General features: G+C 48.5%; 1 protein-coding gene and 1 non-coding gene across 2 annotated transcripts; both read left to right on the top strand.

Moving 5' to 3' along the window:
• Nucleotides 1-9,549: 9,549 nt before the first annotated feature.
• LOC100285469 (30S ribosomal protein S21, chloroplastic-like) lies at nucleotides 9,550-11,526 on the top strand. Its single transcript, NM_001158362.2, has 2 exons — nucleotides 9,550-9,983; nucleotides 11,087-11,526. The coding sequence occupies exons 1-2, from the start codon at nucleotides 9,667-9,669 to the stop codon at nucleotides 11,187-11,189; spliced, it is 420 nt and encodes a 139-aa protein (NP_001151834.1). The 5' UTR covers nucleotides 9,550-9,666; the 3' UTR covers nucleotides 11,190-11,526.
• A 13,887-nt stretch (nucleotides 11,527-25,413) lies between these two features.
• MIR171a (microRNA MIR171a) lies at nucleotides 25,414-25,512 on the top strand. The gene has a single exon (NR_121047.1). It is a non-coding gene; the product is annotated as a microRNA MIR171a (primary transcript).
• Nucleotides 25,513-60,551: the final 35,039 nt, after the last annotated feature.

Below are 60,551 nucleotides of genomic sequence, written 5' to 3' on the forward strand. Positions count from 1 at the left end.
TGCTTCTAAAACGCCGACCTCGAATTCTGTCGCTCGGCGTTACTTCTAAAATGCCGACGCCGACCTCCAATCACTCGGCGTGGCCTCTAACACACCGACCACGTGTTCAATCGCTCGGCGTCACTTCTAAAATACCGACGCCGACCTTCGATCACTCGGTGTTACTTCTAAAATGCCGACGCCGACCTCCAATCACTCGGCGTGGCCTCTAACACACCGACCACGTGTTCAATCGCTCGGCGTTACTTCTAAAATGCCGATGTCGACCTTTAAACACTCGGCGTTGCCTCTAAAACGCCAAACTCGTATTCTGTCGCTCGGCATTACTTCTAAAATGCCGACGCCGACCTTCTATCATTCGGCGTTGCCTCTAAAACGCTGGTCTTGTGTTCGATTGTTTGGTGTTACTTCTAAAAACGCTGATGTCAACCTTCACATCGCTCGGCGTTGTTTCTACTATATCAAAAGAAACAGTTCAACATTCAGAAAAAGCAACACCGAGTCATCGAAAAGGGGGGTCAACGACAGTTCTTCATTAAGGGGAAGTTAATGAAATTACAAACCAACTCTTCGTGAGTTGGTGCTTCCCTACTTCTACTCTACATTACTACTACTACTAAACTACACTATACTACTCTACATTACTGCTACTTTATTCTAACTACACTATACTAATATCTAAAGACCAGTGGCGTTTAGCCACTGGCCTTGCTGCTGCTGCCCTTGCCGCCGCCGCCTCTGGTGCTGCCCGTGCTGCTGCCGCCTCTGGTGCCGCCCTTGCCGTCGCTGCCCCCGCCGCCGTTGCTGCCGTCACCGTCGCCGTCGCCACCATCGTCGTCGTCGCCGTCGTCGTCATCGTCATCTTCGTCCTCGCCGCCGTCCGAGTCCTCCTCGTCCGAGGAGAACTCAGACTCATCCGAGCCCTCGAGCCCGGATCGCTCGACAGCCCGGATGTACGTCCAGACCTCCGCGGCAATCCCCTGGGAGTCGTCTGAATCATCAGACGACGCCGGGGGAGAGACGGGAGCCGGAGACCCCTCGGACTCGGAGGAGAACTCCTCCTCCGAGTATTCCGAGTCACCGAAATCCTCTGATAGAGGAGTCGGTTCGCGCTTGCGCTTGTTGCTCTTGCCCATGGCGGAAGCAGCTGGGAGAGAAGAGAAGGAAGCAATAAAAGAACAGCGAGGAGATGTGAAAAAACCAGAGGGACAACGACGTTATTTATAAAGGGAGAAGGCAACCGCTCACCTCCAACCGCGGTCACTGAACAGTCGCAAAGCATTCAATAAGCACTTCCACCCGTCTGAAGACACATCAGGCGGCTGACGCCGTTTCATGCAACTCTACACCCATTGGGACTCCAGTCAACAGTGCAAAGGATATGATTACACTCGCCGTCACATCACATTACTACTCAGAAGTAGCCGGCTAAAACACTCAGCGTACCAAGCCGTCCCTTGCCCACACCCATTGGGGGGGGACGCCCAGGAATTATCAGTATATTTTTCAAAACGGTCACATCCGTGCAGGGCATGCAGTAAATACCTCAAGACAAAAATGAGATATCAGTAAGGATCAGAGGAAGGCCAAATATAGCCAGCAAAGTACAAGATATGACCGACAGAAGCGATGTGAGGACTAGACACAGAACGTCCATCAAACGTCCAATCAAGTTGCAGAAGCAAATAAATTGCATTACCTAGCAAGATATGGACGGATTGCAAACTCGGCTGCTAAAGACAAAATATATGCTGACCTCTGCAGCAAAATTTTGATGACACAATGCTGACCTCCAAAGCATAATGCGAATAACTTCATGCAAATTCTTTCAAAAGGAAGACCTTCGAATGGATTATCCTTAAAAAATCCATTTGAAGGTCGGGGGCTACACCCATTGGGTGCACCTCCGGTGCACCCCATGGATTATCATTCTAAACCGATATAGCGCCGACTTCTAAGGCGTGGGACAAGATTGAAAAGACCAATTCTCAACCGAGATGCAGGAGCGCGAATGGAGATAATCTTTGGGGAAGACCTTCGAGTAGATTATCTTCTAAAATCTACTCAAAGGTCGGGGGCTACACCCATTGGGTGCACCTCCGGTGCACCCAATGAAGTCCAGAATCCTACAATGCCGACCTCTAAGGCACAAGCACAAAACTAAACTTTGGTCGAACGAGTGATCGGAGCAAGAGAAGACAGCAGGAAGTCATTTTTCGGACCTTAGATCTTTGAGTTGATTACCTCTAAATCAACCCAAAGATCGGGGGCTTGTGGGGGATAGATATCCCCTGGGTCCACTAAAGAGATAAAAGACCTCACGACAGGCCCAAAGGCCCAATAAATCGTAAGGTCATTCTTTCGTGGGCCTAGGGAAAGACAATCAACGAAGCGGAGAAGACGTAAGACTGGATTGGAGCAAACCCGGACGGCCCACAACGTCGAACGAATAAATCGCAACAGAGACCCGACTTTCCCGCGCTGAAGCCCCCATGCAGCGGAGCCATGCGAGGATAAGTCGGCGAGGGTTACGTAGGGATAAACTCAGGAAGTTCACTATCTTTTAGCTACTTGTTGTTATCATATCCACATGTACTGCCCCACGGTCGAGTATATAAGGCCTAGGGGGCACCCCTTCAGAACGATCGACCCTATTTTACTTAGCCACCCACGTAAACTCTCTGCGCCCTCAATCCAGAAAGTCCTCTTGTAACCACGCTCATATACTCACCAGGACGTAGGGTGTTACGCACTTCTAAGCGGCCCGAACCTGCAAATCTTGTCCATTGTCCCTCGTGCGATCGGCACGAACCATTTTGCTACAGTTGTCGACACCGTCCTACTCCTAAAAACATCTTGAGGGGCAACCCCGGGTGTGCGGTCGGACCCAAAACACCGACAGGGGGCCTGCCCAAAAAGGAACTGCCTCATGTGCCAACATAACTTCGATGGCCCCCCCCGCTATCCTCCAAGGTGCTGCGGAATCTGGGCTCCAGGTTTTGTAACCTGTCTGAGGATGACCTTTCTGAGCAGAGACTAAAGCAAAAGAAATCAGCTGTGGGACCTGTTGGTCAGCGGAGGGTTGACAGGAAGGATCTGGAGGATGGCAGGACTGATGATTCATCCGATGAAGATAAGCAAGACAAACAATAAGCGGACGGCGGGAGATCTAGGCTCTGGAGTGGGCCCCATAAACTTTTGGGTGGGATTGGTTTTACTTTTGACTCATGCAGGTCTTCTGGATACTTGGTTAGCACTTGTGCGTGCTTGTTTTAATGTTCTGTTAATATTTTGCTTGTGGACTGAATCTGGCTTTACCCACTGGTCTGGGTATTGCTCTGCCTCAAAAACTTCTTATTTACTCAATGAGTAATCCCAATTCTGTTAACTTCCGGGAGTGGTCTGTGTTGAGCCACAACGTTAGAGGGATTAACTCCACCGTGAAGTGGAATGCTATTCGCTGTGCTATTCGGGATGCTGATTGCGAGGTTATTTGTTTGCAAGAAACAAAAAGGAGTTTTTTTTTGACTCGGCTTACCTTAAAAACTTTTGCCCTGCTCACTTTGACTCTTTTGCTTTTGTACCCGCGACCGGGAATTCGGGAGGATCTGTTATCATTTGGAAGAGCTCAAGGCTTTCCGGGAATGTTATCTTTCAAAACAATTATGCCCAGCCGGTGGAATTCACCTCAAATTTGTCGGCTTGTTCTTGGATCATTACAAATCTTTATGCTCCTTGTACCCACCATGGCAAAATTGATTTCCTAAATTGGCTGCATAATTTTACAATGCCTTCTGACAAACTCTGGCTTCTTGTTGGTGATTTCAACTTAATCCGTCGGCCACAGGACAAGAATAGGATTGGGGGTGATACTAACCTTATGTTGAAGTTCAATGAAACAATTAGCAACTTAGACTTGATTGAAATTCCCCTGCACGGGCTAACATTCACATGGTCGAACAGATAGCGGGAACCTCTTCTTCAGAGGCTGGATTGGTTTTTCATCTCCCAAGAATGGTCGATCATATACCCGGACTCCCATGCTAAGACTATGCCCGCGAGACATTTCCGATCATGTTCCTTGTTTGGTTTCATTTAAGTCTTGAATTCCTAAACCTAAGTTATTCCGGTTTGAAAACTTCTGGCTTGAATTGGATGGTTTCATGAATCTTTTCCAAGCTACATGGAATGGACTTCCTAGCATCCCCGACAAAGCTAAGAACCTGACTGCCAAGTTCAAGTTTGTAAGGAAAGTTCTGAAAGATTGGTAGAGTTCGTTGCCAAAAATTGATAAAACGGTGAAGAACATCAAGCTGCTTATTGAGCTTATTGACATCATGGAAGAGCATCGAGATCTATCTATTGAGGAATGGAATTTCAGAGATATTCTGCAACAAAAGGTGGCCGAATTGCTTAACATTCAGAAAATCTACTAGAAGCAGTGTGCGGCTATTAGGTGGGTTTCTTGATGAATACATGGATGTCAACTATATAGTCAAGGCCCAATCAATCATAGAGTCCCAAGCTTAAGGGGAGTTGAAGTCCAGTTTATTCGCGAATCCGGTTAGGACTGCAGGAGTGGTCCTCACGAAAACGGACGCCCAGACCACATACGGACTCCGTTTTCGACGTTCTAGATATCGTTGGAAAGCTAAGAAGATAAGCTTTCCAACCCATCTGGTTTCACGTCAAAATATACACGGAGCTGATGGGAATCGTCATAACAAGATGACGTCCAGAATCTGCCAGAAATTAACGACGCCTGTTTTTGGGCCTAAAGGACTTGTACATCCTAAGGAGATAAGCTCGGCAGCTCGGCCACCCCCTTGGCCACCGCCTGAGTCGAGAACGACTCCAATTCAAGTGGGGGAGGATGATGAGGACATCTCTCCCATACAAATAATGCATGGACCGACAATACGAGCACGTGCATGACAGCTAAATCTCCAGGTTCGTTCTAACCTAATCAATTGTGTTTTAGAGCTTACGCTTGGTGCCATGGATGTTTTGATGATTAGGAACCTTGGAGAGGACCAACAAGGACTTGGGAGAGGCCAACATATCAAGGAGGAGAAGCTAGGACGTTCACAACAAGAGAAAGCCAAGTCCGACTCAACTACGTCTCCACCTCGAAGTCCAGGACCAGTCTGCACTAAAATGAACGCCCAGGATGCATCCGAACTCCGATTAGGTTGGGCTTTATATGGATGGAAAGCTAAGGCGATAAGCTTTCCAACCCAACTGGAACCACCTTAAAATTCATCCGGAGTCAACGGAAATCGTCGAAACAAGTCAGAGTTCAGATTCTGTTTTGGTGCTGCGACACCGTTTGTTGGGCTGTTGGGCCGTGTATCGTGTTGGAGCCCATTAGGGGTGCGACCAGGGGTTGTGCACGCCCCTAACCTCTATTTTACCAGCAGCCACCACCACATTAGGGTTTGAGTTTTGCTTAGATCATATCTGTCATCGAACAGTATCGCCGTTCATCGGTTTGTGAGACCCCACCTCGTGATCAATGCAGTTTTGATTGCGTTCTTCCTGTTCTTGCTTGTGTTCTTGATTGCGCTTGCAGGGATAAGCCTTCGTGGCGAGGTCACTCGTGTGTCACGGGTGATAACCAACGGAGCAGTGGTGTAGTGATTGCGAGGAGCCGTTCGTTCGGAGCCTTGGATCATCAACGTCGAGATCTCCACCCAATCAAGTTATCGTACCTCACGGAAGACCGGGCCTCGTCCTCTATCATTTCTGATGGAGACATCTGTTCTCGCTTCTTCCATGCCCATGCCACCATTAGACACAGGAATAATTCAATTGCTACATTGACTGACGACAATGGGATCACTTTACTTGAGCATGAACTTAAATCTGGTCTTCTTTGGGATGCTTTCAAGTGCAGACTGGGATCGTCTGACTTTTCAGGCATTGGTTTTGACCTGTCAGAACTTTTAACCAGTGATGTGCAACTTCACGAGTTAGAATCACCATTTACTAAATTGGAGATTGATAGCATTATAAAACTTTTACCTTCGGATAAATCTCCGGGTCTCGATGGCTTCAATACAAATTTTATCAAGAAGTCCTGGCATATCATTGCCCCGGATTTCTATGACCTTTGTGATAAATTCCATCATGGTGAGGTCTGCCTTAGAAGTATCAATGGGTCTTTCATTGTCTTGATTCCGAAGATGGTGAATCCTCAGAAGGTGGGGGATTACAGGCCAATTTCACTTCTAAATAATAGTATGAAAATCTTAACGAAGCTGTTGGCAAACCGTCTACAACCGTTCATGCCTCGGCTAATTCACAAGAACCAGTATGGCTTCATCAAAGGGAGGTCTATTCAAGACTGCTTGGCATGGGCCTTTGAATACATTCACTTATGCCACTCCTAAAAAAAGAGATCATTGTGCTCAAGCTGGACTTTGAAAAAGCGTTTGACACTGTGGAGCATGAACTGATTATCCAGGTTCTGATCCACAAAGGTTTCGGTCCTAGGTGGACCAACTGGATTCGGAGCATTCTTCTCTCCGGCACGTCTTCGGTGTTACTCAATGGTGTTCCTGGTAAGCCCTTTCATTGCAAGAGAGGTGTTAGACAGGGTGATCCCCTCTCGCCTCTGCTGTTTGTCCTGGCAGCTGACCTTCTTCAGAGCATCATAAATAAAGCTAGGCTGCGAAATCTTCTTAAGCTCCCTTTACCGGATATTGGTGATCAGGATTTCCCGATTGTTCAGTATGCAGACGACACTCTTTTGATTTTGGAGGCATGCCCTAAACAGCTTTTCTTCCTCAAGGCAATCCTCAACTCTTTTGCTTCTTCTACTGGCCTGAAGGTTAACTATAATAAATCAAATATGTACCCTATTAACGTGCCCCCTGGAAAAATGGCGATCTTGTCCCGTACCTTCAATTGTCAGATTGGAGAGATGCCTTTCACCTATCTTGGCTTGCCTCTGGGTCTTGCGAGGCCCAGAAAGGAACACTATTTGCCTCTTATTCAAAGGATTCAGAAAAGGTTGTCCTGCTCCTCAAACTTCCTGTCTCAGGCCGGGCGCCTGGAATTGGTAAATTCAGTCTTCTCAGCCTTACCGACGTTCTTCATGTGCACGCTCAAGATTCCTAAAACCATCATTAAGGAAATTGACAGGTATAGAAAACACTGTCTGTGGAGAGGGAATGACATCAATTCTAAAAAGCCACCACTGATTGCTTGGAATGCGGTTACGCAGAGGAAAGTGAATGGTGGGTTGGGGGTTCTTCGCTTGGAAACTCAGAACGAGGCTCTTCTAATCAAATTCCTTCATAAATTCTTCAATCACAGTGACTTACCTTGGGTGCATCTCATATGGAATAAATATTATTTATCCCGGGGTCTCCCTGGTCATAGAAACGTTGGCTCCTTCTGGTGGAAGAGCATGATCAAACTTCTTCCCAACTTCAAGGGGCTGGCTATCCCTATTATTGGCAATGGAGGCTCAATTTCGTTCTGGGATGATCAGTGGAGTCAGAGCATCCCGAGGCAGAATTTTCCTGAGCTTTTCTCCTTTGCCAAAAACACAAAACTGACTGTGAAAGAGGCCAAGGAGCAGGAGCAGTTTGATGGTTTCTTTCATTTGCCTATCTCTGAACAAGCGTATGATCAATTTCTGGTGCTGAAGGGGCCTTGGGAGCAAATTGTCCTCAGTGACGCCCATGATCGCTGGAGATACATATGGGGATCTGACAAATTCTCTTCTAAAAAAGCTTACAGATTTTTTATGGGACAGACGCAGATTCACCCTATCTACAGACTTTTATGGAAAAGCAAATGTCAGCCTAAACATAGAGTCTTCTATTGGCTGTGGCTCAAGAATAGGCTAAACACCAGAGATATGCTGAGAAGAAGAAACATGGAACTGGATTCCTACTCTTGTGAAAACTGTCTCTGGCAAAGAGAGGAGACTCTCTATCACCTGTTTCTTAGATGCAATTTCGCGAAAGCCTGCTGGAGCTCAATTGGCATAACTCCGCCCAGAATCTCTAACCCTGAGGTGGCAGCTGCGAACCTTAACCACCAGCTTAACGTCCCCTTCTCTATGGAGATTATTATTCTCATGACTTGGAGCATCTGGAAAAGCCGAAACGAGTGGTTGTTTTCAAGCAAGGATCCTTCGGTGCACCGCTGTACGCAGGAATTCAGCAAAGAACTACGATTGATCATGCACAGAGCACGGGGGAAATTTGACACCTCTATCCCGAATTGGCTGAGCCTGTGGCAGACATAGGAGTAGTGTTCCCTTTTCATTACTTATTAACGTTTGTAAAAAGATCCTGTCTTAACGTTTTCGTTTCGCTTACTTAATAAATTTCTCAGCAGGGGCATCCCCTACTGATTCTTCAAAAAAAAGTCTTCGGCTGAACGGCTCAAACATCGCCTTCCTCTTCGAAGCTTCTCTTGAAAACGCCGAAGCTTCTCTTTTCCTCTGCTTTGGTTCTGTTCGTGCTTTGGTATCATCAGCGGTCCGAAGCCCCCTTCTGGCTCGATGACTTTCGGCTTTGTTTGACGCTCTTATCATAAGAACATGTCGTCTTTGTTTGATGCTCTGATCATAAGGACATGTCTAACCATAGACCTTCGTCCAGAGACCCCCCCAACAACCAGATAGAAAAATTTAAAATACTGAAATAATGGCCAGACATATAGAAAAGTAAGATGCTAGAAGAGACAGAATGAAAAAAAAGAAGACACGAAAATAAAAAAAGAAACATAGCTAAGTTGTTAACGGTAGTTACACATGTTCAAATATCGGATCGGGTTAAGTTCGAGTCATGGATTATTTGACATGGCAGTTAAGGTCGAGTCATGTATTGTTTGACATGGCTCAGCTCGTTCGCATTGCTAGCTCGGAAGTCAGGTTTGGCTTAGGCTCATTTATGCTCGCGAGTCACCTAACTAAATCCAATTTAGAGCATAAATTATATATTTTAATTATATATAAAATAAAAAAATATGTAAACATATTCAACAACATATTTTAAACTATATATCATTAGTGTCCAAAAAATTAAGAAAATAAATAACATAACATAGTAATATAATAGTGTCACAACATAGCACTACATCATCAGGTCGGCTCTTGAGTCGGCTCGGACTCGAAGTTTGAGTGAGCCATAAAGTAGGCTCGGCTCGGGCAAGCTCGTAAGTCTCTCCGAGCCAAGCCTAAGCGAGCCTACTCTGAGTTTTTTTTTCTAGCCCTACTTGGCACGACCTGTGCTATTGTCAGATCAGGTCAAGGTCATATCGTCGATCGTTTTGCACTGCCTGTATTGTCGTATCGTCTGACCTGTGACTAGTGTCGGATCAGGTTGTGTTGGCTCATGCTTCTCTATTAGATGTGTTGGGTGGAGTTTTTTTTTTTTGGTTGGGTCGGTTTTTTTTTCAGATTAGATAAAAAATCATGACTCGTGCTTTGCGAATAAAAAACTGTGACCGTATCCGTTACATTAATTGAGTCGGGTGTCGGGTGGCTATGCTCAAGTCTAACTGTGGTTCCCTCCAAAATCCACGAATAAAGAGGATAAGCCGCAGCCTTCACTGTCCATCGTCTCCCTCTGTACTCCTTCCTCAGCCTCATCCTATCCAAGAACGCAGAACCGAGACCCACGAACTCGCAGCAGGCCAGCAGCCATGGCCGCCCCCGCAACGAGCTCCCTGCTGAGCACGCTGCTGCAGCTACCGCTCGCTCCGTTCTCGGGGAAGAGCTCGCCGCCGTCCGTGGTGCACGTGGCGCGCCGGGCGCCGACGGCGGTGGTGGCGGCCAAGGGGTTCAATGTGCAGATCCTGGTGGACGAGAACGAGGGGGAGGAGTCCATCTTTCGCAGGTTCCGGCGGGAGGTGATGCGCGCCGGCGTGCTGCAGGAGATCAAGCGCCGCCGGAGGTACGAGAGCAAGACAGACGAGAAGAAGCGCAAGGCGCGCGAGGCCGGACGCCGCAACCGTCGCAGGTATGTGCTTCCCCTCATGCTGCATAGACCAATCGTTCTACTCCTGTTCAGGATGCCTACTTGTTTGCGGAAGCCAAACTGTCTATCAGTTCTCTAAAAGCTGATGAAATCTATTAAATAAAACTGAAAAAAACACTAACTAACAAACTACAATAGATATTGGAACTCAAGTATCCTGCCTCAAGCTGTTTCTTTCCCGTGATATGTTATCAGTTTGTTGAGCGTTTTCAATTTCACGACCGGGTTACGTAGTAATTGACAGACCCTATACAAAACCTATGTATACTTAAATTCTCACTACCAACACTCAGGTCAGCAAAATCAGATGGAACTCCTTTGTAACACCTGATGATGTGCCTCTTCTTCATTTTGCAACTCCTAACATTAACACCTCCACCCAACGAGTTTAATTCCTATGTCAGCGCCCGCTAACCAAGCTCTAGCGGACTAGGGGTCTGCTTGTTTCGTCTTTTTCTGAATATGGATGTGGAGAGAATCTAGCCACCAGAAGATTCTGAATATCATGGGTATTACGTGAAGAGTTCACAGGGTTTAGACTATCTTCAGCAGATTTTCTATCACTTCTATTTCAAACTCTACTCTATAAACAATGTCTCCGTGTCATCTACAGTTCTGTGTCCCCTATTTTTTGATTATTTTTTGATTTTGAATTGTTTTCACCAAAACGATTCTTATAAAAACAGACGGAAAAGATGGACGTTTGACTGTCCACAACACCTTCTAGAAAGCTAGAAATAAGCCAAAAAACACCCCGGTGCTGTTTCTACGGACTCTTCTGTACCGTCTAGCTTTTGACGGTGATTTTCCTTGCAAGGAATGGTTCACGCTTCTCTCGTCGTTCTAGCAACTATCCTTATCAGCTCAGCTCCCTTGTGTCCCTCTAGTGTTCTTCCATGGACCTTGATAAAGAATAGTTTATCTTAGAGAAACGGATCGGATAGTTTGAGCCACACATGAAAGTTCAGCTCGAATGACCTTCCTAACTCTGGGAATTTTATGTTTTTCGAGAGCGTTTCAGCAGCTTCTCCATCAGAACTACATTCTAACTCGCATACATACTGTTTGCGTTGGAAACTCTGCAGGCGTATGATGGACGAGCCGAGGTTCCCAGAAGAAGACGCCGACGCGACCTCCAAGGCTCGGGACGAGGACAACGACAACTGGGAGGTCGACGGCATCCTGTGAAACAAAAGGAACGCATGCAGTCCACAGTTCAATTTCACAGCGTCCAGATGATGCACAGCACAGACCCGTCAAATTCGAGTTCTTTTTGAGGCCCCCCCGTAAGACGCAATCCAAACCGTATATTTGCGTTTTGGCCGCGTTCGTTTCCACTTCAGTGTCCAATGGTTACAGCTGCAATTGCACAACTAACGTTCGCAAATGTAGCGTCCTCCGATCCCTTCTCGTTCCCTGAGCTCTTCTTGTGTCCATGGTGTTTGAAACCCTACTCTTGTGTCTGTTCCAACATCTATCCTTTGTGTAGCTTGCGCTCATGAAAGTTCAGAAACTGATGAAGATACGATAATGTCTCTGAAGATGAACAACCAGGAATCGCATGCCATACCTGATGCGCGCCAGGTTCACTGTCCCAAAAATAGGCACATTGCTAACTATAGTAACGTACGTCAGGGCAGGTGGTGGTTGGTCGCGAGAGGCGCCTCCGTGACGCCCGGTCGTCGCCATGGGACCGCCGAGGCACGGGCGCCGCCACTCCTCCACCGCCGCTTGCTTTTTAGAGCATAGCGCCGCGCACCGCCTTCGCCTTCGCCTTCGCCTCGCCGAAATCCACAAAAGGGACTTCCGGTTCCGTGCTAGCGTCTAGCGATCGCGTCGGCCTCCACTCCACCTTCCCGAAAAAGCTTACCCTTTGTGTTTGTGTGTCTGTCTGGCAATCGATCGATCTCCATGACGACGTCCCCGCCGCGCGCACGCCTGCTCGCCATGGCGCTGGCGCTCGCCTGCGTGCTGCTCGTCAGGTCCGCGGACGCCGCCACGCCCGGCGGCTCCGCGTACGGGTGCAACCCGGCCACGGACAGGACGTGCAGGCCCGAGGGCGTCGGGGTGGTGCTGCCTGACGGCGGCATTGACCTCGACGGCGACGGCGACGAGGACGAGCTGCCGCAGTTCGACCCACACTTCACGATCCTCGGCCATGCCCAGTGAGTGTGAGTGTGAGTACAGGTGCAGCTGGCTGGTTGGTCATCTCAGTCGGTGTACTGGACATGCGTCGTAATCTCTGTCGTTCATTCGACGCGAGAGGAATTGAATGGGCATGTATATGATGGTAATCTGTTCACTGTTCAAACTTGAAAGCGCACTGATTCAAGGGCAAAAACTGTGACGTTGCAGCTCCTGCTGACACCATTTTTTAGATTTGTTTGAGCAGTTTAACATTATGTATGTTTGGTTAGATCGTTTGTAGATCTATATATATATTCACTTAAATCCACATGTGTTGGAGTGGTTTGGTATAAAATTTAAACTAAATGTGACACCAAACCACTCCAACTGTCCAACACACATATACTAAGATGGATACGTGGATATCCAAACAAGTTAGGTGTCTAGTGTCTAGGTTTTTGTTTGTGGTAATCTGCAATATAATATAACTTTGAGATCCTTTGTGTGAAGTGCCTAAACCAGCCCAAAAGAGCACCCTAAACTCCTTTCTCCATGTGTTTGTTCTTCCCCTTTGGGATTGAGAGAGGAAGAAATGATATTTGACCTACTAAAAATGTGAAATTTGTGAAGATTTAGGGGGTGTTTGGTTTATAGAGACTAATTTTTAGTTCCTCTATTTTAGTCCTTGAATTGTCAAACATATGGACTAAAATAGAGATAATCACTCTTTTAGTCTCTTTGTTTGGTAATTTAGAGACTAAAATAGAGGGACTAAAAATTATTCCCTAGAAACCAAACATACCCTTAGAGCTTCCTAACGACTCACACCTCTTAGTGTTGTAAATTTAGAGAAATAAGTGACATCCTTCCATAATATTTAAATATATTAAATATACTAATTCCGAATAAAACAAGCATATAACTCAGATAAATGCCATATGTAATTATAACAGCAATGAACAGTAGCAATTCCAGGACATGAAAACATGTAATATAGCTACTCAAATCCAATTGCAAATTAAACATGGCAAGTAGATGAAGAAGGCAGATTAAACAAATAAACATGATTGTTTATATTAAAATATTGCTCTCAAAATAGCGGGTTGCTGCAATAGACAGCCCTCCAACACTAAAAAGTGATCAAAGATCCTCGACTAACGTGACAGTCCTATCTTACCAAAACAGGATTTTAGAACAAATATTATGAGCCTAGAAATCAAGCATGAATATTAAGATCAAAACAGTGTGCATAAGAATTAAGGAACAATAATGAACTTAAATAATCAGCTTGCACAATAGTAAGAAATAACTAGGCACAAATAATATCAATGCTGAAAATAACAACACACTAAAACCCAGACTGTCTGAAAGTCGCCTAGAGGGGGGGTGAATAGGCGAAGCCTGTAGATTAAAACTTTATCCCCAACTAGATCCTTTGATTAGTGGTTAGAACAAGAAATATGATTATCGGAGTATAAGAACTAAGTCCTTTGCTTGTAACCAAAGTTGCTATGAAATAATGCGGAATTGATAAACAATACAACTACTAGATATATGGATAGTAAAGCAAGAAGGCTTAGATGAGAAGAGCAATAAGTAAAGTCCTTTCTTGCGAAGGGTTGCTCCACCAAATGAGAATTAAACTTGAAGCAACACCAAAAGATGTTAGCGGAGAATGGCGCAAGAAAACTTAGAGAAGGGAAAGCAAACAAATCACAAGCAAGAAACACAATGAACACGGGTGATTTGTTTTACCGAGGTTCGGCCCTCGAAGGCCTAGTCCCCGTTGAGGAGTCCACTCAAGGACGGGTCTTTTTCAACCCTTTCCCTCTCTCCACCGATCACACAAGGATCGGTGAGCTCTTCTTCTTCTCAAGGATCACTCTCGATCCCGCAAGGACCACCACACTCTTTGGTGTCTCTTGCTAGCTTTTACAAGCCTCCAACACTTTGGAGGAAGTTTGAATGGGAGTCAAAACTCCACGCGCAAATGAGCACAAGGATGAAGCACACACTATCTCTCAATGTATCTCACAAGGCACTAGGGCTAAACTCAATTGAGTAGCTCTCAATTGCTCGCTCTTTCTTTTGTGGCACTTGTGTTGGTTGTAGTGGGCTAGATCTTGTGTATAGGATGTATCAATGAATATAGGTGGTTGGGAGGGCTTGAGTATGTCAACTAGATGACTTGGAATGTTGCTTGGACTCCCACTCCTTGAAGTGGCCGGTTGGGGTGGTATTTATAGCCACCATCCAATTTTGTAGCCGTTGGAGAAGCTGCTGGCGATGGGCGCACCGGACATGTCCGGTGCGCCAGCCACGTCATCCTATCCGTTGAGATTGGAGCTGGTCGACCGTTGGAGGCTTTGTCCTCATGTGGCACCGGACAGTCCGGTGCTGCACCGGACAGTCCGGTGCCCCTCTGACTTCTGCTCTGACACTCTGAATTCAACTGTACACTTTGCAGAGTCGACCGTTGCGCGCAGATGATCGTTGCTCCGCTGGCACACCGGACAGTCCGGTGTACACCGGACAGTCCGGTGAATTTTAGCGGAGCGACCTCCCATTTTCCCGAAGCTGGCCAGTTCAGAGCCACTTCACTCTGGAGCACCGGACACTGTCCGGTGGTGCACCGGACAGTCCGGTGAATTATAGTGGGCTGCGCCTGAGAAACCCGAAGGTGAAGAGTTTGAAGGCAATCCTCCCTGGTGCACCGGACACGGTCCGGTGGTGCACCGGACACTGTCCGGTGGCACACCGGACAGTCCGGTGCGCCATACCAGGGAGCACTTTGGTTTCTCTTTGCTCCTTTCTTTTGAACCTTGTCTTATTCTTTTTATTGGTTTTGAGTTGAATCTTTGGCACCTGTAGAACATGTAATCTAGAGCAAACTAATTAGTCCAATTGTTTGTGTTGGACATTCAACCACCAAAATCATTTAGGAAAAGGTTTAAAGCCTATTTCCCTTTCAATCTCCCCCTTTTTGGTGATTGATGCCAACACAAATCAAAGCAAATATATAAGAGAATAATTGAACTAGTTTGCATAGGATAGGTGCAAAGATTGCTTGGAATTAAACCAATATTCATTTCATAAAATATGCATGGATGCTTTTCTTTGTTTTTAACATTTTGGACCATGCTTGCACCTCAAGTTTTGTTTTTGCAAATGTTTTGGAAATTCTTTTTCAAAGTCTTTTGTAAATAGTCAAAGGTAAATGAATCATAAGATTTGGAAATTTCTCCCCCTGTTTCAAATGCTTTTCCTTTGACTAAACAAAACTCCCCCTAGATTAAATCCTCCTCTTAGAGTTCAAGAGGGTTTTAAGATAGTGATTTTTGAAATACCACTTTCTCCCCCTTTTGAACACAATAAAATACCAATCTGAAATTTTCAATTGAACTCATTTTAAAATTAGGGTGGGGGTGCGGTCCTTTTGCTTTGGGCTAATACTCTCTCCCCTTTTGGCATGAATCGCCAAAAACGGAGTCATCAGAGCCCATTCTATAAGTTGTCTCCCCCTTTGGTAAATAATATATGAGTGAAAGATTATACCAATGTGGAGAGATAGTATGGAGTGATGGCGAAGGGTAGATAATACCAATAGAGTTGAGTGGAAGCCTTGTCTTCGCCGAAGACTCCATTTCCCTTTCAATCTACGACTTAGCATAGTAATATACTTGGAAACATATTAGTCGTAGTCATGGTACGGGAATAATAGGATATATGCATTTGTACCAAAATGAAAGAGATATGATCAAGAGATATGTCAATTAAGCATGATCATAGTTCTATATAGATTTCTCCCCCTAAATATGTGCCTTGAGAGGAAGACATATTTTGGCCTTAAATGCCAAGTGCACATAATTAGGTTAATGAGAACAAGTCTATATCATAGAGAAAGTGAAGTGCATTGTGTCATAGTATATGTGTGATGCTCAAGACAGTTTATGCACTTATGAAAGCATGTTGCAAACATTTTAAGCATTTTCCTTTAAAGATTTCAAAGAGACTTAAGGACCATCCACCTTTGGAACAAAGGTAGCTTATCCTCGTTACAAGGTTAAGCTTTAAGCTCTTTGACAATAGAACCACTTCATCTAGTTTTAGCAAAGATGCAATAATGCATGAGTGAAATTTTAAGAGGTTAAACTAGGTATGAAGCAGGGATAAATGCAAAGGACATGCTTTCTCTTCCTTTTATACAAGATATGCAAAGAGTGTATATAAGAGGAAGATTTAGGTACATGTATAAATAAGTATTGAATGGTTTTACCTTTTTGTACCTTTACATAGAAATGCTCTCTTCATTGTGCCTTGTCCGTCGTCTTAGTTGCTTAAGACCTATACTTTATGACAATGTATGGAAATATTTTGCACAAGAGAGAGTTCTTACAACTAGTGATCCTTTTCTAAGTCATTGTTTTTAGATAAAAGGTAGATCACTAATCGCATAATTATATCATGAATTCTCCTTTTAACTCAGTGCATATCAAGATAGATGTCGATTGAAATTACTAATTGAAATCAAATTGAAATTACATGAGGCACTAAGTAGCATAAGTGATAATTGAAGTTGTTCAATGATCAAACAACAGATGCGATCAAAAGAACAACATAGGCATTAGATTTTTAATCAAGCTCAAAAATAGGAGAATCCAATAAGCAAGCTACTTTAGCAATGAAAGCAACAATCATTGATAAAAACGACATTATTTTAACAAGTTGGATTGATGTGAAGTAGCATACTTTATGAGAAACATTATTCACATGTAAGAGACTATATGAAAACAATAGTCTCAACATAATCAAAATATAGGAATGGACTCCCCCTAAAGATATGCATCAAGGAATTGAAAAAATTGATTTCGATGCATTCACTTTAAAAGACATAAAGGGAGACTCATTATACATCTTGATCAAGGCTTATAAAATTTGCAATAAACAACTTAAGCCTTGTATTATCACAATGAAAAAGATCTAGAATGCTTACAACCATATCATTGATTGTTGTGAAGACCTTATTATCCAAGTAGGTGTTGTTATTCTTGATGTTCTTCCTTTTTCATTTGAGTGTCCTCCCTTTGTAGTTGTCTCTTTTTCCTTCCAAACTTATTGAAAATACTCAAGAGAGATGTCAATAGCGCAAGGGAGTACATGATGAATGATGATTTCTTTTAGAAAATAAATATGAACAATTCATCATCCATAAGTCACACAGACATGAAGTAAAATCCCTAGCATTAGTGCATATCATAGGAAAAGAGGAATATGCACTATTTAACCATTTGATCAATCATAGGAATTTACTTCTTCATATTGAGTTTATTAATCATTACTTTAAAAACAAGTCAATATGAGAACATTTATAGCAAAGGTATGAAATAGATTCTAATGGATAAGTGCATTAATGAGAATGAGATTGAATGCATATCTTAGCCAATTTAAGGTTAACAAAGAATCTATTTCTTCACAAAGATATAATTAGAGTGAACAATCATTGATGGGAACTAAATTTAAGAGATGAGTTCCCATACCTTTGCTTTTTACCTTTCTTCTTTTGGGTGAAGAGCAACCCATTAGGCTTGTGCACTTTCTTTTGTAGATATTCAAAAGTAAGCTCAAGAGATGCTTTGTTAGTAACACAAGCACTAGTTTCCATTTTTGTAACCATTTTGATAAGGAATGAAAGGATGGATTACTAAAACATGGAAACTTCATAGCATGAACTAGATTATCCTATAGATGATGTTATGCTCAATTTTATCTCATAAAACAAGCATAAATGAACCTTAAGTTTATAGGAATAAATCTAATTCATGATATAGAAAGCGATAAATGTGAAAGAATCAAATCCAGTTTGAGCAAGTAGAAATACATCATAAAACACTGGATTGATTTTACTTTTCATGTTAGATTACACGCTTCCAAAGAGAAACTTATTCTCTACAAGTGAGACTACTTGAATTACTTAGATAAAATCATTAGTCTCACTATTCTAGTTATAGAGAGAGTTTTCCTTTTATAAGTGTCCTAAGGATTTGAATTCCTTACAGGACACCTTATTCTTGAAATATCTCTCTATATCTAGAATCATGGCAATAATAGAATAACTTAGCGAAAAACATGCCATGTGGTACTTTCAACAATTTAAAGCATGTAGATTGCCATAGGATGGAAATGATGAGTATGCAATCTACCATATGATAGGAAATTCTTCAAAGAATGGTAATATAAATTTAAAGGCGTTTGAAGTGCTTCAATTTTTCTATGTGACTACACAAGACACATAAGAAATGATATTCTAAAATACTTGTACTTAAAAGATGAGTATTACCATCCTTTGGTTTTCCTCCATGTTGTAGGCCTTGATTTTTCGCATATGATATTTCTTCATTTCCTACAACATATAATATCTTCCTCGAGATGATATGAGTTTAAGACATAGCAATTTGAAAAATAACCTTGGGTCAATCACGAATATAGATCATTGAAGATTGATAGCTTGAGTTGATAAAAATTGAATGGACTCTCTCAAGCACCCCAAGGCTTCATATCATCTCCTCCTCCTACAAAGCTTGTCAAGCACATTTTGGTACCCATCGTTTGATGGGTCCGTTAAGGTTAGTAAACAAAGATCTAGGAACCCAAGTGTCCTTTGTGCTAGCGCTTGATAAACTCGTTACCTTTCTAGCGCAAGTTGCAATCTTGGGTTGCCTAGTTACATATGAATCAATTGACAAGTTAGGAGTGGAATTGTTACCAATGGGACAATCCTTGCATTGATGTCCCTTCTTTCGGCATGTGTAGCATAGGCGTTTTTCAAGTTTTGAAGTTTTCTTCTTTCCTTGTTTGTTGCTTGCTACATGGTTAGTAAAAACTTTCTTTTCTAACCCTATGCCTTTTTGTTTTAAATGGGGACAAGATCTAAGCAAGTGTCCCTTCTTAGAGCATTTAAAACAAAGTCTATCATCCTTGTTAATAATCAAGCCATTTTTAATGTAGGGACATGACCTAATCAAGTGTCCCTTTTCAAAGCATTCACTACACCTCTTAATGTGAAGTGTGGCTTGATCATTACCTTGGATGTTACCTTTTGTGGAGGCGTGGTTGAGGCTTTTGGAGGAGGTGTTGAATTTCATCTTTTGTATCTTCCTCTTGGCAATCCTCAAATCCTTGACATTTTCATCAAGGGATGTAGTGCATGCTACGGTTGTTCCCGCCTCAAGCTTCTTCACCATGTGATCACGGTTATCTTGAGAAGGTTGGGCAATGCATTTCCCTTTTAGTTGTGTCAAGCTCATCTTTAGCCTCTCATTCTCTTCTTTGAGCTTTTGATATGTATCATCTTTTATTCCTGCAAGTTCTAGCTCAAGAGAAGATGTGCTTGTTGACGGACAACAAGCATTAGCACATGGTAATATAGTATCAATTTGAATACATGTGCATGAGTGAGGTTGTTGGGATTTTAAGTTTTCTATCACAACCTCGTGAGCAATGTTTAATATGATATGATCGTCTTTAAGATTTTCATGAGAGCATAGGAGCATATCATATTTATCTTGAAAAGCTAGATTTTCAATTTTTAGCTTTTCTACTTGGTCCTTAAGCAAGGTATTCCTATTTACTAATTGAGCGATACAATGTAAAGCGTTATCTTGTTCAATTGAAATAGTTTCATACCTTTGGACCAAATCAACATGAGAGCACTTTAGCTCCTCATGTTCTTTAGTCAACTCGTCAAAGTGTTGCATCTTCATGGAGAGAATACTTTCTAGCCTTTGACGAGCTTCGCCTTGCTCTCTCGCTCTTTCTACAAGTTTGAGCATGACCGCCTTATCTTCTTGGCTTGGGCGAGCGTAGAGTTGCACAAAGCTTCTTTCTTCCTCCTCATCCTCATTTGTGCTTCCGCTATCATTTGTATTAGCCACACAACACATGTGGGAATTGAAATGGGAAGACAAACCTTTTGGAGAGGTGGATTCATCGTTTGGTCTCCATCGATCATTTTCTTCTTCTTCCTTGCAAGGGTTAGTATCACAAAGACCAAAGGAAGTAGTAGCACAAAATGAACTACCATGTTTGGACTTATTAAATTTGCTTTTAATTCTAGTCCAAATATTGTGCACATCACAAATGGGTTTGTCATATTTTATTATGAGGGCATGATAATCTTCTTTGCTAAGGGATTTACTTAAGATGTCATAAGCTAGATAATTTAACCGTATACATCTTAAATCTTCTTCGGAGGCATTTTCCCTAGCATAGTTAGGAGGAATAATACTCTTGACTAAAATTTGTTCTAATTGAGGATCTACCGCTCTAAAAGCATTTATTACTCTAGTAGACCATGAATCATAATTAGAACAATCGGGAAGTAATATCTCAAGAGTTACCTCCTTGGTCTCCTGGGTTTTCTTGTTCTTTTGGGATCTTCTACGAGCCATCACTTCGAGTTGTTAGACTCAAGATGAAGTGCCTAGCTTTGATACCAATTGAAAGTCGCCTAGAGGGGGGGTGAATAGGCGAAGCCTGTAGATTAAAACTTTATCCCCAACTAGATCCTTTGATTAGTGGTTAGAACAAGAAATATGATTATCGGAGTATAAGAACTAAGTCCTTTGCTTGTAACCAAAGTTGCTATGAAATAATGCGGAATTGATAAACAATACAACTACTAGATATATGGATAGTAAAGCAAGAAGGCTTAGATGAGAAGAGCAATAAGTAAAGTCCTTTCTTGCGAAGGGTTGCTCCACCAAATGAGAATTAAACTTGAAGCAACACCAAAAGATGTTAGCGGAGAATGGCGCAAGAAAACTTAGAGAAGGGAAAGCAAACAAATCACAAGCAAGAAACACAATGAACACGGGTGATTTGTTTTACCGAGGTTCGGCCCTCGAAGGCCTAGTCCCCGTTGAGGAGTCCACTCAAGGACGGGTCTTTTTCAACCCTTTCCCTCTCTCCACCGATCACACAAGGATCGGTGAGCTCTTCTTCTTCTCAAGGATCACTCTCGATCCCGCAAGGACCACCACACTCTTTGGTGTCTCTTGCTAGCTTTTACAAGCCTCCAACACTTTGGAGGAAGTTTGAATGGGAGTCAAAACTCCACGCGCAAATGAGCACAAGGATGAAGCACACACTATCTCTCAATGTATCTCACAAGGCACTAGGGCTAAACTCAATTGAGTAGCTCTCAATTGCTCGCTCTCTCTTTTGTGGCACTTGTGTTGGTTGTAGTGGGCTAGATCTTGTGTATAGGATGTATCAATGAATATAGGTGGTTGGGAGGGCTTGAGTATGTCAACTAGATGACTTGGAATGTTGCTTGGACTCCCACTCCTTGAAGTGGCCGGTTGGGGTGGTATTTATAGCCACCATCCAATTTTGTAGCCGTTGGAGAAGCTGCTGGCGATGGGCGCACCGGACATGTCCGGTGCGCCAGCCACGTCATCCTATCCGTTGAGATTGGAGCTGGTCGACCGTTGGAGGCTTTGTCCTCATGTGGCACCGGACAGTCCGGTGCTGCACCGGACAGTCCGATGCCCCTCTGACTTCTGCTCTGACACTCTGAATTCAACTGTACACTTTGCAGAGTCGACCGTTGCGCGCAGATGACCGTTGCTCCGCTGGCACACCGGACAGTCCGGTGTACACCGGACAGTCCGGTGAATTTTAGCGGAGCGACCTCCCATTTTCCCGAAGCTGGCCAGTTCAGAGCCACTTCACTCTGGAGCACCGGACACTGTCCGGTGGTGCACCGGACAGTCCGGTGAATTATAGTGGGCTGCGCCTGAGAAACCCGAAGGTGAAGAGTTTGAAGGCAATCCTCCCTGGTGCACCGGACACGGTCCGGTGGTGCACCGGACACTGTCCGGTGGCACACCGGACAGTCCGGTGCGCCATACCAGGGAGCACTTCGGTTTCTCTTTGCTCCTTTCTTTTGAACCTTGTCTTGTTCTTTTTATTGGTTTTGAGTTGAATCTTTGGCACCTGTAGAACATGTAATCTAGAGCAAACTAATTAGTCCAATTGTTTGTGTTGGACATTCAACCACCAAAATCATTTAGGAAAAGGTTTAAAGCCTATTTCCCTTTCACTGTCACGTCGTCTCACTACACCGCTATCATCATCGAGCAATCAAATCCGCCCACAAATTGTGCAATCACACCCAAGTAAATAATACTAGCAGATTGCACAAAATTACTCAATAAATAAAGCGAGGCAACGGGTAACTCACAGCACGTAGATTGTCTACGTGGGAAGACCAGCTCAGCGAACACGAAGTTCTGTCCCAGAAAACCAATTCTGCCGCCCACGTCCGGGCCTACACGGCGGGAGGTTGACGGAGATACTAGAGCCGCTGCCGGAGCCGAGGGAGACGTCCACGGCACCAGCCCGAGAAGATGAACACCGCACAGCAGGGAGCCCAAGCACCAGGCCACGGTGGACAATAATCAGAGCAGACAGAGCACCCAAACAGGCGCACTGGAATAGCAACAGAGCACAAGAAGTCACGAGCACAGCACCACCTCCTTCCTCCTTCAATTTCTATCAGCTAGGAACACCACCGGATGGCTGGGAACCAAACCAGTGAACCGAGCCGAACCACAGTAGCGAACAGAGAGAGGAGAAAGAGTCTTGCGTCTCTGAGGGATGAAGCACTAGAACCAGGGGATCGAGTTCCATTTTAAGGAGCTGAGATGGGAGAAGGCAAACGGATTTCACCGAGATTCCGGACGAGCGAGCCGCGCGGATCGTCATCCGTTGAACGCCGCCGCCACCCAGACGCTTGGCCTTCTCCGAATCCGCTCGAACCGTCCGCTAGCCCCTCTACTCCATCTCGTACGCGTCCGTTCGATCCAAACGCGCAAGCCCCCAGCCGCTCGATCGTGGGCGCGCTCGCCCACACGCGTTCCGCTCGGCCTGCGCTCGGCTGGCTGGCCTTGCTGGGCTGCTCGGCCGTGGGCCTGGAGCGGCCCAGCTCGGCTGGCTTTTCCGTTTTTTTTAAGAAAATAAAGGGAAAATACTTAAAATGAACAGCACTTAGTATCCTCGATCTTCAGTGGATTGTATCCTCGATCTTCAGTGGATTGCTTGTTTATCCGCTCGCCGCCCGCGGCTTTCTCCAAAATGGGTTTAATTTTACGTGAATCTTGGTGTCTACCCTTGATTCAGTATTTATCTTGTCATGCTTGTCAATTGGCTCCTATCTTACTTGAAATAGGTGCTATTTATTTAATTTCATAGCATATGGTTGATATTGGCATATATGAAGCATATATATATATAGGCTCTGTAGTACGTTGACAATGAAGACTGATATGTTAATTAGTCAATGCAAGTACAGTTTTTTATTGTGAAGTTTGGACAACACCATGAATAATCGATATTGTTGGGTTGTTTTTTATACTATACACAAAAGGTATTTGGTGAAATACTTATAATTAACTAGTTTGCTAATTTTGACGCTTCTCAATTCTCATGTCCCTCTGTGCTCACAAAAACATAAGCCCAATTTAAACACATGATTTTCTTCTTCTTTTGTTTCTATGTTTTTCTTGTGAAACTAAACTAATTCTTGCATGAAATTCTACATTTGAAAACATGTCGTTACCTTCGAGATGGGACGATATTTAGAAATTGATGTCTTGTTTGTTTTTAGCTGATTAGCTAGGTAAAATGGTTGAGCCACTCTTTTTCGAGCGGCCGTAGGACGGAGCACGGACGACACCTATAGGTCGTAGTAGGGTAGGATGCATGGGTGGTGGTACCACTTAACTGCGCACGGGCCGACAAACGCCCGAACATCACTTAACATTTGTCGTTGTGTTAAGAGTCTAAATTGTTTGTTCCAAGTTTGATCATATGAGATACAAAAGGCAACAGGCCAAGGCAGTGCGCAAATTTCAATTTGTGGTCGAATTTACAAAACATTCTATTCAATAATCGATATGTGTATCAGCTATATGCACATATTGTTACATTGCAATTTATGTTGTATTAGAGGGTTATAATAGAATTAGAGTTAGGGCCTGTTTGAAACCTCTAAAGCTAATAATTAGCTACTAAAATTAGTCATAGAGGTTCCAAACACCACCAGCTAACCTCCATAGCTAACAATTAGTTCATTAACTGACTTAACCTAGCTAACAATTTGTTAGTTGTCTAAATATTAGTTTAGGGATTCCAAACAAGACCTTAGAACTCTACATCCTAGAAGTAATAAATACATCTGAGACAACTCTTGTTACTAGGGCCGTGTTTGATTCAGTTTTTTTTTTTTTTTTGCTGATTCTGGCCAACATCAAATGTCTAACTTTTTAGTCCGTTTCTATAAAAATCGCTTTGGTGAAAACTATCCAAAATCAACGTGAACACACCATTGGCTGAGCCATCTCGGTAAGAGAAATCCATCACTATCTAGATTCTAAACCTTATAGACTTCTTTGTCTTCTTCTACGGGTAATCTCCATACTTCGATTTTCATACAGCTAGGCTAAAAAAAAGGCCCTAGAAGACATACAAAGTTAGCTAGCGGCTAGTGTTGGATGACCATAAGACGGCAGCAAGAGCCAGATGCGCTTGTGTGTAAGTGTAACTGATATTCTACAAGGAGAACAAAGTGTCCATATCTAACTAGTTATGCATCATTCCGGCCTCTTGGAGCTCAGTTTCAATATAGGGTTTGGCAGGTTTAATTACACGAGAGGACGACACTGGGGGTACTATACTACGGTGCCAACATTGTTGGAGGCGCCTACCTCGCCTCGGTAGTGCTCCATGACTCCTACTTCAACCTGCCGCGATGGACCCTGCACAACAGCATAGCTAGATCTAGCTAGCACTTTTTGTCGAGAGCTTCTTTGTTATCCTCCCACTTCCTATGTTTCTTGATGAACCCTATCGTGAACATGTGCTAATCTCCGGCCGATCCGATTGTCCTGCGTATGGCTGGCAGCAGGACGGAGGATCTGAAGATCTTTGAATCACCAGTCGGCCGATGCTCGCGCGTGCCTCGATTCTTTTCTCGAGGCTAGCTAGCTACCTACAGGTGACGCATGCATGCATATATAGTTGCATCTGCGTGTGTTAGATGAGCACTTGTAAAAGAGATCATGTGATGAGGGGGGGGGGGGGGGGGGGGGGGGGGGGGGGGGGAGAGAGAGAGAGAGAGGAGGAAGACGCGGCCGGACTATTTAGCTATCCGTGTGTGATGAAGGGCAGTAGCAGTATATGTGCTGCTTTGATGAATTCCATGGTTGGATGGCATGGAGGGAGCGATATTGGCGAGGTTCAATCAGATGATGTATTTTTCTTATATATAAATTTGCATGCATGAAGGTGTGAATCCAGTGTCTGATTGAGCCGCGCCAATATCACTTCCTTCCACCATAAGTTTACACACAGAGAGGATTGCAGCGAGCGCGTCTACTTCCAAAGGTTAGACCACTCGTTATTTCCTCATTTCCAAATTACACTTGTCTATTATACTCCCTCTGTGCCATTATAGTGTTCGTTTTAGCTTTTCTTTGTCCATATTAAAATAGATATCAATGAATATATATATATATAATATTTTTGGAGCACTAGACTTCTAATGACTACACGAAGCCCTGACCCAACGGTGCCATCCGGTTCAGCCACATCAGATTCGGCCGGCTATAAAAACACTCACACGCTACCAGAGATTAGGTTTTAACGACGGCGATCCTGGGGCCAGCGGCGGTGCCGCCTCGAGGCGTGCGACCGACGACGACGCTCCCCCAGGATCGAGCGACGATGACACTCCCGAGGTGGGCGGGCAAGCGGCGGCGGCGCACCCTAGGCCCGGTGGAGACGACGGTTGTGCGAAGCACGGTAGGCTTCTTCGGCGGTGATGGCGACCACAGGTCGCTCTGGTGGTCGCGAGAGGCGCGATCTTCTCAGGCGATGGTGGCCACGCGAGGCGTGGGTGGCTCTAGCATCCTTCGATGACTAACTCATTCGATCTGGTGGCTTCGGCAGTGTCCTTTGATCAAACGGCCTCGGGATCGTCCTCCGGCGACGAAATATCCGATCCATGTTTATGACATCGATTATTATGTTTTATGCCCGCTATTTACACTATTTATGCATTCCAGTGATGATTTTTACGACGATGAATACGATTTTTACGTCTGCCATAAAATTGTCCCTAATTTTCGCGGGGGCTATTAGTTGATCCGATATTAGATTTTTTTATTAATGATGTTATAGGGTGTATGTATTTATACGACTTTATATAAGAATTTATTCTCTGTGTGAATCATGTCATCCTATTTTTTTGCATGCGTGCAGTGGAAACTCCCACGAGCGTCGTAATTTTTGAATCTGTATAAAAATAGAAACCACATACATTTGACTCCAATAATTTTTTGATCTAGCATAAAAATAGGATCGTGAATACAACGCACCATAGTCCAACACCCAACCCCCGCGTGGGACGCACACCATAAATTGTGGTTCTATTTTTTTGCGTAATAGCATAAATACTTCACGAAAATAGCGTATATAGTTTATAGAGATAGCATAAAAACCTCGCCCAACCACTGGACCACGTGCACACACACAGTCGCATGCATGTAGATCCTATTTTTATGGTAGATTCGATAATTATGACAGATTGTGTGAGTTCCCATTGCATATACAAAAATTTTGGAAGATATTTCGTTTTCAGTGCATGCGCGCAAAAATTGGATGATTCCATAAATATAGGATCATTGCAACAACTATGCAGTTAGACTCGTTATAACCATTTTATGATATATAGTGATACTAATTATGCTACACGATGTAGGTATTTATGTATCTTGGTACACTGCGTAAAAATCTGGCATGTGGATCACTAGTGAACACATCTACATGTTCGAGCGTAAAAACCTTCAATTTTGAGTGTAAAATCCCTCAGTTATGATAGTAAATACCAAACCAAAGTGAGAGGTGTTGGTAACTCTGATGCTTTGTATTACTGATCATAAAAATCCACAATTTGGAGCATAGATAGTGATAGATAACAACGTCAATGTTTATTCACTCTCAACCAACTGCTCCCACATCCATGTGACCACCATAAATGATGGAATTTGATTAGGGATTAGGAGAGTTGATTAGGGGAGTTGTTTAAGGGATTTGATTTTAATGGAAGTTATGCACAACATAAATTGAGGGATTCCCTTTTTACTGTGCATGCGAAAAATATGCATGCGGGACATTGGTGAGCGCGATATGTTTGAGCATAAACATATTTAATTTTAAGCATAGATATTTACAATGGTAAGCATAAAAATCCGCAATGTTATTACAATGGTCACGTTTGACATCCTCGTAACAAATGTGCGTGAATCCAGGTGGTTACCATAAAATATCGAAGCCACATGAGAGACATCGTATTTATCATCATAAAAATCCTCAATAGAATGAATAAATAGTGTAAGTAGTAGGTATAAAACAAAATCATGGAAGGCATAAACACGAATCGGTGGAAGGACGTCGCTAGAGGACGACCCTAAGGCCACCGGATCGGCGAACGCCTCTGAATCCACCAAATCGGAGGTGGTCTTCGTCGAAGGACGCCCGAGACACGCCAGATCGGAGGAGGTCATCGTCTTCGGATGCTGTCGCGGGAGGTAACCGCCAAGTTTTAGTTGATTTTAGCTGCCCCATGTCACACCCGGTTTTAAGGAACAAAGCCAGGTGCATCTCATACATGCGCCAAAGAAGACAACATATATAATAACAGAGTTTATAGAGATAAATGTCACAGTAATCAGAGTATTTGATTACATAGCGGAAGTCTTACAAAATAAGAGATAAATATCGCAGGATCTAAAATCTATCCTTGGCGCCAGAAAGCTGACTGGGAGACGCCACCTAGATCAAATCGAATGCCTCAGAGTTAGATGGCTCCTCTTCGACCACCTGTTCTTCTCCTGTGGGGGGTGTGAGACAGCAAGAGTGAGCTCACATACGTTCATAGCTCAACAAGTCGTGGGGAATAATGTGCATGAACTCACCAAAGGTGGGAGTTCATGTGAATTGTAAGGCTGATCGAGGCTGAGGCTGAGCATTGCTTTTATAAGTTGGTCAAAATTTTATTAGCAATTACTAAGTGTAAGTAAATACCAAACCTTAATAATAATAAATAAAAGTAATAGTAAAATAATCCCAAATGCGATGCAAATGTCCAATTAAATTTAAGTTCCATAAATTAATCATGTGAGGGTCCGAGCTGCTCATGACCGTGAGCACGACTAGTATACCAGTTTTACACTCTGCAGAGGTTGCGCATCTTTACCCACAAGTCATGTTACCCATCTGCCAAGAGATGGCCAATCCCATACACCTCTACCGAGGAGGCGAGGCAGGGTAACACTACGAGGCCTTTACAAAGTTCCACTAGCTTCAGAAATCCCGCTACAGTTTATAGGAAGCTCCAGTGCAGGAATCCCTCGCCTGACCGCCATCGCAGCAAAATCAACCCAAGGACCTCCCTACACTGACCACTCCCCTACTGCCCTTGCCCCTTTCGGGTAAGGAAGACATCCACTAGCTTTCTTAATTAATCAGCCAAGGGCGTCCCATTATACCCTTGTGGTAGCACTGTTTTCCCGGGTGGTCGCTCCATGTTCCCATTAACATAATGATGTTAACATGAGCAGTAATAATAAAAGATAATAAAAGTGTATTTATGAATAGTGTATCTCCATACCCAAATCCACATAAAGCAATAGCAGGTACTACCCAAAATTATTTCAGTGGTAAACAAGGTATAAAGATAACCAAAACTGGGGTAACCTATTGGATCCCATCAAAATTAACTTATGCAGATCATTATAATTAACAAGAACATGGCTGGGAAAAAGTAAGTGATCAAGGGCACAACTTGCCTTCAATGAGCTCCTGCTCAGCTATCTCTACTTGTTGAACCTCAGATTCCACAGTGGCTTACTCGTCTACTCGCATCAACACAATACATACATAGTATAGCAAAAATCAACATCACACCAAACATGTAAATAAAATATACAATAAAAATCTACACATTAAAATGAGATCATTGGAACTGGAACCATTAAATTTGGAGTTATAGATTTCAAGTTATGAATTTCCTAAGATTTAATGTGCTTGAAATAGGATTAAATAATAAATTAATTTTCTAACTGTTTTCATGTCAAAACAGAGACACTAAATGGTAGAGAATATTACTACAAAATTTTAGAAATTGGGATGGTTCAATTTGGAGCAAAAATGAATTTTCTATGGCATAAACAAGTTTTAGGAATTCTTTTTATATTAAAAATCAATTTCTGTATTTATTTACCTATTTTATATGTTCTCTGGACTGGGCCTCGAATTCCAGAAAGGTCAGGGGGCTGCGCGAATAAAATCCTAGACTCAGTGAACAGTGTATGTGGACGGCGGGTTGGTTTCCTGAAAGCAGAGGGGCTCTTTAGCAATATTGACCCGTGAAGGGGTACGGGAGGATCGTGGCCGCTTGATTGGATTTAAACGGCCCGGATTAAATCGCGACACAAGTGAACCGGTGCGCGATCCCAACCGCTGGATCCCCCATCAACGGAGTAGATTTTAAGCGACTAAATCCGCTCTAGGTCACTCGATCACGGATCGACAGCTACGATTCAACCGAGCGAAGGGGTATGATGTAATCTAATCCTAGCCGCCCATCAAGATCCGACGGCGCACGCGCTTCTTCCTAAACGATGTTGCTCGGGCGGCAGCACCTTCGCCGCGGCGGAGGGCACGCGCGGCGAGTCTGCAATCCGGCCAAACCTTGCCCCAAACTCTAATTCGCTCAGCCCTCATGAGATTCACGACGGCCCGAACCTATGTTGCCCATCAATTTCAGCTGCAAAACAGCGTAGACCCCCGACCCACGGCGCAGTCCAAACCACAGCGGGGACACACGCTACGGCGAGCGATTACTATGGTCCTATGGCTCGAACATGGCGTAGTATAAACTCCTATCGTCCAGAGAAGATTCCGCAAGCGAGAGGAGGGAGTTACCGTCAAGGATCACCGGAGAGAGCACGGTGTTAGAAATATGCCCTAGAGATAATCATAGAGATGAGCATATTTCTTTGTATCCATGATATATATATTGCTTAATTGAATATCCATGGAAGGCACCTTGTATTGATTAGCAATTATGTGAATTGTTTGTGAGATTCTTTACTTATATGGTTATTCTAAATGATGTCCCTAGTCAGAGTCGATGACTAGCACATGTATCAGTTGATGACTACATTTCACAAGTCATGAACATGGAGATGTTAAACTAATAATGTGGGCGCATGTATGACATGAGGCTGGACCGACCCAACGTGAGATATTGTAATATAGTTCTCTTTTTGCAACATGAATATTGTATCCTTAGACCTGAGATTGTCGCATGTTCTTGAAAGAGAAATGTGCCCTTGGGTCATTTCTAAGTATTTTGGTGATTGAGTGCCAACACAAGTGCTTAAATGTGAATTTATGCTCATGGATGAACAAAGTGCAAATCAAGAGTAAAGGTATGTTTCTAAGCCTTAGTACATTGGTTTTGTGTACTAATATACTTGTCTAAGTGTTAGAAACAGAAAGAAGAAGAAAAGAAAAGAGGTGAAAAAGGCTTGGCTGTGTAAAGCCAAGACTCAGCTCAGTCTGGCACACCGGACTGTCCGGTGGTGCACCGGACAGTGTCCGGTGCGCCAGGCTGACTCGGCGTGAAGTGGCCGCTCTCGGGAATTCGCCGACAGCGTACGGCTAAAATTCACCGGACTGTCCGGTGTACACCGGACTGTCCGGTGTACACCGGACTGTCCGGTGAGCCAACGGTTGGCCGGGCCAAGGGTCGGACACGCGATCTGCGCGGGACACGTGGCCGAGCCAACGACTAGAAGGGGGCACCAGACTGTCCGGTGTGCACCGGACATGTCTGGTGCGCCAACGGCTCCAAGTCTGCCAACGGTCGGTTTCGCCATTTAAGGAAGGAAATCGGGCACCGGACACTGTCCGGTGTGCACCGGACTGTCCGGTGCGCCCGACGACAGAAGGCAAGGACGGCCTTCCAGATTTGTTCTCAACGGCTCCTAACTGCCTTGGGGCTATAAAAGGGACCCCTAGGCGCATGGAGGAGCACACCAAGCAACCTTAGAGCATTCTTGATCATCCACACTCAGTCTTTGCGCATTCGTTTGTCATTCTCAGTGATTCGAGCTCCGTTCTAGTGAGAACTTTGAGATAGTCTTTTGAGCTCGATTCTTGGCCGTGTGTGTGCGCATTTTGCTGTGGATTTGTGTGTGTTGCTTCCCTCCCTTACTCCGTGCTTCTTTGTGAACTTCAAGTGTAAGGGTGAGAGACTCCAAGTTGTGGAGATTCCTCGCGAACGCGATAAGAAAAGAAAAGCATAACACTGTGGTATTCAAGTTGATCATTGGATCACTTGAGAGGAGTTGAGTGCAACTCTCGTCCGTTGGGACGCCACAACGTGGAGTAGGCAAGTTTTGTACTTGGCCGAACCACGGGATAAATCACTGTGTCTTCTTTGTGTTGAATTCCTTGTGGTTATCGTATTGTGCAAGATCTTCTCTCTAGCCACGTGGCATTAACTGTGCTAACGCTTAATCAAAGTTTTGTGGCTTAAGTTTTTAAGTTTTACAGGATCACCTATTCACCCCCCCTCTAGGTGCTCTCAATTGGTATCAGAGCCGTTCTCTTCAAGAAAGGGACTAACCGCCCGAAGAAATGGATCCTAAGGGCAAGGGGATGGTGATCAACGACAAGGAGAAGGAGACCTTCGTCAACGAGCCCAATGATGACAAGCCCACCGACTCAGGCTCGGGCCACAAAAGAAAAGACGGGAGGAAGAAGAAGACAAGGCGCATCAAGGAAATTGTCTACTACGACAGCGACGAATCTTCCTCCTCCCAAAAGGACGATGACGACCACGATAGACGAAAGACGGTTAACTCAAACTTTTCTTTCGATTATTCGCGCATCCCGCATAGTTCAAATGCTCAATTGCTCCCCATTCCACTTGGCAAGCCCCCTCACTTTGATGGAGAGGACTACGGATTTTGGAGCCACAAAATGCGTACTCACTTGTTTTCTCTCCATCCAAGCATTTGGGAGATTGTGGAAAGTGGAATGAAATTTGATAGCTCGGATAGCCCTGTGTTTATTAATGAACAGATTCATAAAAATGCACAAGCTACTACTGTGTTGCTAGCCTCTTTGTGCAGGGACGAGTATCACAAGGTGAGCGGCTTGGACAATGCCAAGCAGATCTGGGACACCCTCAAGATCTCTCATGAGGGAAACGACGTCACCTTGCTCACCAAAATGGAGTTGGTGGAAGGCGAGCTTGGACGGTTCGCGATGATAAGGGGCGAGGAGCCGACACAAACATACAACCGGCTCAAGACCCTTATCAACAAAATAAGGAGCTACAGGAGCACGCGATGGACGGACCACGACGTCGTCCGCCTAATGCTAAGGTCATTTACCGTTCTTGATCCTCATTTAGTGAACAATATTCGTGAAAATCCCAGGTACACCAAGATGTCGCCCGAAGAAGTTATTGGGAAATTCGTTAGCGGGCGAATGATGATCAAGGAGGCGAGATACGTGGGCGACGCCTTGAATGGTCCGATCAACGAGCCGCAACCTCTTGCTCTCAAGGCAACACGAAGCAAGGAGGCGCTACCTAGCAAGGTGGCACAGATTGAGGCGGCCGGACTTAATGATGAAGAGATGGCTCTCATCATCAAAAGATTCAAGACGATGCTTAAAGATCGCAAGGGACAACCAAGCAAGACCAAAGCCAAGGGGAAGCGCTCATGCTTCAAATGCGGTAAGCTTGGTCATTTTATTGCTAACTGTCCCGACAATGATAGTGATCAGGATCAAGGGAACAAGAGGGAGAAAAAGAAGAACTATAAGAAGGCAAAGGGCGAGGCTCATCTTGGCAAGGAGTGGGATTCGGACTGCTCCTCGTCCGACTCAGACAATGAAGGACTCGCCGCCACTGCCTTCAACAAGTTATCCCTCTTCCCCAACGAGCGTCACACTTGCCTCATGGCAAGGGAGAAGAAAGTAAGCACTCCTAATACTATTACTTATGCTTCTTCAAGTGAGGATGAGTCTAGTGATGATGATGAGATAGATTACTCATGCTTATTCAAGGGATTAGATAGAACTAAGGTAGACAAAATTAATGAATTGATTGATGCCTTGAATGATAGGAATATACTGTTAGAAAAGCAAGAGGATTTGTTGTATGAAGAACATGATAAATTTGTAGAAGCTCAGAAATCTCTTGCTCTAGAAATTAAGAGGAATGAAATGCTCTCTAGTGAATTATCTTCTTGTCATGAAACTATTGCTAAGTTAAAAAGTTTTAATGATGATTTAAATGCTAAACTAAAAGTAGCTAGTAAATCTAATTCTTGTGTAGAAATTGTTGAAACTTGTAATAGGTGTAAAGATTTTGACATTGATGCTTGTAGTGATCATTTAGTTTCAATCTCTAAATTAAATGAGGAATTAGCTAGTCTTAATGCCCAACTTAAGACTAGCAAGAATGAATTTGACAAGCTAAAATTTGCAAGGGATGCCTACACGATTGGTAGACACCCCTCAATTAAGGATGGACTTGGCTACAAGAGGGAAGCCAAGAACTTGACAGGCCATAAGGCCCCCATCTCCGCCAAGGAGAAAGGAAAGGCCCCTATGGCTAGTAGTGTGCAAAAGAACCATGCTTTTATGTACCATGATAGGAGACAATCTAGAAATGCTTATAGGAGTTGTAATGCATATAATGCCTTTGATTCTCATGCCATGTTTGCTTCTAGTTCTTCTTATGTGCATGATAGAAATGTTGGTAGGAGAAATGCTGTTCATAATTTGCCTAGGAGAAATGTTGTTAATGTTCCTAGGAAAGTAAATGAACCTTCTACAATATATCATGCTTTAAATGCTTCTTTTGCTATTTGTAGAAAGAATAGGAAGATAGTTGCTAGAAAATTAGGGGCAAGATGCAAGGGAGACAAAACTTGCATTTGGGTCCCTAAGGATATTTGTGCTAACCTTGCAGGACCCAACATGAGTTGGGTACCTAAGACCCAAGCCTAAATTTGCCTTGCAGGTTTATGCATCCGGGGGTTCAAGCTGGATTATTGACAGCGGATGCACAAACCATATGACGGGGGAGAAGAAGATGTTCACCTCCTACATCAAAAACAAAGATTCCCAAGATTCAATAATATTCGGTGATGGGAATCAAGGCAAGGTAAAAGGGTTAGGTAAAATTGCAATCTCAAATGAGCACTCTATCTCTAATGTGTTTTTAGTAGAGTCTCTTGGATATAATTTGCTATCTGTTAGTCAATTATGCAATATGGGATATAACTGTTTGTTTACAAATGTAGATGTGTCTGTCTTTAGAAGATGTGATGGTTCACTAGCTTTTAAGGGTGTACTAGACGGCAAGCTTTACCTAGTTGATTTTGCAAAAGAAGAGGCCGGTCTAGATGCATGCTTAATGGCTAAGACTTGCATGGGCTGGCTGTGGCATCACCGCTTAGCACATGTGGGGATGAAGAACCTCCACAAGCTTCTAAAGGGAGAACATGTGATAGGTCTAACTAATGTTCATTTCGAAAAAGATAGACCTTGTGCAGCTTGTCAAGCAGGGAAACAAGTGGGAGGCTCTCATCACACCAAAAATGTGATGACAACATCAAGACCCCTGGAGCTGCTACATATGGACCTCTTCGGACCCGTCGCCTATCTGAGCATAGGAGGAAGTAAGTATGGTCTAGTTATTGTTGATGACTTTTCCCGCTTCACTTGGGTGTTCTTTTTGCAGGATAAGTCTGAAACCCAAGGGACCCTCAAGCGCTTCCTAAGGAGAGCTCAAAATGAGTTTGAGCTCAAAGTGAAAAAGATAAGGAGCGACAACGGGTCCGAGTTCAAGAACCTTCAAGTGGAGGAATTTCTTGAGGAGGAGGGGATCAAGCACGAATTCTCCGCTCCCTACACACCTCAGCAAAATGGTGTGGTAGAGAGGAAGAACAGGACACTCATAGATATGGCGAGGACTATGCTTGGAGAATTCAAGACCCCCGAGTGCTTTTGGTCGGAAGCCGTGAACACGGCTTGCCACGCTATCAACAGGGTCTACCTTCACCGCCTCCTCAAGAAGACGTCGTATGAGCTGCTAACCGGTAACAAACCTAATGTATCGTATTTTCGTGTTTTTGGGAGTAAATGCTACATTCTAGTGAAGAAGGGTAGGAATTCCAAATTTGCTCCCAAAGCCGTAGAAGGGTTTTTATTAGGTTATGATTCAAATACAAAGGCGTATAGGGTCTTCAACAAATCATCGGGTTTGGTTGAAGTCTCTAGCGATGTTGTATTTGATGAGACTAATGGCTCTCCAAGAGAGCAAGTTGTTGATCTTGATGATGTAGATGAAGAAGACGTTCCAACGGCCGCGATACACACCATGGCAATTGGAGATGTACGGCCTCAAGAACATTTGGAGCAAGATCAACCTTCTTCCTCAACAACGGTGCATCCCCCAACTCAAGATGATGAACAGGTTCATCAAAAGGAGGCGTGTGATCAAGGGGGAGCACAAGATGATCACGTGATGGAGGAAGAAGCGCAACCGGCACCTCCAACCCAAGTTCGAGCGACGATTCAAAGGGATCATCCCGTCGACCAGATATTGGGTGATATTAGCAAGGGAGTAACTACTCGCTCGAGATTAGTTAATTTTTGTGAGCATTACTCTTTTGTCTCTTCTATTGAGCCTTTCAGGGTAGAAGAGGCCCTGCTAGATCCGGACTGGGTGTTGGCCATGCAGGAGGAACTCAACAACTTCAAGCGCAATGAAGTTTGGACACTGGTGCCTCGTCCTAAGCAAAATGTTGTGGGAACCAAGTGGGTGTTTCGCAACAAACAAGACGAGCACAGAGTGGTGACAAGGAACAAGGCTCGACTTGTGGCAAAAGGTTATGCCCAAGTCGCAGGTTTGGACTTTGAGGAGACTTTTGCTCCTGTGGCTAGGCTAGAGTCCATTCGTATCTTGCTAGCATATGCCGCTCACCATTCTTTCAGGTTGTACCAAATGGATGTGAAGAGCGCTTTCCTAAATGGGCCGATCAAGGAGGAGGTGTACGTAGAGCAACCCCCTGGCTTTGAGGATGAACGGTACCCCGACCACGTGTGTAAGCTCTCTAAGGCGCTCTATGGACTTAAGCAAGCCCCAAGAGCATGGTATGAATGCCTTAGAGACTTTTTAATTGCTAATGCTTTCAAGGTTGGGAAAGCTGATCCAACTCTTTTTACAAAGACATGTGATGGTGATTTGTTTGTGTGCCAAATTTATGTCGATGACATAATATTTGGTTCTACTAACCAAAAGTCTTGTGAAGAGTTTAGCAGGGTGATGACACAGAAATTCGAGATGTCAATGATTGGCGAGTTGACCTACTTCCTTGGGTTCCAAGTGAAGCAACTCAAGGACGGTACCTTCATCTCCCAAACGAAGTACACGCAAGACTTGCTGAAGCGGTTTGGGATGAAGGAAGCAAAGCCCGCAAAGACTCCGATGGGGACCGACGGACACACCGACCTCAACAAAGGAGGTAAGTCCGTTGATCAAAAAGCATACCGGTCAATGATAGGGTCTTTACTTTATTTATGTGCTAGTAGACCGGATATTATGCTTAGCGTATGCATGTGTGCTAGATTTCAATCCAATCCTAAGGAGTGTCACTTAGTGGCGGTGAAGCGAATTCTTAGATATTTGGTTGCTACGCCTTGCTTCGGGCTCTGGTATCCAAAGGGGTCTACCTTTGACTTGGTTGGATACTCAGATTTCGACTATGCTGGATGTAAGGTCGATAGGAAGAGTACATCGGGGACGTGCCAATTCTTAGGAAGGTCACTGGTGTCGTGGAACTCTAAGAAACAAACTTCCGTTGCCCTATCCACCGCTGAGGCCGAGTATGTTGCCGCAGGACAGTGTTGCGCGCAACTACTTTGGATGAGGCAAACCCTTCGGGACTTTGGCTACAATCTGAGCAAAGTCTCACTCCTATGTGATAATGAGAGTGCTATCCGCATGGCGGAAAATCCTGTTGAACACAGCCGCACAAAGCACATTGACATCCGGCATCACTTTTTGAGAGACCACCAGCAAAAGGGAGATATCGAAGTGTTTCATGTTAGCACCGAGAACCAGCTAGCCGATATCTTTACCAAGCCTCTAGATGAGAAGACCTTTTGCAGGTTGCGTAGTGAGCTAAATGTCTTAGATTTGCGGAACTTGGATTGAATTGTAGCATACATGTGTTTATGCCTTTGATCATGTTCATTCTGCATTTTGTTGCTTATTGTGGTGCTCAAGTTGTACAAACATTCCCCGGACCTCACAAGTCCTTGTGTAAGTGATGCACATATTTAGGGGGAGTTCTGCTACAACTTGACCCTTTGAGACTAACCATATGCTTGAGTTTGGTTGTTTTAGCCTCAAAGGAGGATTGAAAGGAAAAGGTGGACTTGGACCATACAAGACTTCCACTGCACTCCGATGAAAAGTGTAACTATTCCAAGTTCATCTTTAAACTCTTATTGCCTATTTGCTCTTAATTGAAGAATTTGGTGAGGCAATGGGGTTAAAGGGCCAAGATTGATCCCGTTTTGGTGCTTGATGCCAAAGGGGGAGAAAATAAAGGCCAAAGCAATAAATGGATCAGCTACCACTTGAGAAACTTTGAAAATAGTAGAATAGAGCTTTTGGTTTGTCAAACTAGTGGGGAGAAGTGTTGATTATGGGAAATAGGGGGAGTTTTTGAAATCTTTGATCAATCTCTTTTGGAATGACTCTCTTTATGCTTCAACATGTGTGTTTGACTTAGAGATAGAGATTTGAGTTTGATTTGCAAAAACAAACCAAGTGGTGGCAAAGGATGATCCATATATGCCAAAATTGAATCAAAATAAATTTGAGTTTTATTTGAAGTGATTTTGCACTTGTTCTAGTTGCTTTATGTTGTGTTGGCACAAATCACCAAAAAGGGGGAGATTGAAAGAGAAATGTGCCCTTGGGTCATTTCTAAGTATTTTGGTGATTGAGTGCCAACACAAGTGCTTAAATGTGAATTTATGCTCATGGATGAACAAAGTGCAAATCAAGAGTAAAGGTATGTTTCTAAGCCTTAGTACATTGGTTTTGTGTACTAATATACTTGTCTAAGTGTTAGAAACAGAAAGAAGAAGAAAAGAAAAGAGGTGAAAAAGGCTTGGCTGTGTACAGCCAAGACTCAGCTCAGTCTGGCACACCGGACTGTCCGGTGGTGCACCGGACAGTGTCCGGTGCGCCAGGCTGACTCGGCGTGAAGTGGCCGCTCTCGGGAATTCGTCGACAGCGTACGGCTAAAATTCACCGGACTGTCCGGTGTACACCGGACTGTCCGGTGAGCCAACGGTCGGCCGGGCCAACGGTCGGCCGCGCGATCTGCGCGGGACACGTGGCCGAGCCAACGGCTAGAAGGGGGCACCGGACTGTCCGGTGTGCACCGGACATGTCCGGTGCGCCAACGGCTCCAAGTCTGCCAACGGTCGGTTTCGCCATTTAAGGAAGGAAATCGGGCACAGGACACTGTCCGGTGTGCACCGGACTGTCCGGTGCGCCCGACGACAGAAGGCAAGGATGGCCTTCCAGATTTGTTCTCAACGGCTCCTAGCTGCCTTGGGGATATAAAAGGGACCCCTAGGCGCATGGAGGAGCACACCAAGCAACCTTAGAGCATTCTTGATCATCCACACTCAGTCTTTGCACATTCGTTTGTCATTCTCAGTGATTCGAGCTCCGTTCTAGTGAGAACTTTGAGATAGTCTTTTGAGCTCGATTCTTGGCCGTGTGTGTGCGCATTTTGCTGTGGATTTGTGTGTGTTGCTTCCCTCCCTTACTCCGTGCTTCTTTGTGAACTTCAAGTGTAAGGGTGAGAGACTCCAAGTTGTGGAGATTCCTCGCGAACGCGATAAGAAAAGAAAAGCATAACACTGTGGTATTCAAGTTGATCATTGGATCACTTGAGAGGAGTTGAGTGCAACTCTCGTCCGTTGGGACGCCACAACGTGGAGTAGGCAAGTTTTGTACTTGGCCGAACCACGGGATAAATCACTGTGTCTTCTCTATGTTGAATTCCTTGTGGTTATCGTATTGTTCAAGATCTTCTCTCTAGCCACGTGGCATTAACTGTGCTAACGCTTAATCAAAGTTTTGTGGCTTAAGTTTTTAAGTTTTACAGGATCACCTATTCACCCCCCCCCTCTAGGTGCTCTCAGTTCTCAAGATGTGAATTGACTTACTTAGGGACTATCAAACGCTATTTCGTAACTGGGTAGTTATAAAGGTAGTTTTGGGTTTGTCAGGAAGCATGCTGTGAGGCATGGTCAGTCAAGATGGAATTTGTCCCTCTCTTTGTGAGAGAGATATCTCTGGGCCCCTCGAGTGATTGGATCAAGAAATGCATGGTCGTGCTAGGGTTAAGAGTTAACCATTGAAAGGATTCCAATTCACAGTATCGAGAAAGAGAGGTCAGCTTAGAGCCAGACCAAATATCGTGAGACAAAGGGAACATCATGTACGTAATGTTGCAATGGTTCGTCTGATATGATCTTTACGTGCGCATAGGAGTTGACATGTCTTGCTAGAGGCCGCTGTCAATTATTGGGCCAAGTAAGAGTACTCGGGCTATGTCTATTTGTACGTGAACCTATAGGGTCACACACTTAAGTGAATGAAGCCTAACTCGGATTAGATCCGAAATTAGACTGGGCTTTAGGGTTAATGATGGGCCTCGGTGTCAGAAGCCCACCATAACGCCTATATAATGAGGGGCGGGGGCGCGGTTAGGCTTAACCTAATTCGCGACCAGCAAACGCCGAGCCGCTCGCCTCTCGCCCTCGCCAAGCCGCCGTCGCGAACCTAGCAGTCCGGTACGCGGCGTTTCCTCCCTGTACGTGTGGATACCTCGGAGGTGCTACATCTGGAGCACTTGGACGAACCGTGCGAGGACATGAAGGATGCCGACGACTGCACGGTACTGCTCGACGCGTTCGTCTACATCGAGACGTCTTCCGCTGCTCTGCGCGTCTAGTGGTAATTCCATGACCTATAACCGCAGTAGTTCTTGGTATTATGGGGTTGAAAATTTTGTTTTGCGCTAGCGTAGCCTCCCCGTAATCCTACACACGACTGCGGCAGCGGTCGTCCCAGACGTCGATGGCGGCGCCCTTCTCGTGTCGCCTAGGGTGGTCTAGGTACTGCGGAAAGGGCAGAGTAGTGCGACGCGGTGGGTTGAGGAGGAGGTGAGACGTGGTTGGGTTTTATACCCCGGTCGAGCTCGGTCAATGGCGGATCCGCGCGATTCGGTAGGTCCGCCCATGTCGCGCTCCCTCCGGGAGGTCGTTGACGACGCTGCGCGCCCGGGTCCACCAGTCAGAGACGCAGTGCGACGCACAGTGTTGAGCGACCGAGGGCCCGCATGTCATCCAGGGGAACTAGAGCAGGCGCGCGCGCGCGGAACTGACCGGCTGGACCCACATGCAGGCGCGCGACCGAGCGGTAAAGTGTGGGCTGCGTGGATGGTTTCTGTCTGTTGGGCTGAATTGAGGGGAGAAGCCCAGGTGGGGTTTTCATTTATTATTTTTTTCTTTCTTCTTTTCTATTTCCAAATTCAATTTGGATTCAAATCTTAAATTCAAACTTTGTGCAAAATTTGTCCTCAAATTATATTATGAATTTTAAGAAGTGCCAGTTTGGGAAATATAAAGTTTATTTATGTTTTATATACTCTCTTTTCCAAATTTCCAAGTTTTACATTAGGTCAAAACCTCCTTTTCATCATTAATGTGTTTTTATTATGATTATTTTTATAATTAAATGCACAAGCAATTAAACTCCAACAAGATGCACTTTGTTTTTTTGGAATTATTTGTTTTGATTAATCCCTCTTAATTACTTATATGCTCTTTTCATGATGCAAATATGACGCATAAAATAAGGAGGTCAACTATATCCTTTGTATACAAATTTGAGTATTACAAATCCTACCCCCCTTAAAAATAATCTCGTCCTCGAGATTTAGGAAGATCTAGGGAAAAGATGGGGAAAATCTATGCGAAGCTCTTCTTCTCTTCCCCAAGTAGCTTCATCTTCACCGTGGTGGCTCCATTGCACTTTGCACATCTTTATAACCTTATTCCTCGTGACACAAGTCAAAGTATCCAAAATCTTGATGGGGTACTCAGCATAAGTCAAATCCTCTTGAACACTAAGGTCCTCCATTGGTAACTGCTCTTCAGGTACCCTGAGGCATTTCTTCAGCTGAGATACATGAAATACATCATGAACATCCGCAAGATGATCCGGTAACTCCAATTGATATGCAACCTCTCCCACTCGCTTTAAGATTAAGAAGGGTCCAATAAAACGAGGGGACAACTTTCCTTTGACTTTGAATCTTCTCATACCCCTGAGTGGTGACACCTTCAAATAGACATAATCTCCCTCCTTAAACTCAAGCAGCCTTCTCCGGGTATCAGCATAGCTCTTCTGCCTTGACTGTGTAGTTCTCAAATTCTCCCTTATTTGACGGACTTGATCTTCTGCTTCTTGTATAATCTCAGGCCCAAACAACTGCCTTTCACCAGTCTGATCCCAATACAGTGGAGTCCTGCACTTTCTGTCATATAAAGCCTCAAACGGTGACATCTTCAAACTGGCCTGGTAGCTATTATTATAAGAGAACTCCGCATAAGGCAAACTCTTATCCCAACTTCCACCATGTTTAAGAGCACAAGCTCTTAACATATCCTCTAGAACTTGGTTGGTCCTCTCAGTCTGCCCATTAGTCTGGGGATGGTAAGCCGAACTAAAATTCAATCTTGTATCCAAGGACTCGTGTAACTTCTTCCAATACCGAGAAGTAAATTGTGATCCCTGGTCTAACACAATCTTCTTTGGCACACCATGTAGGCATACAATCCGTGCCATGTACAACTCTGCCAACTTGGCTCCTGAATACGTGGTCTTCACTGGAATAAAATGGGCTACTTTAGTTAGCCTGTCCACAATCACCCATATAGAATCATATCCAGCAGACGTGCGGGGTAATCCAACTATGAAGTCCATGCCAATCTCTTCCCATTTCCACTCAAGTATCTTCAGTGGATGCAGTAGTCCGGCTGGCCTCTGGTGTTCAGCCTTAACTCTTTGGCACACATCGCACCTAGCCACATGTGCAGCCACATCTCTCTTCAATCCATACCACCAATATTTTTGCTTCAAATCCTGATACATCTTAGTGCTCCCAGGGTGGATAGAATAAACTGAATCATGTGCCTCCTTCAATATGGTTTCCTGAAGACTATCGATATCAGGAACACAAATCCGATTCTTGAACCATATCATGCCTTGCTCATCCTCTGTGAATTCCAGGCCTCTACCCTCTGTTATCAGATCTTTGATCTCCTGAATCTTAGCATCACCAACCTGACCCTTACGAATTTCTTGCTCCAAGGTAGGTTCCAATTCAATGGTAACTCCTTCCGTATGTGTAACAATTCCCAGGTTGAGCCTCTCAAAATCTTTTGCTAATTTATCAGGTAGCTGGACAACAAAAGCGGAGTGAACATGCTCCTTCCGACTCAAGGCATCTGCAACCAAATTCGCCTTGCCTGGGTGATAGTGAATCTCCAAATCATAATCCTTAATGAGCTCCAACCAACGGTGTTGCCTAAGGTTGAGATCCTTCTGAGTGAATATGTACTTCAAGCTCTTATGATCCGTGTATACTTGGCACTTAGTTCCCATAATGTAGTGTCTCCAAATCTTAAGTGCATGCACAACGGCAGCCAGCTCCAAGTCATGAGTGGGGTAGTTCAATTCATGTTTCCGCAACTGACGAGATGCATAGGCGATCACATGACCTTCTTGCATAAGCACACATCCCAATCCTTGGCCACATGCATCACAATAAATGTCAAATCCCTTCTGTAGATCTGGCATAACCAATACTGGTGGCGACATCAACCTCTCCTTCAATTGATCAAAGCTCTCTTGGCATTTCTCATCCCACTTGAATTCTCTTCCTTTCTCCAAAAGCGAGGTCATAGGCTTGGTAATCTTAGAGAACCCTTCAATAAATCTCCGATAATATCCTGCGAGTCCCAAGAAACTCCGAATCTCAGTAACTGTAGTGGGCACTCTCCACTCCATTATCTCCTTCACTTTAGCAGGATCCACTGCTATTCCTCCATTAGAAATAATATGTCCAAGGAATGGCACCTTGTCAATCCAAAACTCGCACTTGCTAAACTTGGCATAGAGTTGATTATCCTGTAACTTCTGTAACACCAACCTTAGATGTTCTTCATGACCGCTTTCACTCTTAGAATAAATAAGAATATCGTCGATGAACACCACGACGAATCTGTCCAAATACTCCATAAACACCTTATTCATCAAATTCATGAAATAAGCTGGTGCATTGGTTAATCCAAATGACATAACAGTAAACTCATATAATCCATATCGGGTTGAGAAAGTCGTCTTAGGAATATCTGATGGTCTAATCTTCATCTGATGGTATCCCGATCGGAGATCAATCTTCGAGAATACCCTGGCTCCTCTCATCTGATCAAACAAATCCTCAATACAGGGTAATGGATACTTGTTCTTCACAGTAACATCATTAAGTGATCTATAGTCCACACACATCCGCTGTGATCCATCCTTCTTCTGTACAAATAACACCGGTGCTCCCCAAGGTGAGGAACTCGGACGAATATACCCTGCCTCCTGTAACTCAGTTAACTGCTTCTTAAGCTCCTTCAGTTCTTCTACAGCCATCCTGTATGGTCGCTTAGATATAGGGGCAGTTCCAGGTAAAAGATCAATCACAAACTCAACTTCCCTATCTGGTGGCATCCCTGGTAACTCCTCTGGAAAGACATCCGGAAAATCTCTAACCACCCGGATGTTGTCACCAACAAACTCCTCAGGTATAAAGAACATTGCACGCTTGGATGAGGTGGTTACTGCAATATTAACTTGAAATCTTTCTCCTTTAGGACTAGTGAGTTATATAGTACCTCTACCACATGCTATAATGGCCTTTGCCTTCCTTAACCATGACATACCAAGAATCAGATCTATATTGCTGGCCTCTAATATTATAGCAGTAGCTCCAAATTCTCTTCCCATAATTGATAATGTCAATCTACGTGTCATTTGATTTGCCTCAATAGGCCCTTTAGGTGTGATTACTATCATTGGTTTTCTCATATTTAGCAGGGGTATCTCATTAGTGTTGGCATATCGAGCAGACATGAATGAATGTGTAGCACCAGAATCAAAGAGTATTGTTGCAGGAATTGCATTAATGTAAAACATACCGAGTACGATGTCAGCACCATCAGGAGTATCATCAACACTGACTTGATTCACCCTGGCTATAGAATATCCCTTGCCAGGAGTCTGTTGCTTGTTCTTCGCTGGTGTACCAGAATTCCCCATAGGACAAGCATTAGCATAGTGCCCAATCTGACTACACTTGAAGCATGTAGGGCCAGTCTTCTGTCCTGTAGACCTCGTCGGGGTGCCAGTGGGAGTAGCCTGACGAGTAGGAGGTGTCCGTGGAGACCCCTGTGGAGCATACTGAACTGGGCGTGGTCCTCCTGGTCGAGTCGGTGTACCCTGTGGCGAGACGTAGCGGGGACGAACACTGTTGCTACCCTGTCCTTGTGAGATAGCCTTCCTCTTCAAATCACCCAGTTGAACACGCTTGTGTTCAATAGCAAGAGCCTTATCCAGTAGCCTCTGAAATGATGGAAAGGTGTGTGCAACCAGTGCATACTGCAAGGGTCCATTAAGTCCTTCAATAAAGTGCTCCTGCTTCCTCTCATCCTCAGTAACCTCCTCTGGAGCATATCTCGACAGCTGAATAAATTTGTCTCTGTACTCGCTGACCGACATGTTGCCTTGCTTCAATGACAGAAACTCCTTCTTCTTGATCTTTATCATACCAGCTGGAATATGGTAGTTCCTGAACTGTGTACTGAACTCTGCCCAAGTAATAGTGTCAGCAGCATCGTGGGCAACAGTATAAGAATCCCACCAGCCAGCAGCAGGACCTGTCAGACGACCTGAGGCATAAAGAACTTTCTCCCGGTCTGAGCATTGGGCTATGTTGAGCATCTTCTCAATTGACTTCAACCAATCATCTGCATCAAGTGGATCTGGTGAGCTGGCGAAGGTCGGTGGCTTATGGCTCATAAACTCCCGGTGCTTATCACGAGGTGGAACTGGTGGTGGTGGTGGAGGCAATGGCACTTGTTGCTGTTGCTGCTGTTGTTGAAGTTGTTGTTGCAGCTGCTGTTGTTGCGCCCTTCTCTCCTGACGCATCTCTTCTCTCTCCTGGCGCAACTCTTGGCGTATCTCTTCTCTTTCCTGATGCATCTCCTGGCGTTCTTGCTGCATCTGGGCTCGCATATCGGCCATAGTGTCCGCCATTTGCTGCATCACCCTCATCTGAGCTGCAATCAGTGGATCAACTCCGCCTGGTGGAGGATTAGGAGGATTCATCTCTGCTGGCTGTGGTTGAGGTTGTCTATATATCCTTCGAGTGTGTCGATTAGGAGGTAAATCAATTCCACCACCCCTCCTGGTATTGACCATCTGAGTTAGATACATATGGTAAGAGAGAGTAGTAGACAAGGCAGTAATTACGAATCCTGTTACTTTGGGGGATTTACTAGCTAAGCATTTTAATGTTTTATATACCTTAGCTAATTCAGTACTTTATGGTGGTACATACTAAGATGTCCATATACACTATTTCAATCAATCAAAGAAGCAAATCAGACATTGATCATCAGAACAATCAAACAACATTTTTAAATAGCGAAAATAGTTTTAATTTTTGTCTTAGGCCTCCTATCTCTTAAAAATGTCATAGGGGTAGGGATTCCAGGGTGTGAAATCCGACTTGTCTTAGAATAGAGGAGGTAAGAATGATTAGAGTAGAACAGTAGAAGGTGAGACAGGATCAAGATAAGTATAGAAAGAATCAGAGTAAGGTAAGTATAGAATTGTCGGCGTTTCGAGACAGGGGGGTCCCTAAGCCGACGAGTGAGTGTGCTGCGTGCCCCAGCCCAGATGGGTCGAGCGCGTGGGCGAGCGCGAAGGGGGGAGAGGCGAGGTGGCCGGAGCCGAGCGTGAGGGAGGTGGAAGTCCCGCGGCCTTCGTGTTCGTCCCGCGCCCAGGTCAGGTGCGCTTGCAGTAGGGGGGTTACAAGCGTCCACGCGGGTGAGGGAAGCGAGCGGCCCCAAGAGAGCGCCTGTCCCGTCCTCGGTCCCGCGCGGCCAACCTTTTCTGAGAAGGCCCTGGTCCTTCCTTTTATAGTCGTAAGGAGAGGATCCAGGTGTACAATGGGGATGTAGCAGAGTGCTACGTGTCTAGCGGAGGGAGAGCTAGCGCCCTAGGTACATGCCAATGTGGCAGCCGGAGAGATCTGGGCACCCTGCTGGCGTGATGTCGTGGCTGTCGGAGGTGCGGCGGAGCCTGATGGAGGGACAGCTGTTGGAGCGGTCGAGTCCCTGCTGACGTTGTCCTGCTTCCGTAAGAGAGCTGGGGGCCGCCGTCGTCATAGAGCTTGTGGAGCGCCATCATTGCCTCTCTGGCGGAGCTGGCCGGATGAGACGTCGGTCTTGTTCTCCGTGACCCGAGTCGATTCGGGGTGGGATGATGATGGCGCCTCCTGTTGACGTGGCGGTCTGTGCCCTAGGCAGGGCGACGTGGGGTTTCCTCCGAAGCCGAGGTTGAGTCTGCCTTCTGTTGCCGTGGCCGAGCCCGAGCCAAGGGGTCGGGCGAGGCGGAAGTCGTTCGGCCGAGGCCAGGGCGGAGTCCGAGCCCTGGGGTCGGGCGAGGCGGAGTTTCGTCGTCTTCCGGGTCTTAGCCCGAGTCCGAGCCCTGGGGTCGGGCGGAGCGGAGTTCGCCGTCTTCCGGGTCTTAGCCCGAGTCCGAGCCCTGGGGTCGGGCGGAGCGGAGTTCACCGTCTTCCGGGTCTTAGCCCGAGTCCGAGCCCTGGGGTCGGGCGGAGCGGAGTTCGCCGTCTTCCGGGTCTTAGCCCGAGTCCGAGCCCTGGGGTCGGGCGGAGCGGAGTTCGCCGTCTTCCGGGTCTTAGCCCGAGTCCGAGCCCTGGGGTCGGGCGGAGCGGAGTTCGCCGTCTTCCGGGTCTTAGCCCGAGTCCGAGCCCTGGGGTCGGGTGGAGCGGAGTTCGCCGTGGCGCCTTTGGCAAGGCCTGACTGCCTGTCAGACTCACTCTGTCGAGTGGCACAGCAGTCGGAGTGGCGCAGGCGGCGCTGTCCTTCTGTCAGACTAGCCAGTGGAGCGGTGGAGTGACGGCGGTCACCTCGGCTCTGCCGGGGGCGCGTGTCAGGATAGAGGTGTCAGGCCACCTTTGCGTTAAATGCCCCTGCAATTTGGTCAGTCGGTGTGGTGATTTAGTCAAGGTTGCTTCTGAGCGAAGCCAAGGCCTTGGGCGAGCCGGTGATGTGTCCGCCATAAAAAGGGGGCCTCGGGCGAGACGGAAGTCTCTCGAGGTCGGCTGCCTTTGGCCGAGGCTAGGCTCGGGTGAAGCGTGATCGAGTCACTCGTGTGGACTGATCCCTGACTTAATCGCGCCCATCAGGCCTTTGCAGCTTTATGCTGATGGGGGTTACCAGCTGAGAATTAGGCGCCTTGAGGGTACCCCTAATTATGGTCCCCGACAGTAGCCCCCGAGCCTCGAAGGGAGTGTTAGCACTCGCTTGGAGGCTTTTGTCGCACTTTTTTGCAAGGGGACCAGCCTTTCTCGGTTGCATTTCGTTCCGGTGGGTGCGCGCGAGCGCACCCGCCGGGTGTAGCCCCCGAGGCCTCGGAGGAGTGGTTACACTCCTTCGAGGTCTTAATACTTCGCTTAACGCTTCGGCTGGTCTGGTCGTTCCCTCATGCGAACTGGCCGTAGCCCGGGTGCACGGTCGGGGCCCAAGCTCTCGGGCTGGTATGTTGACGCTGTCAACGATTTGGCCGGAGCCGGTTTTTGCGAGAGCAGCCCCCGAGCCTCTGCACAGGGCGAGAGGACGATCAGGGACAGACTCGACTTTTTACATACGCCCCTACGTGGCCTTTCCGCAAGGAGGAGGGGGGGAGTGCGCCACGTTACCCTCGATGGGCACCGAACATGGTGTCTCCGGTGAGCTGCAAGCGGGTAATCCGAGTGGACGTCCGTGCCCCGTTCGTTGGGGGTCGGCTAGGGGCCCAGAGGCACGCCCAAAAGTACCTGCGGGTGATTTGCCGGACCCGGTCCCCTGGCGACGGGGTCCGAGGGCTCGATGCCTCCCTCCGATGGGATTCCGTTACAAGATCGTTCCCGCTGGTCTCGGAAATGTCCTAGGGTACCTCGGGAGCGCAGCCCGAGCCTCGGTTATGTATCGAACGTACCCCTGGTCATCCCTTGCTCGGTGTCTGAGGCGACTGTGAACCCTTCGGGGGCCAGCCTTCGAACCCCTGATCAGTAATGGGCGCGGAGCCCGAGTAGCCTGAGGCGGCCATGGAGCCCTTCGGGGGGCTGGCCTTCGAACCCCTGACCAGTAGTGGGTGTCGGGCCCACGCGATCTGAGGCGACTGTTGAACCCTTGGGGGGCCAGCCTTCGAACCCCTGATCAGTAATGGGGGGCTCGGAGCCCGGTTCCTTCGCGGAGAAGGATCCCTTTCGGGGTATCCCCCTTTCCCGGTCCCTGTTGCAAGAGATAGAGAAAGAGGAAAACGGAAAAGGATACGAAATCGGACGACGTGGCGTACCTTTTCTGAAGCGGTCATTACGGCGAAGGTGAAGCGCCGCGCGCTCCTCCTGCCAGAAGCGCCGCGTGTCCTGTCGCGGAGTTAATGCGACGGGGCGAGTGGTCGGCGGGGCGGCCGTTGCGCGCGTGCGATCCGTTCGAGGAACGGGTCACGGGTGCACCGTCTTCACGCCGTGAGAGGAGGCTCTCTTGCTGTCTCAGGATGGGACGTGAGCCTGGCTGACGACGTGACCGCTGCGCCCGCCCGCCTGCCACCGCTATTACTGCCGGCCCACTTTCGGTCGCTTTGACCGACGCGCCAGTCTGGCGCTGTTGGGTCGCCTCGAGTCGTGGCATAGGCTTCGCAACCGAAGAGGCGCGATGGTGGCACAAGTGGCGGTGCGGTTGCTTGCACGCAGCAACTGGCGCGCCGGTTGCTCGACGCGTGGGCCTGGGTTCCAAGCTGGCGTGTCAGAAGTCGGAGAAGCGCGTCCATCTGGCGCGGTTGCATGCCGCCTGCATGGCTGCCCGCCCCTCCTGCCCGTTGGTCTGGGCGAAAATGGGGAGTCGCCTGTAACCGCTGGACGGTCGTGCGCACCATGCGCGGCGGTTTGGCTTCTTCTGCCCTGAGCCGGCTTGCATGACATGCGGGACCCAGCCCCCGAGTCGCAGGGGAGGGCCTTGGAGCGTGTTGGAGAAGACTCGGCCCGCGGCGCCTGGGGGCGCACATAGGGGGAGTTGCCTTTAAAAGGAGGGAGGCTTCTTTCGTAAGGCAACCATGTCTTCTTCCTCCCTTAAGCGTCGGGTCTTCCCGTCTTGCAAGCCCCCGGATGGGGGGTATCCGCCGCCTTTCCGCCTCCTCGTTGGAGGAACGCAACTCCATGGGAGTTGGTACCTCTCAGCCATCGTTCGGCTTCAAGGATTTTCATCACGCAGCCTGGCCACACCCCGCCACCGGCGGTCACCCAAGATGGTGACCTCTAGTTCGACGGTGGGGAAAACGGGCCAGGCCGCGGCCTCTACTCCTCCCTCGGCCTCAAGGATTTTCGTCATCCAGGCCAAGATGGAAGATGAGGCGAGTCGGGGGGCCGCCTCCGCGTGGGTCGGCTGCCCCCTTCTTCCCCCTGCGCCCGGGGGTGAAGGGCGTCCTTGAGCCCCACGGAGACTTCCTCCAGCCATGCCAGGATATGCAGGGCGCTAGGGGCCCTGGGTCCCCGTCTCCCTGCCTGAATGGCTGGTTCTCGTCCTCAGCGGGGGGGAGCCCTTCTGCCGTGACACCTCCCCCAAAGCTGCTGCTTACGCTGCTTCGCTGTCTGGGGCAGGGGTGGTGGCCGTCGCGGTTGGAACGGGCGGCAGCGAGCCGCCCATCGTTCTTCAGTTACTCCGCAGGCCTTCCCCTTCGGAGGGGGGTTGTTCGTACCTGCGGAGGAGGGAACCGGAGTTCCGTTGGTAGTGGCATCTCGTATGCCAGTGAGTTCGTTCATTGTGGCTGTCGAGGCCTGAACGTGTATGTAATTTTTGGCACGGAGCCGTGTTTTTTCCTCATTTTCGAGCACTAAGTCTCGCCTGTTTGATTATCTGAACCGCTTTACCAAGCATGAGTTGCCCCGTGTCAAGGTGACGGGTGAGGTATCCGTATCCCGGAGGCGTAGGAATCCCTCGGCCCGTTCGGCCTTGTTATGTGAGGCTCCTCTAGCTTAGTTGAAGAGACCCCTCGGCCGCCCTTCGGTGGATCGAGGCCGGGGGTAGCGATATCAGTATGAACAGAGGCGGAGTTGGCTCGAGAATGGGGAACCTGGTTGGCCGGAGCCTAGCCGTGTTGTCCGTCAGCGGAGCCGACGCCAAAGTCGGTCAGTCGAGGCCTCGGATCGGGCTGGCGCCCTTGGAAGCCGGTTGACCGAGGCCCCAGGGGTAACCGGTTGAGCCGCCTGCTCGGGTCGGATTCCCGGAGGAGCCCCTGGACCGCGGCGCCGCCCGAGGCTGGGTCGGGCTTTGCTGAAGACGTCGTCGATGCCGAGGGTGCTACGACTCCCTTCGGCGTGAAGACCCGAGCCTGCAGGATCAGATCATCTTGTAGCGTGTGCTTTCTGCGGCCGCCGAGGCCAGAAGAACACGCCCTCGCCGCGCTCGCGAAGCTGCGTCTTTTTTCCTCCTGTTCCGAGCATCTGGACTCTGTCGGTAACAGGGATGTTTGTGTGAGCGAGAGTTGCTTTTCGCGGAAGGGACGAGTGAGGTATCCGTATCCCAGAGGCATGGGAATCCCTCGGCTCGGTCGGCCTTGCCGCTTACGCGTACTTTCACCCGTCCATGAGGCCCTGTCCCCGACTTAGCCGAGAAAGCTTGAAGGACTGCTTCGGCAGGAGAGCTTCCGAACGTGATGACTCGTTCGGTCCACGGAGTCGCCTTACCCGAGCGCAAGTTACTTATCGCAGAAAGGGACGAGTGAGGTATCCGTATCCCGGAGGCGTAGGAGTCCCTCGGCTCGGTCAGCCTTGGCTGCTTACGTGTACCTCGTCGTTTCCAGGATCCGCTTTCCGAAGTAGTCAAGAAGCACGAAAGAAATCCTGCTAAAAAGAGATCCTTTTTCGAGGAAAAATTCGACGCAGAGGGGGTCTCCCCCCTTTTAGCCCCCGAGGGAGGGTCGGGCTTTGCCGAGGCTAGGCCGACCCTTCCTTGACAACTAAACTTTGCGTAGGTGCGAGGTATATGAACAACTTAAAAACATCTTAAGGGTAGAAGCGACGTAGCTGTTTGATGTTCCAAGCGTTGCCGTAGATCTCGCCTTGATTGCTGGCCAGCTTGTATGTTCTGGGCTTCAGAACTTTGGCGATGACGAATGGCCCTTCCCAGGGGGCGTGAGCTTGTGCCTCCCTCGGGCGTCTTGTCGCAGCCGAAGCACCAGGTCGCCCACCTGGAGTTCTCGGGACCGGACCCCTCGGGCGTGGTAGCGTCGCAGGGACTGTTGGTACCACGCCGAGTGTAGCAAGGCCCTGTCCCGAGCTTCCTCCAGCTGGTCCAGCGATTCCTCTCGGCTGGCTTGGTTGCTTTGTTCGGTGTAGGCCCTCGCCCTCGGGGAGCCGTATTCCAGGTCAGTGGGCAAGATAGCTTCGGCCCCGTAGACCAGGAAAAACGGCGTGAAGCCCGTGGCACGACTCGGCGTCGTCCTTAGGCTCCAGACCACCGAGGGGAGTTCCTTCATCCATCGCCTGCCGAACTTGTTGAGGTCGTTGTAGATCCGAGGCTTGAGCCCTTGTAGAATCATGCCGTTGGCGCGCTCTACCTGCCCATTCGACATGGGATGAGCCACGGTGGCCCAGTCCACCCGGATATGGTGATCTTCGCAAAAATCCAAGAATTTTTTGCCGGTGAACTGGGTGCCGTTGTCGGTGATGATGGAGTTCGGGACCCCGAAGCGATGGATGATGTTGGTGAAGAATGCCACCGCCTGCTCGGACCTGATGCTGTTCAGAGGTCGGACCTCGATCCACTTGGAGAATTTGTCGATGGCGACCAGCAGGTGCGTGTAGCCCCCGGGCGCCTTCTGCAAGGGACCGACGAGGTCCAGACCCCATACAGCGAAGGGCCAGGTGATGGGTATTGTCTGCAGAGCCTGAGCGGGCAGGTGTGTCCGCTTCGCATAGAATTGGCACCCTTCGCAGGTGCGGACAATTCTAGTGGCGTCAGCCACCGCCGTTGGCCAGTAGAAGCCTTGCCGGAAAGCATTTCCAACAAGGGCTCGGGGTGCTGCGTGGTGGCCGCAAGCCCCCGAGTGTACTTCTTGCAGCAGTTCCCGACCTTCGGCGATGGAGATGCATCGCTGGAGGATGCCCGAGGGGCTGCGATGGTAGAGCTCCTCTTCGTCGCCCTGCAAGACGAATGACTTGGCGCGTCGCGCTACCCGCCGAGCCTCGACTTGGTCGAGGGGTAGCTCTCCTCGACGGAGATATTGCAGGTACGGGGCCTGCCAATCTTGGTCTGGCGTGGCCCCGCTCTGCCCTTCCTCGACGTTCAATGCCCCGCCCTCGGGGGCCGAGGGTACCTCGGGCTGGGCCGAGGGTGCCTCGGGCTGAACCGAGGGTACCTCGGGCTGAGCCGAGGGTACCTCGGGCTGAGCCGAGGGTACTTCGGGCTGAGCCGAGGGTACCTCGGGCTCGGGCGCGTCGTCGAGCTTGACGGAGGGTTGATGCAGATCCCGGGAGAAGACGTCCGGGGGGACTGTCGTTCGCCCCGAGGCTATCTTAGCCAGCTCGTCTGCGGTTTCGTTGTAGCGCCGAGCGATGTGGTTGAGCTCGAGCCCGAAGAACTTGTCTTCCAGGCGCCGAACCTCGTCGCAGTAGGCCTCCATCTTCGGGTCGCGGCAGTGGGAGTTCTTCATGACTTGGTCGATGACGAGCTGCGAATCACCGCGGGCGTCGAGGCGTCTGACCCCTAGCTCGATGGCGATCCGCAATCCGTTGACCAGAGCTTCGTACTCGGCCACATTGTTGGACGCCGGGAAGTGGAGGCGCAGCACGTAGCGCAAGTGCTTACCGAGGGGCGAGATGAAGAGCAGGCCCGCGCCGGCCCCCGTCTTCATCAGCGACCCGTCGAAAAACATGGTCCAGAGCTCCGGTTGGATCGGAGTCGTTGGCAGTTGGGTGTCGACCCATTCGGCCACGAAATCCGCCAACACTTGGGACTTGATGGCCTTCCGAGGGGCGAACGAGATCGTTTCGCCCATGATCTCCACCGCCCACTTTGCGATCCTGCCCGAGGCCTCTCGGCACTGGATGATCTCCCCCAGGGGGAAGGATGACACCACAGTTACCGGATGGGACTCGAAGTAGTGTCGTAGCTTCCGCCTTGTCAGGATCACAGCATACAGCAGCTTTTGAACTCGTGGGTAGCGGATCTTAGTCTCGGACAGCACTTCGCTGATGAAGTAGACCGGCCTCTGAACGGGCAATGTATGCCCTTCCTCCTGCCTTTCGACCACAATCGCGGCGCTAACCACCTGAGTGGTCGCGGCGACGTAGACCAAGAGGGTTTTCCCGTCCGCCGGCGGCACCAAGACTGGCGCCTTCAGGTTGCCGAGGGCTTCCTCGGCCTCAGGGATCCAAACGAAACATTCGGCCTTCCTTAAGAGGCGGTACAGAGGCAGACCTCTTTCGCCGAGGCGTGAGATGAAACGGCTCAGGGCCGCGAGGCATCCCATGACCCTCTGTACCCCTTTTAAGTCCTTGATGGGTCCCATGCTGGTGATGGCCGCAATCTTCTCCGGGTTGGCTTCGATGCCTCGCTCAGAGACGATGAACCCTAGGAGCATGCCTCGGGGTACCCCGAAGACACACTTCTCAGGATTAAGCTTGACTACGATGTCATCGACGTAGGCCTCGACTGTGCGACCGATGTGTTCGCCGAACACATGGTTCATGCATCGCTGGTACGTCGCGCCTCTTTGATGAACCCTGCCGCCATTAGCTTGTGGATCTCTTCGCCAATCGCTCTGCGCTTCTCCTCGTCGAATCGGCGCAGAGGCTGCCTGACGGGTCGGGCTCCGGCCCGAATATCCAGCGAGTGCTCGGCGACATCCCTCGGTATGCCGGGCATGTCCGAGGGACTCCACGCAAAGACGTCGGCGTTTGCGCGGAGAAAGTCGACGAGCACTGCTTCCTATTTGGGGTCGAGCCCGGAACCGATCCGGATCTGCTTGGTGGTGTCGCCACTGGGGTCGAGGGGGACGGTCTTGACCGTCTCCGCTGGCTCGAAGTTGCCGGCATGGCGCTTCACGTCTGGGACCTCCTTGGAGAGGTTCTCCAGGTCGGCGATGAGGGCCTCGGACTCGGCGAGGGCCTCGGCGTACTCCACGCACTCCACGTCGCATTCGAACGCGTGTTTGTACGTGGGGCCGACGGTGATGACCCCGTTGGGGCCCGGCATCTTGAGCTTCAGGTAGGTGTAGTTGGGGACGGCCATGAACTTCGCGTAGCATGGCCTCCCTAGCACGGCGTGGTAGGTTCCTCGGAACCCGACCACTTCGAACGTCAGGGTCTCCCTTCGGAAGTTGGAGGGTGTCCCGAGGCAGACTGGGAGGTCGAGTCGTCCGAGGGGCTGGACGCGCTTCCCAGGGATGATCCCGTGGAAGGGCGCAGCGCCTGCTCGGACGGAGGACGGATCGACGCGCAGAAGCTTGAGGGTCTCGGCGTAGATGATGTTGAGGCAGCTGCCCCCGTCCATCAGGACCTTGGTGAGCCTGACATCGCCGACAACGGGGTCGACGACGAGCGGGTATTTCCCCGGGCTCGGCACATGGTCGGGGTGGTCGGCCCGGTCGAAAGTGATGGGCTTGTCGGACCAGTCTAGGTAGACTGGCGCTGCCACCTTCACCGAGCAGACCTCCCGGCGCTCTTGCTTGCGGTGTCGAGCCGAGGTATTCGCCGCATGCCCTCCATAGATCATGAAGCAGTCACGGACCTCGGGGAACCCCCCTGCTGGGTGATCTTCGTTCTTGTCGTCGTCGTGGGCCCTGCCACCCTCGGCGGGTGGCCCGACCCTGTGGAAGTGACGCCGAAGCATAACGCACTCCTCGAGGGTGTGCTTGACGGGCCCCTGATGGTAGGGGCACGGCTCCTTGAGCATCTTGTCGAAGAGGTTCGCACCTCCGGGGGGCTTCCGAGGGTTCTTATACTCGGCGGCGGCGACAAGGTCCGCGTCGGCGGCGTCGCGTTTCGATTGCGACTTCTTCTTGCCTTTCTTCTTGGCGCCGCGCGAAGCAGACGCCTCGGGAGCTTCTTCCGATGGGCGGCCCTGGGGCTGCTTGTCCTTTCGGAAGATAGCCTCGACCGCCTCCTGGCCGGAGGCGAACTTGGTGGCGATGTCCATCAGCTCGCTCGCCCTGGTGGGGGTTTTGCGACCCAGCTTGCTCACCAGGTCGCGGCAAGTGGTGCCGGCGAGGAACGCGCCGATGACATCCGAGTCGGTGATGTTGGGCAGCTCGGTGCGCTGCTTCGAGAATCACCGGATGTAGTCCCGGAGCGACTCCCCCGGCTGTTGCCGGCAGCTTCGAAGGTCCCAGGAATTCCCGGGGCGCACGTATGTGCCCTGGAAATTGCCAGCGAAGGCTTGGACCAAGTCGTCCCAGTTGGAAATCTGCCCCGGAGGCAGGTGCTCCAACCAGGCGCGAGCAGTGTCGGAGAGGAACAGGGGGAGGTTGCGGATGATGAGGTTGTCGTCGTCCGTTCCACCCAGTTGGCAGGCAAGGCGGTAGTCCGCGAGCCACAGTTCCGGTCTCGTTTCCCCCGAGTACTTTGTGATAGTAGTCGGGGGTCGGAACCGGGTCGGGAATGGCGCCCGTCGGATGGCCCGACTGAAGGCCTGCGGGCCGGGTGGTTCGGGCGAGGGACTCCGATCCTCCCCGCTGTCGTAGCGCCCCCCACGCCTGGGGTGGTAGCCTCGGCGCACCCTTTCGTCGAGGTGAGCCCGACGGTCGCGTCGATGGTGCTCGTTGCCGAGGTGGCCCGGGGCCGTAGGCGCGGTGTTGCGCGTGCGCCCGGTGTAGACCGAGGCTTCCCGCATGAATCGGGAAGTCGCGGCATGAGGTTCCGAGGGATATCCTTGCCTCCGGGATGCAGTGCTCTCGGCCCGCCGGGCCGCAGCGCCTTCCAGGAGATTCTTGAGTTCTCCCTGGATTCGCCGACCCTCGGTGGTTGACGGCTCCGGCATCGCGCGGATGAGCATTGCTGCGGTTGCCAGGTTCTGACCGACCCCGCTGGATGCGGGCGGCGGCCTGATCCTGACATCGTTGGCGACGCGGTGCTGGAGACCTTGGGGCAGATGACGTATTTCTCCGGCCAGGGGTTGGCCCACCCATGCCTGTCCGACGTCCCGACGGATCGGCTCAAGCGCTCCTGTTCCCTCGTTGAGCCTGGCCTGCGCCTCGCGGACTTGCTCGAGTTGTGGGTCGTAACCCCCCGCCGGAGCGGGGACCACAGCTAGCTCCCGTGGGATGTCGGCGCGAGGCACCGGCCTGGGGAGGTCACCATCCTCCGGCATGCCAAGATGGTTGCCTTCGGTGGGATCCCCTAGCTCGATGTGGAAACATTCGCGGCTTGGGCCGCAGCTCTCGTCGCCAAGGCTGCGGCTTCCATCGGAACAGTCGGATAGACAGTAGTCACATGCGGTCATGAAGTCCCGCACGGCACTGGGGTTGCCAAGTCCGGAGAAATCCCAACCGATGCTGGGATCGTCATCTTCCTCGGACCCAGAGGGCCCGTAGGTCGAGACGTCCGTCAGTCGGTCCCAAGGCGACCGCATACAGAACCTCAGTGGGGTTGCACTCGCCTCAACGAGAGCGCCCGCCAAAACGAGGTCGTTTGGCGGGTTGAGGCCGAGTCGAAATGACGCAAGATGGGAGTTAGTCGTTACCTTTTAGTCGACGAGGAGCGACGTAGTCACACCGGGGACTGGTTGCGCCGTCATCCCTGGTTCGAGGGCGACGTCCTGCAGGCTTTCCGCGAGCGCGCCGGCGTCGTCTTCTTGCTCAAGGTCAGCGTGCCGCGGGGGGACGGCGCTCGCCTCCGTCTCGAACGCGAGGTCGACGTCCGGCGTGCCTTCCGTCGGGGCGTCGGGGGCGTCGATTCGCTCGACGGCCGACGAAGCGCGGCCTCCCGTCTGGCCTTGACGGCTCCGCCTCCTCCTCCGTTGGCGGGGAGAGAACGGAGCGAGCCCGAATATTGCTCTTCCATCACGCGGGGAAGACGTCGTCGATTCCGCCGCCGGCGGGCGGGTTGTCGGCCGCCATTGTCGTAGTCGCGCGGCGGTGGAAGAAGTGTCATGTCGTAGCTGCCGTCGAAGGACATGAACTCGAGAGTCCCGAAACGAAGCACCGTCCCGGGCCGGAGAGGTTGCTGGAGACTGCCCATCTGGAGCTTGACGGGGAGCTGTTCGTCAGCACGCAGCAGGCCCCTACCTGGCGCGCCAACTGTCGGCGTTTCGAGACAGGGGGGTCCCTAAGCCGACGAGTGAGTGTGCTGCGTGCCCCAGCCCAGATGGGTCGAGCGCGTGGGCGAGCGCGAAGGGGGGAGAGGCGAGGTGGCCGGAGCCGAGCGTGAGGGAGGTGGAAGTCCCGCGGCCTTCGTGTTCGTCCCGCGCCCAGGTCAGGTGCGCTTGCAGTAGGGGGGTTACAAGCGTCCACGCGGGTGAGGGAAGCGAGCGGCCCCAAGAGAGCGCCTGTCCCGTCCTCGGTCCCGCGCGACCAACCTTTTCTGAGAAGGCCCTGGTCCTTCCTTTTATAGTCGTAAGGAGAGGATCCAGGTGTACAATGGGGATGTAGCAGAGTGCTACGTGTCTAGCGGAGGGAGAGCTAGCGCCCTAGGTACATGCCAATGTGGCAGCCGGAGAGATCTGGGCACCCTGCTGGCGTGATGTCGTGGCTGTCGGAGGTGCGGCGGAGCCTGATGGAGGGACAGCTGTTGGAGCGGTCGAGTCCCTGCTGACGTTGTCCTGCTTCCGTAAGAGAGCTGGGGGCCGCTGTCGTCATAGAGCTTGTGGAGCGCCATCATTGCCTCTCTGGCGGAGCTGGCCGGATGAGACGTCGGTCTTGTTCTCCGTGACCCGAGTCGATTCGGGGTGGGATGATGATGGCGCCTCCTGTTGACGTGGCGGTCTGTGCCCTAGGCAGGGCGACGTGGGGTTTCCTCCGAAGCCGAGGTTGAGTCTGCCTTCTGTTGCCGTGGCCGAGCCCGAGCCAAGGGGTCGGGCGAGGCGGAAGTCGTTCGGCCGAGGCCAGGGCGGAGTCCGAGCCCTGGGGTCGGGCGAGGCGGAGTTTCGTCGTCTTCCGGGTCTTAGCCCGAGTCCGAGCCCTGGGGTCGGGCGGAGCGGAGTTCGCCGTCTTCCGGGTCTTAGCCCGAGTCCGAGCCCTGGGGTCGGGCGGAGCGGAGTTCGCCGTCTTCCGGGTCTTAGCCCGAGTCCGAGCCCTGGGGTCGGGCGGAGCGGAGTTCGCCGTCTTCCGGGTCTTAGCCCGAGTCCGAGCCCTGGGGTCGGGCGGAGCGGAGTTCGCCGTCTTCCGGGTCTTAGCCCAAGTCCGAGCCCTGGGGTCGGGCGGAGCGGAGTTCGCCGTCTTCTGGGTCTTAGCCCGAGTCCGAGCCCTGGGGTCGGGCGGAGCGGAGTTCGCCGTGGCGCCTTTGGCAAGGCCTGACTGCCTGTCAGACTCACTCTGTCGAGTGGCACTGCAGTCGGAGTGGCGCAGGCGGCGCTGTCCTTCTGTCAGACTGGCCAGTGGAGCGGTGGAGTGACGGCGGTCACCTCGGCTCTGCCGGGGGCGCATGTCAGGATAGAGGTGTCAGGCCACCTTTGCGTTAAATGCCCCTGCAATTTGGTCAGTCGGTGTGGTGATTTAGTCAAGGTTGCTTCTGAGCGAAGCCAAGGCCTTGGGCGAGCCGGTGATGTGTCCGCCATAAAAAGGGGGCCTCGGGCGAGACGGAAGTCTCTCGAGGTCGGCTGCCTTTGGCCGAGGCTAGGCTCGGGTGAAGCGTGATCGAGTCACTCGTGTGGACTGATCCCTGACTTAATCGCGCCCATCAGGCCTTTGCAGCTTTATGCTGATGGGGGTTACCAGCTGAGAATTAGGCGCCTTGAGGGTACCCCTAATTATGGTCCCCGACAAGAATGAATCAGAATAAGTTAAGTAGGTAAGGGTTTTGTCCATTTCTATCTAGGTTTCGTCCTACAGTCAACATTCCTCTGATACCACTTCTGTCACACCCGGTTTTAAGGAACAAAGCCGGGTGCATCTCATACATGCGCCAAAGAAGACAACATATATAATAACAGAGTGTATAGAGATAAATGTCACAATAATCAGAGTATTTGATTACATAGCGGAAGTCTTACAAAATAAGAGATAAATATCGCAGGATCTAAAATCTATCCTTGGCGCCAGAAAGCTGACTGGGAGACGCCACCTAGATCAAATCGAATGCCTCAGAGTTAGATGGCTCCTCTTCGACCACCTGTTCTTCTCCTGTGGGGGGGTGTGAGACAGCAAGAGTGAGCTCACATACGTTCATAGCTCAACAAGTCGTGGGGAATAATGTGCATGAACTCACCAAAGGTGGGAGTTCATGTGAATTGTAAGGCTGATCAACAAAATAGAGACTGAGGCTGAGCATTGCTTTTATAAGTTGGTCAAAATTTTATTAGCAATTACTAAGTGTAAGTAAATACCAAACCTTAATAATAATAAAGAAAAGTAATAGTAAAATAATCTCAAATGCGATGCAAATGTCCAATTAAATTTAAGTTCCATAAATTAATCATGTGAGGGTCCGAGCTGCTCATGACCGTGAGCACGGCTAGTATACCAGTTTTACACTCTGCAGAGGTTGCACATCTTTACCCACAAGTCATGTTACCCATCTGCCAAGAGATGGCCAATCCCATACACCTCTACCGAGGAGGCGAGGCAGGGTAACACTACGAGGCCTTTACAAAGTTCCACTAGCTTCAGAAATCCCGCTA

This window comes from Zea mays, chromosome 4 (assembly GCF_902167145.1).
Source record: "Zea mays cultivar B73 chromosome 4, Zm-B73-REFERENCE-NAM-5.0, whole genome shotgun sequence".
Taxonomy (NCBI): domain Eukaryota; kingdom Viridiplantae; phylum Streptophyta; class Magnoliopsida; order Poales; family Poaceae; genus Zea; species Zea mays.

Excerpts from the sequence above, each read along its gene's own strand:
- LOC100285469 (NM_001158362.2), top strand. The coding sequence starts at position 9,667 with ATGGCCGCCCCCGCAACGAGCTCCCTGCTGAGCACGCTGCTGCAGCTA. Across the intron at positions 9,984-11,086 it reads GGACGCCGCAACCGTCGCAG|GCGTATGATGGACGAGCCGA; the intron begins GTATGTGCTTCC and ends GAAACTCTGCAG.